The following is a 60,948-nucleotide window of genomic DNA, read 5'->3' on the forward strand; positions in this document are numbered from 1 at the left end:
AAATGGACCCATTGCTTTGGAATTCCAAGAACTTATATAAATCCCTGGCTGTACTCAAGTTTTTGTCCATCCAATTCAGGAAGTTGGTTTTCAGTGACTTGGAAGACTTTGACTAAAGTTAGCTTGTTTCCTCCTTGATATTTTGTCATGTTTGTTTTCTTTTTTAGTTTATTTTTGTTTTTCTCCTTTTATCCATTATTCTTTTCTCTTATTTTTCTTTATTCTTTTTTTTTTTTTTTTTTTTGAGACAGAGTGTCGTTTTGTTGCCCTGGCTAGAGTGAGTGCTGTGACGTCAGCCTAGCTCACAGCAACCTCAAACTCCTGGGCTCAAGCGATCCCACTGCCTCAGCCTCCCGAGTAGCTGGGACTACAGCCATGCGCCACCATGCCCGGCTAATTTTTTTTTCTATATATATTTTAGTTGGCCAGATAATTTCTATTCTTTTTAGTAGAGACGGGGTCTCGCTCTTGCTGAGGCTGGTCTCAAACTCCTGACCTCGAACAATCCACCCGCCTCGGCCTCCCAGAGTGCTAGGATTACAGGCGTGAGCCACCGCACCCGGCCTATTCTTTTTATTTCTCTCACTTTTCTTTATTTTTCTTTTTCTCAGTTTTTTCTTTTTATTGTCTTCTTTTTCTCATTTCTTCTTTGCCCTCAGGGATGCGTATGATTCTTATGATAGGCCTCTTTGCATATTCCTATATTTCTTGTAGACTTTGCTTGTTCCTCTTATTTCTCTGCTCTATCTCTTTGACTGATTTAATACAAAGGTGTTGTCTTCAAGCTCTGAGATTCTTTCTTTTGCCTGATCTAACCTATTCTTATGGCTTTCCACTATATTTTGTATTTCCTTGAATGAATTTTTCATTTCCAGAAGTTCTGCTTGATTTTTCTCTAATAATTCTACTGCTTTATTGAATTTTTCATTCATGTGGGAGCAGATGCTGAGCAGAATATCTTCTATTCCCTCCTCCATGTCCATGGAGGGTGAAAACTTGCTCAAGAGATTTCTCATTCTCAATCCCAGGGAGAGGAGTATGTTAGAGGACATTGTGAAGGATCCATGGATAGATGTGGGCATGAAGATGAGGAACTTAAGCTCCACATGGAATTATTCTCTAACTACAAGGACCTCCAGCAGACTTAATTCATGGCATCTGTGGGCCAAGCACATGTATCTGGCCCTTTAATAAATCATCAAATATTTAATGAATGTCTTCTAAGTGCCAGACACTGATCTACAGCAGTGAACAAAATAGACACAATGATGCCTGCCTTCACAGAGTTTATAGTATAATGATTTAAGAATTAGACCCTGCACAGTGATGGGAGGAGATGGGGAAGTCAAGTCCAGACTGGGGAGGGGGAGGATTAGAGGAAGGTCCCTACTCAGCCCTCCTAAAGCAGTCATGTGAGGGAAAGTCAGAACTTGCGGGAAAATCTGAGGAACCCGACACCTGCAGCTGCAAGAAAGGGACGACAACGGGAGCTGGTGAACAAGAACATGGAAGGCTGTGGCCTCTGCATGGATGCTGAGTTTGCGCTACTGTTGGTCAGCAGGGCTGGCAGAGAGGGACATGAGCTGGAGGCAAAACAGAGGTGGGGCAAGGTCAAGCCAGAGCCCACCAGCACATCCACGTGTGTCTCCCACTGCACCTAACCACAAACCACAGAGAATAACGATTGCTCTTTCGCTTCCACCTCCCAAATCTTGCACAGATATCTCTTTTGGCCAGCTCTAACATGGAGCCATAAAGGAAACGTGGCCAGTTGACCCAATACAAAACCAGCACAGTCCACCCCTTGTCAAATCGACAGTCTACTCACTTCTTTTAACCGTATTTAACTTCCAACAGAAAAATCTTGCTTTCACCTAATGAAGTGCAACTAACGCCCATACAACCAAAACACCCTAACCCTCTCCCCAGAAGAGGGTATGAATAGGTCCCTTTATCTGTCTTTGGGGTATGTGCATCCCTTTTCTAGCTGAGTCACACTCCCCTTTTAATATCCTGAGATATAAGCAGAACTACTAATAATTAGTAGAAGTGATCTATTTCATGTTTACTAGCAGGAGAAATGAAGGGGAGGAAATATAGAAAAAGATTTGGTGATAAATGTGTATATATAAATATATATATATACACACACATATATTTGATATATATATATATATATATATATCAAATCAAAGAAGAAATACCCATAACTATTACAGTCCTCATTTCTGTGATAGGGCACAAGGTTGTAGCTAGTATTTATATTATAACTTCCTTCTTCCACTACCCAGTCCATATTCTTCTATTTACCATCAGCAAACACCACTTCTCATTATGGCTCCTTATCTGGTGGGGTGACCCAGACTTTCATTCTTGAAGAGTCAATGCCATTAGCAGTCTTCTCTATATTGAATTGTTTTAGTTTTAACGTCAATTACACTGCAGCAGTTCCCCAACCTTTTTGGCACCAGGGACCTCATGGAAGACAATGTTTCCATAGGGAGGAGGCGGAGCTTATGCTGTGATGTGAGGCATGGGGAGCAGCTGTAAATACAGATGAAGCTTCATTCGTGCACCTGTATGCAGCCCTGTTCCTAACAGGCTACCAACTGGTACTGGTCCATGGCCCAGGGATTGGGGATCACAGAATTACAGGATATGAGAATTCTAAGAGGCACCCCAGCAGTCCTCCTGCCATCCATACATCCTCCTCCTTACCCCCATTGTTTGGTAGCAACCCAGTTTCCCCTTAATAGCCAGGATCAATCACCCCCACCAGTATGATAATCACCTTCTTTGCCTGTTGGTTCATTGGCATAAGGAGTTCAAGGTGGCAGTTTCAGCTTCCAGGTTAATGGAACCACAAATCAATGTAGATCCATCACTCTGGACATCTCTTCTTCCAAGAAAAATGAATATCCAGGTGAACTATTCAAAGCTCTTTCCACTGGGAGAACTTCCCACAACCACTGTCCTTCAGAATCATCCTGAAATGGGGCAGAAGTGCTGCCCTAGCTACTTTTTTTCTTTTCTTTCTTTCTTTTTTTTTTTTTTGAGACAGAATCTTGCTCTGTCACCTGGGCTAGAGTATAGTGGCATCATCATGGCTCACTGCAACCTCTAACTCCTGGACTCAAGCAATCCTCCTTCTTTACCCCTCCCGAGTAGCTGGGACTATAGGCATGTGCCACCATGCCTGGCTAAGTTTTCATTTTTTGTGTAGACGGGGTCTCACTCTTGCTCAGGCTGGTCTTGAACTGACCTCAAGCAATCCTCCTGCTTCAGCCTCCCAGAGTGCAAGGATTACAGGCATGAGCCACCACACCTGGCCAGGAAATTAATATGTTTAAAGCTACAATTGCATTGTTGTCTTGCTAAGACATCACTTTTAATTTCCCTAAAAGAGGTACCTTATAGGCTGGAGAAACTTCAGTCTCACATATCGACACTTTCATGTCACCTTGAAGGATTATATGGCTGTCTCTAGAGAAATTAATGTTTATTTTATCAAAGATTTCTTTGTGTAATATGTTTTAAAATGTTGAAATGGAAGAATAAAATATTAATTAGAGCAAAAATAGCTGAAAAAGGGGCCTACATTAGACCTAGAAGTTTTATTCCTAGGACTTTATTCTAATGAAATTACCATGGATGTAGAGTTTATATTGGTTAGAAAAATGAAAATAACCTACACATACAATAGCAAGGATATTTGTTAAGTAAATTATTGTACCTTCAAATGACAAAAATAACATACAACCAATAAAATGACATTTAAAAATGTTGAATGATATAGGTTTCCATTGTTAAATGGGAAGAACGTAGACAACTAAATGATATGTACAATATGAGACCATTTTTGTGAAATTATGTATGCAGAGGAAAGTAAGTTTGAAAGTATATACCAAAATGGTAACTATATGGAACCTATATAATAACTAAAATCTATTAATAATAAGCAAAAAAATTAGATTTATAAAGAAGTATTTACTATAAGGAAAAATGTAAAAAAAAAAAATAACAAAAACCAATCAACTAATATCTATCAGGTGCTAATATGCCTGGCACTATTCTAAGCACTTATACATACTGCCATGTCCAACTTTAAAATGACCTTAGACACTATTAATTCTATTTTACAGATGAAAAAATTGAGGCACAAAGACGTTAAATCTTGCACAATTTGGCTAGCAATTGTAGATGTTGGCTTGAACTTGGGTAGCCTGACCCCTGACTGCACTCCTAACCATAGTCCTGGACCTCCTATTTGCCTCTTCCAAAGGATGGTGTAGAAAGATCACATGAAGGATATCCTGCATTTGCCCTGTAGCTCTGCTTTCCCTTCTCCACCCTGACCTGTGAAGTGGGAGGCTTACAGCATAGACTACTCTTGCAAGTTCCAATGCCCTCGGGCTGCTGGTTAGGTTTTTGTCAATAGGGAGCACTGTAGAAGATTGAAGAGAGAGAGAAAGTGATGGCAGAGTGTTTATTTCCCTGGTTCTCTTCCTACTGGGACTGCCCCAGCAGGCTGGGTCAGCTTACTGAAGGATATAGCTCCTTTCTAGGAGGTTTCTATTATATGAGACTCTCTCCTTCTGTTTTTCAGTATCTCATCTCTTTGAGCCCAGAGGTGGGTAACAGCTGAACTACTACTGCCTGGGGTAACTGCACTATCTTGTGATCCCCACAGCCCCACAATTGTTAAATAGCCCTTTTGTATTAATAAATCAACTCTCCTGGAATCATTCCATTGTGAGTGTGCTTGTTAGCATTATGACTCGTGTAAGTTGGGATCCCTGTTTTCATAAAGCTGACATTGAGCATTTTGGGCACACACCACATGAACAGGTGGGTTGGAGATAATATAAAAACAGATAATCTGTGGGAGTAAGGTTGATGGTCACAAATGAAAGTATTTTAATCACCTACACCTGTTCCCCATTCCTTAGCACTTCTTGCCTAGACAGACTAGATAAGCTGTAGGAATGTCTGTAAAGCATGTTGCATGGTGATCTGGAGGCACTCTGTAGTTCTGCAATCTCTGGTACTACTACAGAGTAATTATGTGAAAGCAATTCTCTCTGAAGTTCTCAGAGCAATTTACAGAGTTTCTGGCCTACACAGACATTGAGTCATAGAACGTTTTATAGACCTCTCTTAATCTGGAACAGATTTATGAGGTCACTTGGTACAACCTCTTTATTTAGAAACTAGGAAATAGAAAATAGAAACTGAGACAGACATGAGTTAAAATATTTTTTACAGAGTCCTCTTATTTTCTACTTAAGATAACATAAAGTATAGGTTGAATATCCCTTACCTGAAATGCTTGGGGCTAGAAGTGCTTCAGATTTTAGAATAATATTTGTATACATAATGAGATATTTGGAACCCAAGTCTAAACATGCAATTCATTTATGCTTCATATACACCTTATACACATAGCATGAAGGTAATTCTATATAATATTTTAAATAAATTTGTGCATGAAACAAAGTTTGTGTATATTAAACCATCATCAGAAAGCAAAGGTGTCACTATCTCAGCTACCCACGTGGACAATCTGTGGCTGGCATCAGCATCATTCCTTACTGTGAATTTATATGCTTCTGATAAGCAGTCATTTTCTTATACTTTCTCACATCATTTTCATATACTTATTCAAATATAAGTACTTAGCAGTAGAAAATATGACATACCATTAATACAGTGAAAAAAAAAATAATGTGTTTAGGATAACTAAGCATCACAGCGGGGTCACCAGAATACCTGTGTCAGTTGTTAAACAACAGCAGCAAGCAATGGCAGGCTTTCAGTCTGCACCTATGATACTGTGTTTTGATTAAAAGGTTACTGTACATTGTATTTTATTTCTTAAGGTGAGAATCTGGGCATGCGTTGAAAAGCTATATTGCAGCTGAAGGGGGATGGGAGGGTCTTTTTTCCCTTAGGGTTGCTGAATAAACTGTGTGTTGTGTGCCTGTGTTTTGACTGCAACCCATCACATGAGGTCAGGTGTGGAATTTTCCACCGGTGTTGTCGTATCTCTACTCAAAGAGTTTCAGATTTTGGAATGGAGCATTTCAGATTTCAGATTTTTGAATTAGGGATGCTCAACCTGTATAAATAGTATCTTCCCTGGTTTCTCAGTCCTCTAATGCTGAGGTCTCTCTCATTAACTGGTGAGTTATTTTACAGTCTAAACAGGACAAAGATTGGATAATTTGAAATTTAGGGGAGCCAATAGAAAATGGTCGTCTATAGTCAAGTACCATGGACATGATCTGGTCACTATTCCACCCCCTTGAAGTATCTGCTTTGTTTTTCTGTACTCAATATGATTGAAGGTGATGATATATAAAAGTAATCTCTCTTTTTTTTTTATATATTTGGAACAGGGAGGGATGGCCTCCTTTCATCTCCAGCAGAAGTACTGCAAAGTAGCAAGGGTGCAAAAATTATCATGGCTTAATGCAAGACCAGAAATAATCCTTTGCTCTCTTCTATTGCCTTGTTGATATTTACTTAAATTATAGTCCACCAAAATGAATACCTTCACAGATGAAGAGAGCATTGTAACATTCTAATGGCTGAGAAAGTGCCTGATTGCCTCCTATAGGATTATCCAGGCATTCCTAACACAAAAATTCTAATAGCATCTCGTCTGGGGGCCAGGAGGAGGACGTAAGAATCCCCTGGAGTTTGTATCATGTAGAAAGTGAAGCTCCCTGACCTTACACATTCCTCACACTCGGTAAGAGCATCTTGAAGGAACAAGTTGTTCAAGTAGTTTATTCTACCTCAATCCAAGTCCCCTCTTTCCTTTATTGTGCCTCAGCAGTAAACAGTGACATGTTAGCATGCTTTAAAGTAACTCCAACAACTGCAAATGTTCTTGGGTTTGGCAGTTTATGCTGTTCCCTTCACAAAAAGTGATTGTTAATTGAGAGGGATCTTAGACAGGGCCCACTAGGGTTTCTGATGAAATGTGAGCAAAAGATTTGGAATTGTTTTAACGGAATTTACTAGAATAATATGTAAAATATGTTTACTATATAGATGCCCCTCTGAATCAGAATCCTGTAAAGAGTGCTTCTCCAACATTCCTCATGTGAGTCACCTGGGGACTTTGTTCATGTGCAGATTCTGATTCAGTAGTTCTAAGGTGAGACCTGAGTTTGGGCAATTTTTACATCCAGGTGACGTCGATGTGCTGGCTCAAAGACCACTCTTTGCGTATCAAGGTTGTTAAGATTGAAATAGTCTGATGACCTCTGCAGAATGGAGATATGAAAAAAATCAAGTTATGCTTGGCAAAGCTATGATTCAGACAGGAAAAAACATGTTAAGACCTCATGACCCTTTGTTCATCGTAGGGTCATGTAGGAGCCTTAGACCATGGGCAGATAGAGACCAGGAAAGAGAGACTCCAACAAGTGCGGAGCAGAGAACGCAGGGGCAAAGAGAACAGCTTGTGAACAGAGTCCAGGGCTGGACTGAGGCTACAGAGGAAAGGATTATCAGAGACCCAGTCTCATTTAATTAATGCCTTGCTGCCTGCTTGGTGCCTTGCAGCTGTCAGATGGTGTGTTCTGATTTTTTGTTTTGGAAAGTTCAGTCCAATTGTGTGTGCTAAATGAGAGAGCTAGCAATTATATGCTTCCCACAGAGAATATGAAGAGTATGTAAGCCCTTAGTGCCAGTCAGGTAACAACAACAATAAAAAAATCTCCTTTCCTATTATCTCATCTCTTCCTGATTACAGCTTGGAGAAGCCAGTGGCAGAGATTAGATAGGTGGGTAGGGAAAAGCTGGGAAGAGGGAAAGAACAAATCACATACCACTTCCTTCTTCCATAACTCTAAGATTTATTCTCTCTTGTAATTAAGAGCCAGCTTTGTCCCTGTTGTCTTACAAGCCTTGAAGAACCAAGAGCTCTTCTTAAGCTGACAGCTTAAGCTATGACTCACACAGGAAGGGGAAGTTGGAGGAAGGAGTGAAAGAAAAGGAGAGATTCCAGAAAGTTGCCCGTATAAATAAGGAACAAGCCTACAGATTTAAATCCAGTTGACTCTTGAACAAAGCAGGGGTTAGGGGAGCTGACCCCCTGCAGAGTTGAAAATCCAAGTGTAAGTTTTGCCTCCACAAAAACTTAAATACTAATAGCCTACTGTTAACCGGAAACTTTACTGATAACATAAATGGACTAATATCTACATGTATTTTATGAATTCATGATATACCTTTTTCTTAATTTTTTGATGTTTCCAGGCTGTGCAGTTCATCTGCAAGTTTTTCAAATTGTCACAAACATCCAAAAAAATTTGCAATATACTTATTGAGAAAAACCCACGTATAAGTGGACCTGCACAGTTTAAACCCAACAACAAACTGCTGTTGTTCAAGGGTCAACCAATGAAGGTACAAGGAATCTTTTAAAGCTAACACTGTATCTGCTAGTTCCATCTACAGTTGCTTCCTTAATGACACTCATATCTGTGCTTTCTAGAAACATGTAAATAAATTCTGCGATCCTTGGAAAGGTGGATCTTATTGAGTATAATTGTGAGACTGGCCTAAGGGTCTACAATTGGTTGGAATTTAGACTTGACTTCCATATTCCCAGGGCCCACAGTATAACGGGGGTCCCTGTGGGAGAACCCAGCTCTGCTGGCCAGGGAGCCCACCCTGGCCTTTCCCAGGCCTCGGTCAGCTCCCTTCCATGCTGTCTTGTCTCTCAAATGTCCCAGGGATTTAGTCCGGTCCTTCTGTCTGCTGGAAGCTCCCTCTTCTACAATGAAGTGAATGCAACAGACGAAAAGGGATTGCCCACTCTGTGTCTCCTTTAGTCTCTCCCCTGCATTTTGTTTATTTTGTTCTGTCTTTTTAACCACAGATCACTTTTAAATGGTAATATGCTGACAGAACACTAATAGAAATCTGTGGATTACAAGTGACAGGGGAAAATAAGGTATTGGTCGACATATTGTTTCAAACATACCCACCATTTCATTTAGTTTTAAAATGTTTAGTTTAAAATCTAAGTGTATACTACAACAACAACAAATTCCTCAGTAATAACTAATATTGAAATAAAACAACACAAACACTTTCAAATCAGTAAAAGCCCAAGTGCTCACAAGGATTCTGTAGACCATACACGATGGCACCCACCCCCACCGTGCCTCACCACGTTGGCCCGGTGGCTGTGATTCCCACACCAGAGCCTGCATCTCTGCCTGGAATGCTCCCCTGTCCCAACATCTATGGGGCCAGTAGCTTCCTCGTTGTCTTCAGGGCTTGACTCCATTGTCCCCTTCTCTATGATAAAGTAAAAAATGTCCAGCTGAGTGCTAAACTATGAGAGGGAATGGGAAACTGAAACAGAAACCACAACTTTAAAATGCACCCTAACTCATAAAATTGATAAACTGCCAGACCATATCCTGAAGTGAATCACAGCTCAAATGCTTTTAATGCCAGTTTGCTCAAACCTGTATGTCTTTTAAAACAGCTTTATGAGATACAATTCACATGCCATAAAATTCACCCTTTCCAAGTGCACAGTGCAGTGGTTTTCAGTCCATTCACAAAATGGTGTTGAACATCTAATCTATCTAATTCCATAACATTTTCATCACCCCCCAAAAGAAACCCGGTACCCATTAGCAGTCCCTCCCCATTTCTCCCTTACCCCAGTCCCTGCCAACCGTTAGTCTATTTCCGGTTTCTATGCATTTGCCTATTCTGGACGTTTCAGATAAACAGAATCACACAATGTGTGGCCATTTTTGAATAGTTTCTTTCACTTAGCATAATATTTTCAAGGTTCGTCCATGTTGTAGCACGTGCCGGTGTAGAGCAGCTTTTCGCTCCAGAGCTCGGTAGTGAAGGAATCATTATTCGAAACACCGTGTTTCGAGAGAAGGGGGAGAGATCAAAGTCCGAAGGAGAAAATGGCTTCCTCAGCTAACTTCCTCCTTATTTCCAAGGACACATACAAAAGATCAGGGCCATTTGCTAATTTTTTTAGCAACTTCCATACAGGTCAGCTGTTTTCAGCTGACCTTTGCACTCAGCAAACAAGCAGCTTCGGGCAGGCGTTTCCGTCTGACCCTTCATTTACTCTGCTCACGTTCTTTCCATCTATTCCTCCTTTCTTCTAGGCCCAGCCCCCATATGCCAGTACATCATTTCGTTTTATTGCCAAGTATCTTTTGTATGGGATATGTCACATTTTAGTTATGCATTCATTAGTTGATGGACATTTGGGTCATTTTTATTTTTTGGCTACTATGGACGATGCTACTATGAAAGTGCATGAACCAATTTTTGTAGGAACATGTCTTCATTTCTCTTGGGTGTATACCTAGGAGTGGAATTGCTAGTCATATGGTAACTAGCCTTTGGAGGAACCACTAACTGTTTTCAATACAGCATTTCTTAAAGTGAGATCATCTCATCGTAACGAGAACCAAACAATGTTAACATTGACTTAAGATGGTGCTTGCTAGGTGTCAGACACCATCTTAGCACTTTACATGGGAATCTGTCTAATCTCAATAATACTATGAAGGAGAAGTTACTAGCAATAGCCTCAATTTATAGATGGGGAAATTAAAGGACAATGATGCTACTACATGCTTTGCTTCAGGTTAGATGCTAGTCAGTGTTCCCTTGTGAACCAGGATACAAACATTGCACTCTTAACAAAACTAAATGTCTCCAAATGACAAGTGCCTGGTATCTCCCTTACATTAAGTATATATTTTAAAAATAAACCTTAACATAGAAATGTCACTAGCATCAATATATCCTGCAAAAACACTTATTAATGATTGATAGAACTCTAGTGTTTTCACAAATGCAGTTTGGGAACTATTATTTTAATACAACACCCTAAAAACTACCTTTCCAGATTTTTGGTAAATTATAAACATCAGAGTAACTTAAAAATTGACAAAGTTGCTTTAAATAAAAAGGAACAAAAGGTTAAAACTTTTTGCAAGGTGCACAGCATAAGCAATGGTTTCAAACTTTTTTTTTCAATAAATTTGTTTTTGGACAATACACTTAGACACTGACATAAATGGTTTTTAAATCCCAGAAATATTTCCAAATAATCAAACAGAATAATTAGCCAAAATAAATCAGAAATAACACAGACAACACTCTCTCTTCTCTCTCTCTCCCTCCCTCTCTCTCTTTCACACACACACACACACACACTCCTAAAAATCAGGGTACAAAACTTTATATAGAAAATGTTTTATTATTGTAAAAATTAAATAATTGTATAGGTACAGAAAATAGGTCTGAGACATATACAGCAAATGTTACCAAAGGTTTTCTCTTGCTGGTGAGACTATTGTAGATTTTTGTTTGTTTCCATTATACTCATTTTATATTTTTCTTCAATTAACTTGAACTTGGATTTTTTTTTGTGGAATGACAGGAATCCTACTTATGTAATTAAAAACAGAGATAATAATAGATAACAAATGAGTACTTAGTATTTGCCAGACATTGTTTAGACACTTCCCATATATTTTTATTTTTTAATTGAATTTAATTTTTTTTTTTCCTAGAAACAGAGTCATGCTGGGTCGCCTAGGCAGTGATGCAATCATAGCTCACTGCAGCCTTGAACTCTTGGGCTTAAGCTATCCTCCCACCTCAGCCTCCCAAGTAGCTGGGACTACAGGTATACACCACCACACTTGGCTAATTTTTTTTTTCTTTTTTGTAAAGACAGGGTCTCACTATGCTGCCCAGGCTGGTTTTGAACTCCTGGCCTCAAGGGATCCTGCTGCTTCAGCTTCCCAAAGAGCTGAAATTACAGGTGTAAGCCACTGCAACAGGCCTTCATGTATTTTTAAATATAAAACACAGGAATAAATAACCAATTTAATATTCATAAGAACCCTATTAGATGGGTACTCTTATAATCCTCATTTTACAGATTTCAGTTTTTCCAAACTGAAATAAGTAAAGCCCCTGCCCCTAAGCATCTGAAAAGTGAACAAAAATTACTAAAAGATGTATCGAACTTTCTGGAAGAAACTGCAAGGTGCCCACCAAATTACTAATGCATTAAAAAAAAAAAAAAAAAACCAGTTACTGGAAATACTGTTTTTGACTAGGGTTTTGTTTTAACAACTTGTTTTTGATCAAGTTATCTGGCATCAGTGTATCTGATGAAATAAGGAGCATGTGAAATAGAGAAGCGGGTTTCATGGAGAAGGATTTGTTTGAGCTATTAATAAATCTTAGAAGATGATGAGATGTTCATCGAGCTGGGGGCAGGGGGCATGGGATGGATAGAGGAATTCCAAGTAGAAGATCCAAGCCATAGAAGACATGATCTCTGGGGGACTGGGCATTATTAGACAGGCACTTTAGCTCCTGAGGGAATATGTGACCAGAAACGGGCCTGCAGTCGTAAGCAAGGGCAGACCGTGATGGCTGCTGCACGCCATGCTTACGTCCGGACACCACAAGACAGGCACCTGTGGAGCAAGGCCAGCGTCCCGCCAGAGTGAGCATGCTTGGTGTGGGGCACTCTGAACACATCTGCTGCTCAGCACATTGTTGTCATGAGGGGACAAGGGCCCAGCGGCCCTTTAGATTTTTCAGGAGAAGCCAGAATTGTGTATTTTTATGTGAGCTCTCCTGATTTTTAACTATTAACCATCACTTCAGATTTCTAGAGCACTTTGAGGGCCCGGCTGTGCTGGCAGGTGAAGCACACCTGAGGGCCTCTGGGTATGGCCTCTGGAGTAGGGATCACGCCCAGTTACTCGTGGGAGGGCACCGAAGGCTTGGACTTAGTCATTTCTGTGTCCTCCGCTCAGGACAAGGTCTTTAGTAGGTGTCCACAGATGTTGCTAATGGGAATCAAAGGCAATTACGTGGGGGGAATTATAGACCCTTATACAATCATTTCTAGAAACTAACTGGAAAGCCCAGAATAGGAAAAGGAGCCTTGCTCACTGTCACTGGTCAAAGTCCGGAGTGTCTTAGATGCCTGAACTCCACCGAGGCTCCCTTTGACAGCTCCTCCCTTCTCCCCCTAATCTGTTTTGCCTGGTAGTTTCAACTGCACGCCAGGAAAACTTTTTTTTTTTTTAAATCAGAGTTTTCAATGGAAATAAAACAAGACACACTTAAATTGCCTGTCTTTGGGAGGCAGGGCAGTCGCTAGCATTTGTTGAGCACATAGAGATGGAATGCCTTGAACTCTTAAGCATTGCAGTGTGTGTTTTGGGGGGGTGGGGTTGTGGGGGTTGGGAAACAGAGCCAAAGGCTTGTGAAACACGGAGGCCCTAAGTGTCAGGCTGGGCCAGGACCTCCCAGTAGAAGGCCCACATGTATGCAGGCCCAGATACAGTCTTCTTGGGAAACTTCTGCCCCCTACTGGCAATAAAGGGTGAGACAACATTCAGTTTCAATGGCGGAAGACTGGCTCAGCCTACTACTTCCACACCTAGCCAGCCTCTCACTGGCAGGCCAGGAGAGCTGGGCCTTCCTGTTTTGAGGCTCAGATTCCCCCGCTCCCTGCCTCCCGCGCTATCCTCTGAGTGCAGGAACCAGGTATGCTTATTTGGCTCTGAATCTCCAACATCCAGGAGAGTGCCTGCCACTCAAAAAGTAAGTGGTGAATGCAAATGGGTTAAATTTCTCAGGCAGTGAGTAATAGCAGGATCTCTGGCATCAGGCTACTTGAGTTTATATACTATCTTCATGGCTTGAGCCTCTGTGTCCTCATCTGCAGAAGGGGAAAACAACTCTGTTTTGGGTGGTTCATGATTCAACAAGATAACGAATGGTAATGTACTTAGTGTTATATCTGGCATGTAGTAAGGGCTCAATAAATGGTAACTATTAGTATTTTGAAAACACGCTTATTGATGTATGACTGGTGAGATTAAACCGCACATGTTTAATGTGTAATTTCGATGAGTTTTGACATATGTATTATTAATATGTATACACATGAAACCATCACAATGAAGATAATAAACATATTCATTCCTTCCACAAGTTTCCTCACGCACCTTTGCAATCCAACCTCCCTGCCTCAAAAAAAAAAAAAAAAAAAAAACTGTGTCCAGGGAACCACTAATCTTCTGTCACTGTGGGCTAATTTATAATTTTTAGATTTTTATGTAAATAAAATCATACATATACTGTTTTTTTGTCTGTATTCTTTCTCTCAGCATGATTAAGAGTCATTCATGTTGCTGTGTGCATTACCAATTCATTATTTTTTACTGCAGAATAATATTCCATGGTAGGACTATGCCACAATTTCTGTATCCATTTACCTGTTGATAGGCATTCGTGGTATTTCCAGTTTTGGGCTATTACAAATAAAGCTGCTATGATCCGCATTTGTGTATAAATATTTTCATTTCTCTCTGGTAAATACTTAAGAGTAGAATAGCTGGTCATATGGTAGATGTATTTATAACCTCTTTCCATAGTGGTTGCACCATTTTACATTTCCATCAGCAATGTGTGAGATTTCCAGCTGCTTCATATCCTCACCAACACTTTTTAATTTTAGCTTTCCTAGTGGGTGGAATAGTGGTATCTCCTGGTTTTCATTTGCATTTCCCTGATGACTAATGATGCTGAGTATCTCTTCACATGTTTATTTGTCATTTATATATCTTTGGTGAAGTTTCTGTTCAAACATTTTGCCTGTTTTTGATTGGGTTTTTAGTCTTATTATTAAATTGTAAGGAGCACATCTTATCATTTTATAAACTTTTTAAAAACAGATTATTAAGATTTAACCCACTTAAAGTGAACAATTCAATGCCATTCAGTATATAGAGTGTGCAACCACTGTCACAATTAATTTTAGAAAATTTTCTTCACCCCAGCTCCTCTCCCCACCAACCTTTTAGCCATCAACCCACTTTCTCCCTACGCCCACCACCATCACTAGACAACCACTAATCTACTTGCCTTCTCTATACATGTGCCTATTTTGGACATTTCATATAAATGGAATGGTCTTTTTTCACTTAGCATAATATTTTCAAGATTCATCCATGTTGTAGCTTAGATCAGCATTTAATGTTTAAATTATAGAATAATATTCCATTGTATGGACATATCACATTTTGTTTATCCATTCATCAGTTGATGGACATTGGGTTGTTTCCACTTTTTGGCTATTTGAGTAATGTTCCCATGAGCACTTGTGTCCAAGTTTTTATGTGGACATAAGTTATTTCTCTTGAGTATATATTTGGGGGTGTAGTTGCTGGGTCATATGACAATGCTATGTTTAGCATTTTGAGGAATTGCCACACAGTTTTCCAAAGTGACCATACCACTTTACATTCCCACCAGCAGTGTGTGGGGTTTCAAATTTCTCCACATCCTTACCAATATTTGTTACTATCTGTCTTTTTTATTATAGCCATCCCAGTGGGTATAAAGTGGTATCTCATTGTGGTTATAAAGTATCTTTTGAAGAGGAAAAGTTTTTATTCTGAAGAAGTTCAATTTGTTGATTTTTTTCTTAAGAATTTTAATTTTTAGTATTTTGTTTGTTTGTTTTAGAAACAGAATTTCACTCTTCCCCAGGCTGGCCTTCAACCCCTGGGCTCAAGGGATGCTTCCTCCTAGGCCTTCCAAGTAGCAGGGACTACAGGCGTGTGCCACCATCCTCAGCTGCTCCTTTTTCTCTTATAGGTTGTGTATTTTGTATTATATATTTTTTAAAAATCCTTGACAAAATCTAAGTTCCCTAAGGATTTCTCTCTCTCTCTTTTTTTTTTCCCAGGGAGTTCTATAGTTTCAGCTCTCAAATTTATGTGTATGTTCCATTTTGAGTTAATTTTTCCGTAAGATGTGAGGTAAGGGTCTAGGTTTACTGTTTTGCAATAGCTATCCAATTGTTCTAGCACCATATGTTAGAAAGATTATTCTTTCCGCATTGAGTTGTCGTGGCACCTTGGTGACAATTAATTGAGGGTCTATTTCAGTACTCTTAAAAACTTTAACTAAGGGCTAATTTTGCTCCAATATTGAGGCAATAGCTTTGTGAATCTTCTACCTGCTGCCTTATATATTGTAAGGTTTTCCCACTCTGGCTGTAAAGTGAACCACTCCAAGTTCTGTGTGAGCCTTAAAGATTTCACCATCTGTGGGTGGTTCTTTCCCTGGTTTAGTGCAGTTTCTTCACATGCAAACTCTGACCAATACTTAGTCAAAGACTTGAGGGGAACCCTCTGCAGCTCTCCAGATCTCTCTCTCTCTCTCTCTCTCTCTCCTGCTCTCTCTGCTCCAGTACTCTGCCTTGCAACTCCACTGCTTTAGCCTTCCTGAATTCTTACCTGTTTCCTTCGTTCAGAGAAACCACTGGAGCTAGCTTGGACTTCCCCTCCCTGAATTGCAGCCTGGAAATTCTCTCCAGGCAGTAGTTATGTGAGGCATTGCAGGGCTCATTACATTTGTTTTCCTCTTCTCAGAGATTGCTCTCTTGCATAGTCTATTGTCCAATGTCTGAAACCATTGTTTTATACTTTTTTTCCCCCTAGTTGTTTTAGGTAGGAGAGTAAATCTGGTCATTGTTACTCCATCTTGGTTGGAAGCAGAACTGCCACCAGTATTGTTTCTGTCTTCAATCCACCAGTCTGGCTTATACAGTACCCATCCCAAACACACGTGTGCATTCCCACATATGCACACACACATGCACCACTCTTACTGCTTTCTTCTGTAAAACTTTCTCTTTATAGTTGTAAAAAGTTGTCAAAATCAAAATGTAGTCACTTGTGTTAAAATCCTAACAAATGGATCCAAGGAAGGCCATGAAGGGAGGGTTCTCAAGCATATATGCCTGATTTATCACAAAGGACTGCAAAACCTACAACCTTGCACAAAGACCACTGCAACTTACACAGGAAATGCTTCGGCAAGGGCGTCTGTCCAGCAACTGCCTGTCCAACCTTGGACTGAGGCCACCTTTGTTATTAATCTTTGTAGCCAAGGATAATTGATTCAAAACAACTTATGTAATCCTCCTCGTTTTGTCTTTAAAAACTTCCTCTTGCCTCAACCTCTTTAAAATGTACATAGTGTACAATAGCATGTTTTTCCATTGCAATGCCACTTTTGAATAAATATCATTTTCTTTCAGAGAGTCTCCCTCTCTGTTTATTATTAAGTTTGACACAATAATAGCATGGGTCATTCACAAGTCATTGTGGATTGCAATGGCTCAAAGCAAGAAGAGGGGAATATTCTCCCTTATCTGGGTGAAGAAACTTGATTGTATTTATTTTCATTTATTCATTCATTCGTAGATAACCTGGATTTTGTTTGCCTGGGTTGTATTTATACTTTTGTGATTTGGGGCAATATATCCAACTTTTCTAAGCTTCACTTTCCTCACTTGTAAAATGGGGATATGAAGACAGTTTTGAGGATTGAATGAGACACCCTATGTACAGGGCTTAGCACAATGTCTGACACACAGAAGTGCCACTAAATCTAATGCTCATTTCTCAGTGCTCACCTCACTCAAGACATCATTGTCACTTGCCTGGGCTGGTCATGTCTTCTTTTTTGAAATTGTTTTCTTCACTTAGTGTCAAGTACAACATATTCATTGCTTCTCTAACCTCACTGTCTTCTCAGCTTTTATATCTTCTGAATCTTTATGTATGTTCTTTGCTATTTATGCTCACTTTCAAGGAAATCTCATCCAGTCTCATGGCTTTAAATACTGTCTCTAATCTGATTAGTCCCAAATCACATGTCTAGCCTGGAACTTGACTTTGAATATGAGACCTATATATCCTAGTGTCTACTCAACATCTCCATCTGGATGATTTGCTGATCTTTGCCTTTTTTTCTCCAGATCCATTCCCTGTCCTCCCCTGCTCTGCTCTGTACTGTGGAGGGAGGGGAGCGTCTGACCCCTGCAAGCTGCCTTTCTTAGGCTCCTGTGTCAGCCAGCTTTAGGCTGCATTGAACCCACAGAAGGGACTTGGGGAAGATCAGAGGGAAGAAGGAAAGGCAAGCCCAGATATTTCTAGCTCCTCTCTTTTGGTTTTAGGTAATGTCTCTGGCAGAGACTGCTGCCCAATCTCTGGTCCCTAGTGATACTTCCTTCTCCCAATAATGCCCCAGCTCTTCCCACGGTTGCTCATAATCTCTGTGGTGACTGTTCAAATCCTGTTTGGCTTCCCAGCGATGCCAGTACCTGTGTAACCATTTTCACTGTTTGGAACGGCTAGAGAGGTTTCTGTTTCCTGAAATGGCCTGAGCTGATAGAGTTCTCTAATAGGCACCTCAAAATTAACATGTCTAGAACAAACTCTTGATTTCCCTCTCAAGCTGCTCTTCGTAGTACTTTCTCCATTTCAATTCATGGCAATTCCATTTTACTAAACCCATTAGTGCCACCCTTGACACTGCTTTCCCTGTCATCACTGTACCCAATCCACCAGAAAAGCCTGTTGGCTTCATATTATGAACATATCTAGAGTTGATTATTTTTTTCCACCTCCACTGCTATCACCATCCTGGTCCAAGCCATGACAAGTGGCCCCCAAGGCACCCAACTTCTTCTAGGACTTCATGTCCCATTACTTTCCATCATGTATACTCTGTTTCAGCCACAAAGACCTCACTGCTCTGGCTAGACTCACCAGGAATATTACTGCCCCAGGGCCTTTGCACTTGTAATTTTAACCCCACAATGCTCTTTCTCCGGTATCCACATGGCTCACCTCCTTCCTGTCTGTGCTCAGATGTCACTTCATCAGAGAGTCCTTTCCTGATTACCATATACATAACATAGCATCCTCCATTATCCCTTTCTCTGGTGTTGTTGTTGTTGCTGTTCACAGCACTTATCACCACTTCACGTGTTACATAGTTTTTCATGGTGTGTCTCTTCCCATTAGAATGTAAACAGGTGAACAGGGACCTTGTTTGGTTGGTTTCTATATCCCCACTGTCTTACTAATGCCTGGCATTTAGTAGGTGCTCCAAAAAAATTTTGTTGAATTAAATGATTAATAAATAATATGTGCATACTGAATATTGTTAGGTTTCTTACCCTTTCCACAGATCTTTAACAATAAAAAAATAAAATGTACAAAAGATTGCTTCGCGTCAGGCACAATGCTAAGCGTTTTATATGGGGCATGTGATTTATTTTTATTTCTAGAGCCCACATGCGCTATGCCAGGTGCCGAGAGCGCCAGCCCTGCAGGAGCTCCCGAGGCCCAGCAGGAGGCGGCGGCTACGAGACCCAGCGCGGGCTGCTAGAGGGTAGAGCTCGGCCCACTTCTCGTAGGCCCGTCCACGGCGCATGCTCCGCGGGGGCCCCTGGCGCCCTGGAAGCCGCGGCGCCGGGCGGGGGCGGAGCCTGGGCGGTGCATCCCGGCGGCCCGCGGCTCTGGTTGGCTGTGAGCGTAGCCTGAGCAGGGGAGCAGGCACCGCCCTCCCGCTAGGCCTCCCGGGTCCTCTGCCGGCTTCCTACCTGATCTCCGGCCCCTGCGAGCCGGCACTGCTACTCTGGACAGCGGCCCGGGAGAACGGCTCTCCAGGTGAGTGCCGGCCCCCGCTGCGCCGCCAGGTGAGGGTGCGGCGTGGGAGCTGGTGCCCGGCCTGCCCACCCCGGGCGCCAAGGGGAGGGCTGCCCCCCGTGTCTCTGCAGGCCTGCAGGACCCTCAGCACTTGGACCCGGGGGGATCTCGCCTGGGGTACCTGTAGATGCCTTTTCAGAGGGCAGTGGCCCAAGGCATCTCCCAGGCACCCAGGAGTCGGGGGCTCGCCCAACTTGCCCATCTTGCCCTGGGCGCACTCCGCTTCCCTGGACAGGCGCTGTGGCTGGTCAGGGAAGCTACCCAGAGCTCCCTGACTGTGGGGACAGCCTGATTCCTAGCTTTTTTCCTCTTCCCCTCCTCGGGTTGGCTCCTCCGGGTAGCCTGCCGTACTTCTCTTGTTAGCCAGCGGCGTGGTAGAGAGCAGACTTGGGCATTGGTCCTAGTTAAAATCCCAGCGCTACTGCTATTTCACCGGCTGACCCTTGGCTTCCAGTACTTAACCTGGATGAACCTCAGTTTCCTGAAAAATGAATTTCACGGTACTGCCATAGAGTTGGCGGAGTAATTGACAGGTTCGAAAGCACCGCCTACGGTGTCTGGCGCAACTCTCCAGCTTAATTTATTGTTACTAGAAAGCCAAATAAATGACAAGCCACGTTGGGCCTTCTTTTCTTTTGCCACTGAACTGTTGGACCGACCCTATCCCATTTTTCAAAACCTGTATTGTCCATCTAATATGTGCGTGGCACTTTGCTACGTCCTGAGGGTACAAAGTTGAATCAGACTCAGAGTCTGCCCTGTGGGCTGGCTTGAAATGAAGGCGGATACGTACGTAATTGGATTGTTACAAAGTCTAAAGAACTGAAATAAAGGTGATAGGAGAGCCCAGCAAAGCATACTGAATCCAGCCTGGAGATTTGTGTTTGTTTGTTTGTTTTCTCCTTTAAACTTCTCACTTGATCGCTACCTTTGTGAGAATCTTGACTTCTATGTTGAGAAACTAACTTAGTGTTGTGTTGCAAGGAACACTTAACCCAGTGACATTTTCAGTTGAGTAGCATCAGCTGTTACCCTCATGGAGATTTCCCTGAACAGCTGGTCCAGGGTCTGTAGGAAAAGCTCTGAATGGAAAGCAGCTACCACCAGATGTTTCATGATTTTTGATTGTGGCTATACCTTTACTTTTTTTCTTTTCAGTCTACTCCTTATTCTCTAGTACCAATGGACTTTTGGGAGGTTGTATTTATGATAACAAGCAGCCCAGGTCTGTACAGCCCTTTCCAGCTATCACAAAGAAATACACACCTGTAAGTAAAAGCAGTGGCCTTGCATTGCCAGTGCATATCCAAGGTAACATTTGCTCCTATCTAGAGTTTCGGGGTTCACTACTGCTTGGAAAAATAATTCCAGGAGAAATTGAATTAACAGAAAGGAGTCAATTCACTTTTGCAATCTCCTGAGAACCCGTTTTTAAGACTTGTGAAATACTTGGTTTAAGCATAGTACTATTAAGAAAAAACCCGAAAGCCAGCAGTATCAAGGTATTATTGACAGACAATAGCAGGGCATATGTCAATTGTACAATTTTGTAAGTTTTCACATATGTATACACCTGTGAAACCATCAGTGTACTCAGTATTTTGAATCTGTACGTCACCCTCAAAATATTCCTTGTGCATACCCCTTTGTAATCCTTTCTTCCTACCCCTTCTCTCCCCAGGGAACCATTTATCTGTTTTCTGTCAATATAGATTAAGTTGCATTTTCTAGAGTTTTATATAAATGGGATCAGACAGCATTCATTAATTTATTTATTTTGATCTGGCTTCTTAGCATAATTGAGATTCATCTATGTTGTGTTCATTCCTTTTTATTGCTGGGTAGTATGCATATACTGTACTTTGTTTATCCATTCACCCATTTGGAGCATTTGAGTTTTTCTAATTTTTGGTTATTACACACTGTCATTATACATTATTAAAGCTGCTATAAACATTTATGTACAAGTCTTTGTATGGACATACATGCATGCTTCTTTTTAAGTGATTATATTTATTTAAAAAAAAAAGAGAGAATAGGAGGCCTGGGCCTTAATTCTAGCTTTACCCATCTGGGTGTTCTTAGGAGAGTCACTGCACTTCACCTTTAATAGCCTCAAGATCTTAGCTGTGATTTTGAGCCCTCACTGCCAGAAATTAGGATGGTCTTTGTTGGTGGCTGGAGTGTTTCTAGAGAGAAAGGTCAAATTCTTCCTCCCTATTTCTCTTGCAGGCTCTCTTTTCTTTCATTTCACTTTTTTTCCCTTGAGTGACACATTTGAATGCTGACATATAATTTTGGGCAAAAACAGAAGTGGGTAGATAAGTGGGAGAAAGAGCTAATATTGGCCAAACTTAAAAATGTTTAAATCACAAGTGGAGGGGAAGAGGTAGGAAATATGCTCTGGAATTTTGTGGCACTTCCTTTTTTTCAACCTGTCCTCTTTTAAGTGTTGCTTTCTGTTATTTCTCCAGGAAAAATTTCTTAGCCTTTTGGTGAGTAGGTGGGTGGGTGTGCTGGGACCCAAACATCACGTAAACTGAGGTTGGGGAAGTTTCTTAGTAAAAAAGAATTTCTCATTTTCTCCCTTCTAGTTATGGCTGGAGCCATTTTTTTCATTTTTATCCTTCACTTAACTTTTACTTGCCCTAAACCTGATTCATATGTTTTATGGGAGCATTAATCTGCCAACGTATTTTTGTGTAGCAAAATTTGGGCAAATAACAGTAGACCATTTTATACAGAATGAAAATGCAGCTGTTGGTGTTGGTCTGTTTGGTCCTTGGGACGCTGCATTCCGAGGGGTCTGCAGGGAAATGGGCAGCTGTGAATCCTGAGGCAAACATGAATGTGGTAAGTTTCTCAAAGTCACGTGCTTTTCAAATGAGCCTGTGACAAATGTTATTTTCTTAAATCCAGTTATATGGGCTACATGAAGCCACAACTCTGATCTCTTTATAGCTTCTATGTTTTTCACTTTCTCTGAATCTTAGATCCAGTTTGCTAGACTTTTCTCACCAGGTAATGTATATTTAGCAAACCTCATTTTACCGTTATATATACTTCTTAATGAGATAAATGATAATTTTTATTAATTCATTTTAATTTTTAAGTCTCACTGAATTTGTTTAAAGAATAATAAAAAATTATCCAAGCTTTGCAAGAACGTTACTATTACTGAATGCTGGTTTTAGAATAAAGTGAACAAAGATTGTGATTAAGAATGTCCAGGGAACATATTCAATGTGAAAGTCAAAGTATCTGGGGAAAAAAAAATTTTTAGAATAAATAAGTAGAAGTGACCACTTGATTATTATTTTAATAATTATTATTTCAAAGTTATCAATTGTGAGTAAATAATAAAATCTGGAAATACCTCATTAAGGCACAAAATATTGGGAAAATACAGATTATGAAAGAAAACAGCAGCTTTAAAATAGATGATGTAGTCACCCAACTAAGGTCAGGCAACTTTAGGATGCTGAGAGAAATTCATAGTGAACCCAGTGACCTGATAACAGGATCTTTGGGTTAGGTTTCATTTCTTGTCCCAAATCTCTTCTTTTATGTCCCCTTCTTTTAAAAAATTCTTTCCTATGAGAACAATAAAATTAAATCCTTTCAATCCTAGAATGATGAAACCAACATTTAACCACATACCTGTGGGTAGAACACGTGGGTGAAACAAGTAGAGGATTTACTCTTTGATGGAATGTTGGCTAGTAGATTGAGCAGACTAAAATTTCAGTAACAATTGATTTCTTAAATAATTAAGAATGGAGAATGTAATTGACATTTTACCTTCTCCTTTCTTTGCCTGCTAATGTGGGAGATGACGTCAGATTCTGTCCACAGAATTTCCATTGCCTTTTTCTCTGCAGAGTGAAATTATCTCTTACTGGGGATTCCCTAGTGAGGAACACCTAGTTGAGACAGAAGATGGATATATCCTGTGCCTTCACCGAATCCCTCATGGGAGGAAGAACCATTTTGACAAAGGTATGGGTGTTTTCTGTGGTAAGATAGGAAAGCTCTTAAAAGTAACTACATTGCTAGAATTTGATCAGTTTTTATATCAGTAACCAAGTTCAGATTTATCGTGAAAACATTTGAAATGGGATTATTTTTAGAACAAAGTACTAAATGTGTCACATTTCTGCAAGGCATAGGAAAACACTTTCTTTTAAAGAAGTAAGGACAAGAGTCATCTAATTTCATATTTTTCTTAAAGGTTCAGAGATCAGATTCATTTGAGGATATGCTAAAATCTCTATTTTCTTTTGTAAGGAAGCATCTTATTTAATGAAATGTTTTGAATGTTAAGTAGATAGCTTTTGCTATTTGAAAATTATTTAGTTTTTTGAATAGGTAATGTAGTTATGTAGTCCAAAAATCAAAGAGAATGAAGAAATACACAGTGAAATATCTCCCTCCTATCTCATTCCCCACTTCCAATTTTTTATGTATCTTTCTAAAATCTCTTGATTTTTCATCTTTTTATCTCCAAAAATCTCATTAGAAACAAATAAAAACATAGATTTTTATTTTTCCCTTGCCTCCCTTTTAATACAAAAAGAGTGTCTTGTTTTTTGAATTTTCTACATATATATATATATCTTAGCGATCTTTTCATGCAATTCATAGCGTACTTATTCTTCAGATACATAGTATTCTGCTATATAGCTGTATCATGATTTATTTAACAAGTGTCCTATTAATAAGCATTTGTGCTATTTCCAGTCTTCTGCTAACAAATATTGCTGCTGTATATAACCTTTTATGTGTGCAAATTAATTATAAGATGCATTTCCAGAAATGAAATTTTTGGGTCAGAGGATGCATTTGATAGATATTGTTAAATTGTTTCTATGTGCACTTATAATTACTCTCATTAGATTATATTAAAGTTCTTGTAGCTTTGGCTTAAAAAGCATATATGTAAATATATACATATTTGTATATACATTTTTTCCTTTATTTTATAACTCAGGCAAAACTGAGGTTTCCAGTGCAGATTAAGGAATTTCTAGACAGACTACTTGAAACTGTTAAACAGATTTCAGAATAAGGATGAGAGAATTCATGCTGAGAGAATTCACCCCCTCTCCTCTTTCTATATCTACCTCCAGGCTTCTCTCTCCATGTAGCTATTAAAGCACATAGGACCACATGCCCTACCTGTGTGTACCACACCATTGCAAGTGACAGTGCAGTGCCCTGGAGTATGAGGAAGGTGGGCATGAGTCCTGATATGCTCCCAGGTGGTAGGAAGACCAGTCAGGGAACCTTGGTGCTAGAGCTGGCTCTGCCCTGATTAATTGTGTGCTTTTGCCTTTGTGAGTCTTACATCCTTCATCTGCAAAAGCAGTCAATTGACTGGGATGATCTCAAAGTTCCTGTATAGTTCTTATGAATCTCAGATTCTGTAGGTTATATTCTTTATTTTACTTTTTTGGGGGGGGAAGGGGCAAGGTTGTTGAGGGGGTAGGGAAAAAACTCTTGGTCTTCAGAATGGGAAACACAGACTGAAAGTACTCTAAGCTAAATCTGGTCATAGCATTAGGTCCCCATGTTCTTCCTCTGTTCTGAGGAAGCCACCCTTAGGGGATAAATGATGTGTATAATGCCTGTCATGAGCTAACCTCAGAGGGGAGTTCTCAAGGAAATCTGTGATGGTGATGAATGACTTAGTTCTCTAAAGCTGCGGTCTCTAAAGCTGCAGCCCCTGGGCTGCAGAATGGTACCGGTACCTAACCGGCCACACAGCAGGAGGTGAGTGGCAGGCGAGTGATCAGTGGCAGCATTAGATTCTCACAGGAGTGCGAACCCTACTGTAAACTGCACATGTGAGGGATCTAGGTTGCTCGCTCCTTATGAGAATCTAATTCCTGATGATCTGAGGTGGAGCGGAGACGGTAAAGCTAGTGCTGGGGAGCAGCTGCAAAGTCATCCTGAAACTATCCCCCTTTCCGTACCCCCCATCTGTGGAAAAATTGTCTTCCATGAAACTGGTCCCTGGTGCCAAAAAGATTGGGGACTGCTGCTCTAAAGGAATTGTGATTTTCCTAACAACTGCATAGGTGCTTTTCTGATGGTTTACATTCCCATGGTCCAAGGCAAAGCGTGGGACAGAGGCTCTTTATTGTCCTTTACTCCTGTTCAAGAGTGATGTTGTTGTCAAAAAGAATAGAGGAGGTGTTTCACATTCCAAATAGAACTCATCTTCTCAGGCATGCCACTTCCTCTTCTGATTGCCTCCTCTGTTAATAGCACCATTCTTCTAATGACCTTGGCTGGAAACTGCAGAATCATTCTTGACTCGCATCTTCAAGTAGCTGTCAGGTCTTCTTTAGGCTACCCATATTAAATTGCTTCGGTTCATCTTTTTCTTTGCTTTTCCTGACCACCACCCCCTTAGGCTCTTGTTATCATTTAACTGGGCACCTGAAATAAAGTCAGAAGCTGCGAGAGTCTTGAGCCACTTCCATTCTCAAGGCTCTCTGTATATTAAAAAAAGAAAAAAATTTAAAACAGGAATATGGATATTCAGTCTGCTTATAATTCAAGAAATTAATGCTTTTAATACACACAAAATGATGCCAAAATCTGTACTAATTGCAATGAAAAAATTGAAAAAATTATTGAAAAATCTATATTCAATATAAAAAATTATTGGAAAATCTATTTTCATCTATCTATGAAAAAATTATTTACTTACTGCTATCCCATTGTTTGCAGAGCCTGAATTTACAGCTGAACGGTGAGTCTCTCTCAGTCCTGTGGCAGTGGCCTCTCAACTGTACCCGTAGTCTTACTTGGAGATCACTGGAGGTCTTTTTTATGAACACAGGATTGGGCCACATGGCTCGTCTGCCTGTGTTCGCTCGTAGGATTTACCAGCTGCTCTCCTGTCTGCCAGCCTCCCTGTTCTCATCCTTCCTATGTGGTTTTGCAGAATTAAGCTCCTTAAAGCCCAGCCATAATTATGTGATTTTGTCATTCAATAATCTTTGGGGGTTTAATGAATAAAGATGCACACCTTTCTGTCTTAGCTGTTTTCCATGCCTTTCACCCTCATTTTATACAGTAGTAGCCCTTGGCCAGCCATGGAGTAAATGTGTGCTGTTTCCCACTGCTAAGTGACCTTATCAAGTGACCTTGCCTCTTGCTAACTCCTTAAGGGAATTGAAATTCAGAAATTAATCATTTTTAGGGAAGTGGTTCTATTTTTGTCTGCTCAGCCTTATTTCAGAGAGTCATGGGGTGTTAGCGCTAGAAGGATCTGATTCTGCGTGGGCCAGGGATTTGGAGAGCTTGTATTTTTAACACACTCCGCTGGTGGATTCCAAGGAAAAATTCTTGGGTTTGGCAACCTGTGTTCTAGACCAACACCCTCATTTTACTGGGTAAGAGAGCCAGGCTCAAAGAGGGAAGGGGATTTGCCTCTGGTAGAAGGATCATGGCCCAACAACTGAGACTACAGACTCAGTGTTCTTTGACCTAGAGAATGTGGTCTTATTTAATAAGTATTGACCAAATTGATCCCATGATAGTCAGAATATATATTTTTTCTGGCTAAAACAAGGAAATACATGCTGTTCTTGCATAAAATACATAAAAGAGCAACAACAACAAAGCATGTTTACTCTTCACCTAACTAGGAAATTGGCCAATTGTCAAAGCACCAAGAGTGGAACATTTGTATGTGAAAAGTTATGAATCTGCTGGCCCAATGGGGGAAGTGGCATTCTGGACTGTGAAGGCCTGGAGCAACTGCCTTCAGCCTGCAGAAACAGGCCTTAGCAAAGACTCCCCCAGTGTTGCTTATTAGCTTTTTGAGTCATAATTGAATATTCAGTGTGGCTTATGACCATTGGTCTGTATTTTGCTTTGTTTGTTTGTTTTAGGTTTATGACTGATTTCTGGATTCTTCTTATTTTTCTTCCCTTACAGAAACGCTTCATTCCTTTTTAAAAAAATTTTTTTTAAGACAGGGCCTTGCTCTGTCACCGGCGGCTAGAATGCAATGGCATCATCGTAGCTCACTGCACCCTCAAACTCCTGGGCTCAAGCAATCCTCTTGCCTCAGCCTCCTGAGTATCTGGGCCTATAGGCAAGTGCCACAACACCCAGCTAATTTTTTCAATTTGTTGTAGAGATAGGGTCTCCCTATGTTGCTCAGGCTGGTCTCGAATTCTTGGTCTTAAGCAATCCCCCTCCCTTGGCCTCCCAGAGTGCTAGGATTATATGCATTAGCTTTGATAATCTGGGATGTAATTTTTTGCCCCTGGTGGCACTGAACAGATGTGAGTTCATTAGTCACCACCTGAGCTTGGTGCCTCGGGCTGAGGTCCAGGCTTGCTTGGTGCTCTGATGGCACTTTGGTTAGGGGCTAGTGTCCAGACCCTTTGCCTAGCCGAGCAGCATACATCAGTGTCAACTGCAATTTGTCTCATATACCCAGGGGAAGGCTGGAGCAAAGAGCTGAGTGGAAAGGGAGAGAGTGCTCTGCCCTGCCCCCTTTCCTCCACCTTCTCTTCCTCTTGGTTAACCACTCTGACCTGCCCTCTGTCCTCAACCTAAATGTCACTTCTTCAGGGAGGATTTCTCCAGCTGCTCGCACTAGGTCAGGCCCCTGGCTACGTGTCCTCAGAACTCTCCGTGTTTTTCTTCTATAGCAGTGAAGACAATAAGCATTAACTTATGTAGGCAATGATGTGTGTGACCTCTGCCTCCCCCACCAGAGCGTGAGCTCTGTGGGGACCGAAGCCTTCTCGGACTCCGTTTACCTGATAATCCCTCCAGCCCAAGGCTGCAGTCTACCCAAGCAAGCTCCTGCAGCCTTGCTGGGACTAGAGTGAGCACAGCGTTGAAACTTTATGGTGTTCTTTGTGCAAGGCCACACCGCAGTAAGGATTCCCTACTTCTGGGATCAGAGGCACCCATCAACATAACTGGGGGGCTTCCTTTGGTTGGTAAGACTTGAAGCTGTATTGCCTAGTGGTTAAGGCGAGGATGCGAACAGCTGCCAGCCTTGGCCTTAGGTTCCGGCTCTACTACTTTAACTGGCTGTATGACCTTGGAAATTTTCTTCACCTCTATGAGTTTTAATTTCTTCATCATTAGACGGGAAGGATAATACTTGTCACTTCATAGGTTGTTATAAAAATTACATGAAATAAGGCCTCTGAAGCATTTTATGCAGTATAAATGCAAACTGTGGTTTCTGTTTTTAATGTTTGGATATCATCGTGGATTTGATGGTAAGCTCGGATATCTGCTTCCTTGGGACCCAGTCCTCCCTGACAGGGATTGTATTCTAAGCTATGAGGAAAGCAGGAAAATTCTTATGTCAAGATTTGTTTACTATGGGCAGAGGTTGCTGAAGTGAGAAATGCACGAGATAGAACTGTGTCTGGGGGTCAGGTGACCAATGCCGTCACCTCTGGCCAGGTGTCCCCTGCGGGTGTTTCCCTCCCTGGACCAGAGCTGCATTATTTCCCACCACTCAGCCAACAGCGAAGCTCTGTGAACTCAAGTTGCTGTAACACGAAGCTGTCTGAGGACTGGCTGTGGTGGCAGAGAGGGCCGGGGGAGGTAGAAAGGCAGTTTGGCATGGACATGACAGGCACTTTGCTGTCACATGACATGGGTTTGGTTCCCAGCTCCACCATATACTAATTGTGTGTCCTGGGGAAAATTATTTATTCTCTCCAGGCCTCCGAGTCCCCAAAGTAGGAAGAATGATGTAAATGGCCCGGCATCCTCCTGGGTACATGGGAAACTCTAATTAAAACAATGCCCCGGAAAGGGTATATGGTCTATGTTGTGTGTGTGGAGAGAATATGCGATTTTTCCCCTTCATTTATTCCTTCATTATTTCATTTATTTAACAAATTTTTATCACATGTACCATGTGCCGGATTCAGCACTAGGTGCTGTGGGTGCTGCGGTGACCAAGACAGAGCAGGTCGCTGCCTTCATGTTGCTTAACGATCAGAGTGACTCTGTCACTGGTGGCGGGGGGAACAGCACTGTGAGGGATGGGACGGTTTTCTTCCCTGCTGTGTGATGTGGGGTGCTCTTGTGTTCACTCCCGTAGGTCACCTCCTTTCCGGCAGAGCAACTGTGCAATGTGAGTGCAGTGGTCTGGACTGTGGCAAAGGCCACATCTCTTTCTGAACATGTCCTGTGGACAGGCCAGGTGCTGTGCCCTGTGGCCTGTGTGAATCACCAGGTGGATTCTCACACAGTTCTAGGACGTAAGAACTCTCGTTGCCCCCTACTTTACAGATGAGGAAATCGCGGTTTGTAGGGGTTCATTAACTTGCCCAAGATAAAGCAGCTGGTTGGTGGTGAAGACAGGAGTCACCGCCTGTGACGGAGCCCTTGCCCACTCTGTGTTCTCCTCAGGCCCCGGGTACCGCTGCAGTGTCCCTGATAAAGTCACACTGTGGAAAGTGTGTGATTTAGATCACCTGCACATCAGCTTCTATTGCTCAAGTTCCTGGGATAAATGCGCAGGAGAGGAGCCTGTCCTTACGCACTCCAGTAGATACCAGGTGGGTGGCTGCGGCTTCCTACCAAAGTTATTTATTGACAATGTTTTGGGCTGTTTTTTGAGGCCAACTTTTCAAAGTAGAATTAGACTATAAAACTTCACCAGTATCTCTGCTTTGGATAAACGAAGGTCTACTCTTAATAATTCTTGACAGGGAGGCCCCAGAACTATCTTCAGGGCAATGTTAGATGCTGGCCAGTGTCTGGCTGGCCCCTCCCTGGGCACTGCAGGTGGCGTGGTCTTCTCAGGGCCAGCTCAGGGGAGCAGGGCCTGGCCATGTTCCTTTGTAGCTGAATCCCAGCTTGAACACAGCTATAGATGGGCTGAATCAGAATAGCCAGGGAAGCTTATCAAAAACAAATATTTCCAGGCTCTGTCCTTGGAGTTCCTGATTCTCTGAATCAGGGTCAGGACCAGGAATATGTCTGTTTCATAAGTTCCCTGGTGATTTCGATATAGAGCCAGTTTTAAGAAATGCTGTGTGCCTTGCTATGAAATGGCTGGATACAAACTGAATACTTATGTGCACACCCTCTCTCCTCTGCCATTTTATTTTTATATGATTTTTTTCTTCAGAATATTGATTAAAAGCAAGGACTTTGGAATGAAGCAGGCTTGGGTTTCAATTCCGGCACATTGCCAGCCGACTGTTAGCGGGTAGGTTGGTTAACTTCTCTTTCCAGACGTAGGTTATTTCATCTTTCAAATGGGGGTATATCTTAATATCTCTTATAACAAAGCACAATGCCTAACACATGTTTGGTAGCTGTTGTGACTAATACTGATAATAGCGACAAAGCATCCAGATGTCAGAATGCTTGCTAGGGTTCTTGTTCAGTGGATGGAGCAGACTCAGGAAAGCCCTAGACCCTTTAGCTTTTGGTGATTTAGAGTCTGCCTTCGGATGGTTGCACCAGCCGTTGGACTTTGGGTTTGTCTAGCGCTAAGGACTTAACTTTTTTGGGTATTGAGCTTCCTTGGATTGTCTGGTGCCATGCACCATTCAGGACGGTATAAAGTGCAGGGCTCTCGTGACTTTGCATTACTCAGTGTGAGTTAGTAGGAATGTGTGTGCATCATATGCAGAGTCCTCAGTGCCATTTTGTCTAGAACCTGCCATCGCAGAGAAAGGGCTACCTTATGTCCTTGTGATTACATTGGGCCCACCTGGAAATCCAGGTTGCTCTCCCCATCTCAAGATCCTAAATCGCAGCTGCAAAATTACTTTTGCCATGGAAGGTAACATAATCACAGGTTCTGGGAATTAGGATGTGGATATCTTTACGGGGCATGATTCCACCTACCACAGCAACTCAGAGAGCTGTTAGGGGACTTATCTGAGATGATGCATGTCAGGTGCTTAAAGTAGTACATAACACATATTTAACACTTAATATACTCTTACTGAAACTATGATTATATTACTAGGCTAAAGAATGCCACTTCATTTTTCTTCATAATGCTTACATTCTAATAGTATTTTATTACATTTACAGTTGACTCTTGAACAATGTGGGAGGTAAGGGTGCTGGCCCCCGAGCAGTTGAAAATCTGCATATAACTTTTGAGTCCCCAAAAACTTAACTATTGATAGCCTACTGTTGACTGGAAGCCTTACTGATAACATAAGTAGTAGATTAGCACACATTTTGTATATTTTATATATTATGTACTATATTCTTTTTGAAAATTTTTTAATTTTTTTTATTTATTTTTTTTGAGACAGAGTCTCACTCTGTTGCCCGGGCTAGAGTGCTGTGCCATCAGCCTAGCTCATAGCAACCTCAAACTCCTGGGCTCAAGCGATCCTTCTGCCCCAGCCTCCCGGGTAGCTAGGACTACAGGCATGTGCCACCATGCCCGGCTAATTTTTTTTTCTATATATTTTTAGTTGTCCAGCTAATTTCTTTCTATTTTTTAGTAGAGATGGGGTCTCGCTCTTGCTCAGGCTGGTGTCGAACTCCTGAGCTCAAACAATCCACTCGCCTCGGCCTCCCAGAGTGCTAGGATTACAGGCGTGAGCCACCGCACCCGGCCTATGTACTATATTCTTAAAGCTAGAGAAAAGAAAATGTTATTAAGGAAATCATGAGGAAAAGAAGATATATTTACTATTCATTAAGTGGAAGTGGATCATCATAAAGGTCTTCGTCCTTTTCTACATGTTGCATAGGCTGAGGAAGAGGAGGAAGTGGAGAGGTTTGTCTTGCTGTTTCAGGGGTGGCCGAGGTAGAGGAGGGAGGGGGAGGCAGGCAAACTAGGTGTAACTTTATGAAAATACATTGTAAGTTCTGTCTTTTTTGCTTGTCTATTTCTCTAAACATGTTTCTATAGAGTACCAGTTCTTCTTCCACCATTTGCTTTAGCTTTAGTGCTTGTGTCATAGAAGCATCCATGTTGCAAAAGAAATCAAAAGCAGTCTTGAGTAATCAGAATCCTTCTGCCAGATTGTGTGATGTCAATTCGTTTTCTGACACTGCTTCCTCTACGTCTTCTTCCTCATATCTAGCACTGGTTTGGTAGCGGGCATCTCCACCACTCATCTTCTGTTGATTCCTCTGGTGGTGTCTATGAGTTTTGAAGTTTTCCCAGATTCATATCTTGAAACCCTTGACCCCCCCCCTCTTTTGCCATATCTATAGTTTCTTTCATGATTTCCTTGACTGGCTCTGTCATAAATCCTGTGAAGTCATGTGCCATATCTGGGCATAGTTTCCTCCAGCAGGAATTTATTGTTTTGGGATTGAGGGCTTTCATGGCTTTTTCCATAATAATGATGGCATCTTCAATGGTGTAATCCTTCCAGACTTTCATGGTGTTCTCTTTATCGGGGTTCTCTTCCATAGCCTTGACAATCCTTTCCATAGAGTACCGTGTGTAATGAGCCTTATGACTCCTTGATCTGGAGGCTGAATTAGAGTCATTGTGTTTGGGGAAAAGTCGACCAGTTTGACACCTTCAGGGTTCTGGGTGGCCAGGGGCATTGTCCAATATAAAAAAAAAAAAAACAACTTTAAAAGGCAGTCCCTTCCTGGCAAGGTACTTCTTGACTTCAGAGATAAAGCATTGATGGAACTCATGCAGAAAAAGTGTGCTTGTTGTCCAGGCCTTCTTGTTGTATGACCAAAAGACTGGCAGCTGGTGTTTAACTTTTCCCTTCAAGGCTCAGAGTTAGCAGCTTTATGGAGAAGGGCTGTCCTGATCATAGACCTAACTGCATTTATTAATATATAAAATAATAGTGTTAGCCTGCCCACTCCTGCCTTAAATCCTGGCACTTGGTCCTCTTCCTTACTAATAAATGTCCTTTGTGGCATTTCTTTTCTAGAATAGGGCACTTTCATCTGCATTAAAAATCTGTCCAGGCAGATATTGGTTCTCCTCAGTGATTTTCTTAATGGCATCCACTGCCTCTTGGTCAGCAGAAACTGCTTCTCTTGTTATGTTTTCTTTCTTTTTTTTTTTTTAGCCAAACCACTTTCTAAAATTATCAAACTATCCTTTTCAGACATTAAATTCTCCAGCTTTTGATCCTTCACCTTCCTTTTGTTTTTTGTCATATAATGACTTCACTTTTTCTCAAATCATATTAGAATCTATAGGCATGTCTTATAGCAATCCCACACCCACATAAAAGCTTTTTGCAAAAAATTAGAAGGTTTTTGCATTGGTTGTATAACTTCAGTGACAGGTTCATGAATTTCTTTCTTTTTCTTTTTCTTTTTTTTTTCTTTACAATGGTTTTTAGGCTGGATTCATTTATCTTGAAATGGTGGGCAATCACAGCTGCAGACCCCAATCTACAGTACATACCAAGCAATTCAACTTTTTCTTGTAATGTCATGACTTTTCTCTGCTTCTTGGAAGTGCTTCCAGCATCACTAGTGGTACTTCATATAGGTCCCATGGTGTTATTCCAGGTTTATGGTATTACGCTAAACACGATGAAAAATATACAAGAACCAGGAGAGATTGCTTTCTACTGAGATATGCAATTTGCTGGAGAGATGAACTGCTCACACAGGGATGATTAGCATCACACTGTGTTTTAAACAGCTACTTGAAACATTTGAGCTCACAGCAATAGCAACATTATTACAGCAGTTCAGTATGTACTGCAGTTAATTTTAAGCAGTTATGATTTAATACCACATCTTTTTACATTTGTTCACATTTCTCTGAACTGAAAATGGTGCCATGTATGGTCTGTGTATGCATGAGTTTTGATAAACTTTAATTTTTATAACATATTTATTTTATGGTAGTAAATGAAATAGGCTAGTATCTACATATATTCTATGCATTCATGGCATACCTAACTTTTTCTTAATTTTTTGATATTTTTAGGCTACATAGTTCATCTATGAGTTTTTTCAAATTGTTGCAAATCTCCAAAAAATTTTCCGACTTATTTATTGAAAAACCATATTTGAGTGGACCCATGCAGTTCAAACCCATGTTGTTCAAAGGTCAACTTTGTATTTTTATTGTTGTTATGCTCAGGGACTATTATTTATTGAGCTTTGCTATATAGCAGCAGCTTCATCGTCCCCACTGTGGAACAGGATGCCTATATTTTAGAGAGCTTGTGTACATCCTACAAGGTTTCATAGCTAGTAAGAGCTGAGGTCTCTTTCTTGCTAACACCCTGGCGTTTGAAGTCCTCCTTGTTCTTCATTTTGGTTCTGCCCTGGACCTCAGCTGGTTTCTCGGAACTGTTTCAGAGTGTGGTGAAATCCATCTGGACTCAGTGTGCGGGCAGAGAAGGCCAGGCGGAACTTCCCCACCTACCCAGCCATCTTCCTCCTGCGGGACCGTGGGCGCAGCACATTCTGTGTCAGAGCCTGCCTAATCAATCCCCTCCTGGCATCCATCCACGTTGGGGCCTGATCAGGCAGGTGGCATTGTGGTGGACCGTCACTGGCTGCTTCTTTTTGTCAGCTCTGCACTATTTAGGACCATGGTGAAGTTACTTGCCCTCTCAGGGCCAAGAAATGGTCCTTTTAGCCTTTCCCCTTGACCCTCAGCCCTCCTCCAGCCAACTGTAGGGCATGGCTGGGGAAGGCAGCCCCTGGCCTGTCCTGCTGGTTTGCTGCTCAGACCAGGCCTCAGGCTGCCTGAGTGCCTTGAGCGGGCTGGTCCTTGATAGAGTGTGGTGTCCCTCCTCCGGTTCCCTATCCCTTCCATCTACTAGAGATTACTTTCTTCAAGCATTTGGTTCTCATCCCCCCAAAATAGCTTCCTGCCTCCAGCCTGTCATTCTCATAAGGCTTTCTGTGTGTTCTAGAATGACTTCCCTCTTATTAACCTTTCCCATAGCAAAGCAGTTAAGAGTCTGGCCCGTGGTATCTGACACACTTGGGTTCAGATCCAACTCCCCCACTTTCTAGCTCTTGTTCAGCAAGAGCAAGTTACTTGACTTCTCTTTGCCACAATTCCCAGTTCTGTTAAATGGGAGAAGTACCAACTTACTAGGATTTTCCGTATAGTACCTAGCGCATGTAAGCATGCAATATGATACTATAGCTAGCCATTATTTTAATCAACTGTTCTGAGCAAGGTGACAAGAAATCTGACTGAAAAAATAGATGTGAGTAGCAGTAGGTTCCTAGAGAGAAACATCTCTGGCTAGCAAATCCTTAAATCCTCGATTGGTGGTAAGGTGGGAAAGAATGACAAGAATGGCATGATACCTTCCTTTCTTCCCCCTGGTGGGGGCAGGTGAGAGAAGCTGGCAGACACTTGGTGGGGGGACACTGCTTCCAGTGCCCTGTCTATTCCAGCACCCTTTTGTATTCACCCAATGCCAGAGGGAAGGGGCAAGCAGTTTAGCACCCACCTTTTAGAGTAATGCTAACACCCCAGGATTTGTTGCCGTTTTCTCTCTGTTGGTGATCCGTCATGCCTGATGGAATTGTTAGCACTGGAAGCTCAGTGGGTTATACCCCTGTGTCTCCCTGAGAGGAGCCCTTTTGTTTTGGAATGAAAGGGAACTGGCCCAGCCTGGAAAGATGTGCACTCCATGAAGTCCTTTATACCCGCTCTGAGCCCAGGTCAGATAAGGCACTGAATGTTCCCAGAGGTCCCCCGACATAGGACATAGCCGTGCATCAGATTCTGGCAGGGAGCCTTTCATGTGTGCTCAGGGCCCATTGGCAGAGGCCCAGGTACAGTATCAGTTCTCTGCTCACCCTTTGTGGGGAAATCTGTCTCTCACTTAACATCCAGCCCAAATGTTTCTTTCTCTGGCTGAGTCATTTTCTCTTTCTTCTGGGCTTTCCTGGGTTGTGTTCCAGCCTTTTTGAGACTGGGCTAGAAAAGGATTGCACGTCTGTCTCCTCTGCTAGGATGGAGCTCCCTGGGGGAGGGAGTGTGGGTTACCCATCTTTGTGTCCCCAACATCTAGCACGGTAGCTAATACTCAGTAGGCATCACCAAAGGTTTACATAAGACGTGACATGTGTTTTTGAATCATTTCTTGATATTTTAACTTCTAGCTTACTGCTTAGCATAGAGCAGGTTCTCAGAAAAAATTCTTCAACTGAATGAATAGGACACAGCTGAGCGGCCTCGGGTTGCTTTAAGGCCGTGCAACTTGTCAGACATTTACCTTTCTTTGTCGTCCCCTTTCCTCATCTGCTGGTATTTCCCACTAGAAAACAATGTTTTCTGCAACTCTTTGCAGTGCTCCGCCCAGATCCTCCAGATTTGAAAACATCTGGCTTTGAAAGAATAGATTCATTGTTTCCTTCCCATCTGGAGCCATTTTTTTTGTATCTGTTGTTCATTGAGCTTTTGTAGTCTGCTTAGAGTGAGGAATGGGAGAAACTAAACAAACAAAAAGGAGAAATTTTTAGAAAGTGGCTTTGATTTGTCCTTTCCCTATTACAGATATCTTAACAAATCACTGAGATTTGTCTATAGCCTTCCCCTCTTCCCTCCACCATGGACAGCTTTGCTGCCCCTCTGGGTCTACACAGGGAGGTCTGTGTGTGTGCGTGTGTGTGTGTATGTGTGTGTAGGTGTAGGTGCACACACATGTGTGCAGCTATGGTCTCTTTCTCCCTGAGAGGTCACTTCCATTTTGTGTCCAGTTTGTGGCGTAGAGTTAGAGATAATGAATAGCCACAGATAACCTCTTAATGTAAATAAATAGTTTATCTCAATGTAACTAAACTGTTATTTTCTTTGTTTCTTTTTCTGTTAAACATGGACTCTTTATAACCTAGATTGCAGTAGTGGTTGTTTCTGGCAAAGCCAGATCCACAGAAATGTAACTATGGGGCCACTGCAGGAGCTTTGGGAGTGCAGAGTGAGGGGTCTGGGAATTTTTAAGATGCCCCATTCAAAGGATAAAGTAACTCCTTCAGAGAAGCTTTCTGCAGGAGTGAATGGTAGGTGTGGATGGAAATAGGGTATTTACAGCTGCCTTAGGCATTGTCTCCTGGGTAGCACATGCCCGACTGAGTTGGCCACTTACAGTTCCTCAGCTTCCCCTGGCCGGCAGGAAACATGGCAGCGGCTCCTCGTTGCTCCTGGGAATCCAGGAGTTATTTATTGGTGGTGTTTAAAGACTTTCCTAGTATATCTTCAACTTGTCGACTCCCACATTTCTCCTTTGAAGCTCCTGAGGGGTTGGAGAGGGAAGTACAGGGAGACTTCAGGGAAATTTTAAACACTTCCCATCAGAAATAGGTAGGGGGCTGAAGCCTGGGCCGTGGGGGCTGGCCTGGTCCTCCTCTGCAGCCTCAGCCCTGCCTGGCTGCCCACACATTATCCGCTTCCTCCTGTCTCAGTTATCCCTCCCCCAGGGCCCTCCCCAGCTTCAAACCATTCCTGCCTTTCTCCCAGGACTCTTCCTGAGAAGCTGACTAAGCAGCCCAAGGGTTTCCAGTAAGAGTTAACTACAGAGGCACAGGTGGGAACAAGTGCCAAGAAATCTGGCCACCTGCGGGGCTTTCCTCCTGCCTCACTGTAACTCTCCGTCCAGAGGGAAGATTATTGCAGTGGTTTATGTTACAGATGACCTGACCAACAGGAGCCTTTGAAGGTCAAGTCACCTTCCTCAGCGCTCAGCCCCAAAGCACCTTTGATGGGTGAAAAGGGTCTTTACATGCCAAAGGAACCGTAGTGTGAGCAGGAAATCCTCTCTTTTTGGAAAATATCATGCACCATCAGTGGGCAGAGCTGCCACGTTATATGATTCCCGGGCACCATTCACATTGCACGGTCACCACTGGACAATGATGCCTCCTGTAGTTGTCCAGCCAGGCAGCCCTGCTTTGGAGGTACTATTAATCAAAACACATTTTCCCAACTATAATTTAATGATGAATTAATTTTGGTAGTTATTGTCACTTACACTGAAGTTCATAATTTTGAACATTTATGATTATTTTTCTTCTTTTCCCAGCTTGATAATGATCATCTTCACTGAAGGCAGGAAGCCTGTGCGTATAAGATGCTGTAGATACCACGGTGCCGTGTACATGGAACTTCCGTAGTAAATTTAGTCTTGTTAATATCACATTAAAATGAACATTTGAAGGCAGAAATGAGCACATAAAGCAGCCCTGAGCATGTCCAATGTGCTTTCTAGTCTCTAGAAAGCAATGCCTACATGGCCCTGGCATTGTGGAGCGCTGCCGTTTTGTGATTGGAAAATCACAGGAGTCATTTTGGACTCTTGGCCTGGGGTCCCACTATTTTACAACAGGAGGGGACAGCATCCCCCCATTGTACAACTCCAGTGGGCACCATTAGCACTGTCATGCATATGAGCAGTGCCTCCTGGAGTGTCTACAGAGGCCGCCTTGCATCAGAGGAATTGTCATTTACGAACAATTCATTGGTTACTTAACCTATATTAGGACATTAGCAGAAATAAAAATTTGTCAATTCACTTCCAGTCTTATCATCCCAACAAATAATTTTTCCTATTTTTCCTTAAAATTTTACATTTCTTCTCCTTGGCATATATTATTTTTGCATACCTATAGTCCAGAGTAGTCTATAATTTTGTATTCAGCTTTTTTTTTTCCTTTGCAAGCTATGTTATAAGCTTTGCTGTGCTATCACAGTCCTTATCATGGTTGATGGCTTTAATTGTACCAAGTGGATTACAATTAATTATTTAGCCACTTGACAATTGGCTCATTTCCAGTGTTTCACTATTATAAAGAATGGGTAGAAGGCAAAGGGAGCTCTTATTTGTTTCCTTTGACTTATGTGTCAGTCACTATGCTAGACACTTACTTATCTCTTTTATTCCTCTAACAGTTATTTCTAGAACCAAGACTCAGACTGGCTAAGCAGCGTAGTAACATGAGCTAATAAACATTGAACTCTTACTGTGTGTCGTACTCTTTGCTAAGAACTTTTCATGTAATATCTTATATCTCACTACTCCCTAGGAAGTACACATTTCCACTCTTTCGGGAATGATATTAATTTCAGGAGATGTTTAAATGCCTTATCCAAGGTGTCATGTCAGAACTGGGAGAGGATAGAGTTGAACCCAGGTCTTTCCAAACTGTCTAAAACTCATGACCAGTATAATGTCAGCTTCATGAGGGAGTTTTCTTTTTTCCCCTCCTCTTTTTGTTCTCTGCTGTGTTCCCAGTGCTAGGAAGAATATCTGGCGCATAAATGGTGCTCAATAAAGGCTTGTTTAACAAACAATGGAATGGTCTCAGCATTATATAAGCAGCTTGAGGTCAGGTTTCTTTGACTCACAAATATTTGCTTTTCTGCTATATCTCAGGTACAGGTGAGTAGGAAATAAAATTTACACACACAGACAGAAGACACACATATTTAGGAGTTTGCATGTGCGTGTAATCCTTTTTATTCTATTTCACTTTCTTATTCAGCTTAAAAGTTGTTTTTTTTTTTAAAATAAGGCTTTATTTTTTTAGAGCACTTTTAGATTCACAGCAAAATTGAACATGAGGCACTGAGATTTCCCATGTACCCTTGTCCCCCCTCACAAGCATAGCCTCCCCCATTATGAACATCTCCCACAGGGTGGTACTACATTCACCACACTTCATGAACCTACTTTGACACATCATTATCACCCAAAGTCCAGAGTTTACACTAGGGTTCACTCTTGGTGTTGTACATTCTATGGGTTTGGACAAACGTATAATGACATGTATCTAACACTATAGTATCATACAGAGCAGGTTCACTGCCCTAAAAACCCTCTGTGCTCTGCCTGTTCATCCCTCCCTCCCCCCAATCCCATGATATTTCTATTATCTCTATAGTTTTGCCTTTTCCAGAAGGTCATATAGATGCATCCTTGCCCGATTGGCTTTTTCACTTAGTAACATGCATTTAAGCTTCCTTCATGTCTTTGTGGCTTGCTAGCTCATTTCGTTTTAGGGTTGAACAATACTTCATTGTCTGAATGTGCAACATTTTATTTCTCCGTTAACTTGCTGAAAGACATTCTGATTGCTTCAAAATTTTATCAATTATGAATACAGCTGCTATAAACATCCGTGTGCAGGCTTTTGTGTGGATATATGTTTTTAACTCTTGGATAAGACACCAAGGGGCACGATTGCTGGATTATATGGTAAGAGTATATTTAGTTTTGCAAGAAACTGCCAAACTGTTTTCAAAGGTGGTGCTATTTAACACCATTTTGCATTTCCACCAGCAGTGAGTGAGAATTCCTGTTATGCCACATCCTTGCCAGCACTTGGCATTGCTGGTGTTTTGGATTTTGGCCTTTCTATAGGTGTATAGTGTTATCTTGGTGTGTGTGATATATTTTTTTTTGGTTCATTTTTTTAGGAATCATTGTGAGAAATGCAATTACTACAGCAAACTGTAGAAACATTTTGTAAGTTCTCAGAAATGTATTCATATTTTCCGTTTGCTGGTTAAGTTAGTGTGTCTTGTTACTAGACATGCAAAAACAGTCCAGTTTTGCTGCTACCTTGCCAGAACTGTTTTAAAGAAAAATCCTTTACTTATGTTATATAGCAATACATTCTTACCTCAATTTTATAATTTGTTTCGATTTCATTATTTGCTTTGGGAGCTTTTAAGGATGATTTGTTTAACAAGATACTGTGTTTGTTTTGAAGCTTGGTGCTACTATTTCCTAAACATGAATGTTTTTCAGGTCCCAAACCAGCTGTCTACCTGCAGCATGGCTTCCTGGCAGATTCCAGTAACTGGGTCACAAACCTTGCCAACAGCAGCCTGGGCTTCATTCTTGCTGATGCTGGTTTTGATGTGTGGATGGGAAATAGCAGGGGAAACACCTGGTCTCAAAAACACAAGACACTTTCAGTTTCTCAGGATGAATTCTGGGCTTTCAGGTATATTTGAATTGATTATGACATCGGTGTATTTCCTTATACCCAGTACCCTTAACGCAGACACATGGGGATTTTAGCAGAAGAGGCAGATTGGGGGTTACTCTGAAATTGTATGAGAGGGAAAACTGATGTCTCTTGAAAGGTCTTAAACCTTGCTAGGAATTTAAAACTAGCATCAAGGTAAATTATAAGTAAATTATTACATTAATAATTAGATTTAGTTAGGGATTCTTAAGTTATTTTGGCATTCCTAGTGGTGTGGGGGCTCCTAGGTAAATGTCCCACAACCTTCCTCCTTCCTCTATAAACATGTACTCCAAATGTTCACTTGTCTTCTTTATACAAATTCTCTTCTCTCTCTTACTTCTGGCTGTACCAATTAGTTGCTGTATGACATTGGACACGTTGCATACGCCCTCTTGTCTTGATTTCTTTATTTGTAAAATGAGGGATAATAAACACCTGATAAGGTCATTGGGGGCTTAAAGGAGAGGCTACAGGGAAAGAGCCTCCATGGAGCCTGGCACATTGTATGTGTTGGTGGCCTCTCTACCTCCTGATGACAGGCACACACACCTGGGTTCAAGACTATGTCTTGCTCCCAGGTATTAGAAAAGGTCAGCAGAGTGGAGGCCTCCAGGCTGGCTTCTCTTTTGTAAGACCAGAGCCTCCTTAAGGATGAAACACAAGAATGAGAGCTTTTGCCAAAAGGCATATACAAGAATATGGTTTTTGTCACACCATTTGAAATAGCAGAAAACTAGAAACTACCCAAATGCATGTCAACAGTGAGTGGACAAATAAAATGTGATATATTTACATTATAAAATGAGAATGAGCAACCTACAACTATATGTAACAACAGGGATGAAGCCAGGTACAGAAAAATGCATACTGCATAATCCCACCTATAGAAAAATTAAAAAACAGGTGAAACTAATTTAGGCATGAAAAATTAAAATACAAGTTATCTTTGGGAGGCACAGCTGCAAGGGAGCCCAAGAGGGCTTCTGCGGTCCTGGTAATGTTCAGTTTCCTGAACTCATTGCCCGTTTGCCTATCTGTGTTCAGTTTGTGATAACTCATCAAATTGTATGCTTGGTATTTGTGTGCTATTCTATTTTATGTACTATTTCAATGGTGGAATTCCTTTCTTGGATTACAGTTATGATGAAATGGCAAAATATGACCTACCAGCTTCAATTAACTTCATTCTGAATAAAACTGGCCAAGAGCAAGTGTATTATGTGGGTCATTCTCAAGGCACCACAATAGGTATGTATGTAATTAAGATTGAAGTCGACATAATGTCTTTATTACAGAGATTGTACTTGTTCTTAAAAGTGGTACATTAAAAAAAGTTCAAATGCATTTATTTTTAAATGCCAAACAGAAATAATGAACAGGGCAAAGAATTTGGTAATATTTAGTGTTCTTTGGAAATTCATGGTATAAGGTCTCTTCAAATTGAAGGAATTAATATAAGCCATGTTGTATTAGTTATTTTGGTAGATAAGCAAGGTAGGGATGTGAGAGGGTAGAAAATAAATTTTCTAAGTTCAGAGACAGGTGGGGTACGGTGACTGATGCCTGTATTCCCAGCACTTTGGGAGGCCAAGGTGGGAGGATCGCTTGAGGTCAGGGTTCAAGACCACCCTTGGAGCAACATAGCAAGACCCCTTCTCTACATAAAATAAAAATATTAGCTAGGCATGGTGGTGTATGGCTGCATTCCTAGCTACTTGGGATGCTAAGGCAGGAGGATTGGTTGAGTCCAGGAGTTCGAGGTTACAGTGAGCTATGATAGAGCCACTGCACTCCAGCCTGGACAACAGAGTGAGACCCTATCTCAAAAAAAAAAAAAAGAAAGAAAAAGAAAATAAGAAAATGTATTGACTTTGAAAGTTAAGTGGAATATAGCTAACTACAGATACAAGGATAACAAGTTATACTTTATTTACAAATAGTTTTAAAAGCTATGTGCATTCTTAATTTATGTTGATTATAAAAGTATGTTCATTGTAAAGAAAAATATAAAATTTAGCAAAGGTTAAAGAAAGTAAAATCTGCCCATAATTCTAGTGAGCAAGAGTTTTCTCTGCCTAGAGGGTAGGGACCCATCTTATAATTTATTTAATTCTCCGTTTTAGTGTTTGCTGTGACTAACTACCACCTATGTCACATGATCTCCTTAGAACACGTTCCTAGAAGGAGACCATATGAGAGGTCTGAATGATTTTAAGGGTCACAATATATATGGTTAACCTGTCTCACCCTCAGAAAAATGGAGTGAGTCATTTTTCTGCATTCATATTCCTTCTCTCATGCTTGTCTACTTGCATCCTTTGCTCTACTACTCTCCAAAGTGACATTCTGGGGCCAAGGGGCAAGAAGTGACCTCAGACAGGGTAAAAAGATATTTAAAGCTAGGAGATTCTAAATGCAGGAGCTCCTCTGTAGTCTTTGGTGGTTTGGATGTGTCTGTGAATTGTTCTTGGAGGGGCTTTGGGGGATGAAGGGGTGGGGAGCTCTTAGAAATACGGTCTTTGGTTCACATTGTTAAAGGAACGGGGAAGACTTTCTGGTTCTCCACACCTGGATTTCTTCCAGTGTGTATCTAGGTTGAGATTTGCAACAAGCACTTAAGAAATACTTGATTTACTAGTAATCAAGTTCAGTGCTGGCGCACACGGTTCAGGGGGCCCCGTGTCAAACGCGTGGCTCCCCGAGGGCAGCGCTGCCTGCCCGGTTCTCAGGCCGCCGCCCGCGGGGGTCACGATCGCCCGGCCTTGCCTTTTTTGAGCCGGAAGTCCCAGAAGATGAATTCCTGCCTTCCTTTTGTTCCCACAGGTTTCATAGCATTTTCACAGATGCCCGAGCTGGCCAAAAGGATCAAAATGTTTTTTGCCCTGGCTCCTGTGGTTTCAGTGGCGTTCTCCACTAGCCCGCTAGTCAAACTAGCACGAATTCCAGATCTTCTTTTTAAGGTATTGGGATCCTGCATCCCTCTCCCCTCCCCACAGTGTCCTCCTCAGATCTGAAGAACTGGCCACAGGCGGGAGAAGCCGTGCGGGCCCTCTCTGCACTTTGCGATCAGTGGAGCAGTGGGTGCTTGGTCCCCCTCCACCCCCACTTCCAGACCCAGGGGAGTCACCGGCGCGCTGGAGCCGCGTGTGCGCGTGGTTCGCAGGTCGCGCAGCTCTGCCTGCCACGCGAGGAGAGCGCAGGGAGGCCTGTGAGAAAGTAGTTCAGACGTTCATGGAGTTGCCCTTTATTTCGTAAGGGGAGCCCGTGCCCAGCAGCGGGCAGGATGTGGGACACAGGAAACATGCTGTTCCCATGTGCCGGTCCCCAGCCACACTGAGGGCCACCCAGAGACACCGTTATTGTTATATTTTGTAATATGGCACCTAAATCACAAGCCAGTAACCTCATCAGGGCTTAGCTCTAAAGCTATGTGACCCTAAGCTTTTGTTAAGGAGGAAACAGCTTTCGTGAGAAGGAGTTTTAAGACAACTAAGGCTAGATGATCTGTTCATGCATTACATATGCTTTATGTATTACACATTTACACACACATGAAATTCTGTACAGAATTATATACTTGCAATCAAGTTATAACATATCTCATAGGCCACTTAAAAGACTAACAGGAAATATGGACTATACTCTGATCTCAGAGCCTGACTCTCACATAATATGGGATTTACTGTTTCAGTGACCAGAACATGCAGATAAGATATAGCCACCCCTGACCAAATTTGTTTTTAAAGCCTTGGGTGACAGAAGCATGGATTTTTATTATAAACAGTACAGAGATTGTAAATAAAGTACCCCTCAACTACCAAGCCTTCTCCTAGTGCCTTTCTCAGAATTAAACACAGTGCTCAGTTTGAGGTCTTTTTCTAAAGACTTTGTATGTGAATTTATATACATATAGATGTACCAAGGGAAATATATTGTTTTGTTTTAATGTAGATGGTATCCAATTATATATATTGATTTGCAGATTGCATTTTTCACTCTTGGAGAGCTATCATGTTAATACATAAAACTCTACCACATTCTTTTTAACTGCTGCACAGTAAGTTTTTGATTATAAGGAACTACTATTTATATAGCCAGACTCCTATGGTAGACATTTAGGTGGTTGCTAATTTGCTGTTGCTGCATCTTTTTGCCTTTTTAGGGGTATATTCACAGAGTGGATATGGAGAAGTGAAATTGCTGTGTCATAGGAATGTGTGTATTACCCACTTTGGAGATAGTGTTTTGTAAAATCTACAGTGGGGCTCAGGGATCTGTGTTTTTATAAAACACCCTATGTGAGTTCTCATGTAGGCTAAACAGTTGGGTATTTGGGAACCACTGTTTCGTACAATGGTGCTTTTATAGTATACTAGGAGAGTAAAAACAGGAATGAATGAATGTTCGTAAAACCTTTGAAGCTACTCTGAAAAATATGTTGCTTCTGTGAAAGTAGAGTATCCCCTCCAATCCTTCCTCAAAATGCAAAAGTATAAGTTATAAATATATCAAAGTTGTATGAGGAGGCCTGTAGATGTATAAGGCAAATTTTTCTCTATATGTACTGTCCTACATTGACATAATTTTCAGCAGAGTTTGCCATAGGAGTGTTTGGGTAGTAGTTTTGAAATACAAGGTCAACTTCACATCCTTTGTCAATCAAAAGGAAAGCGTGGTTTATTGCGATTTAGGTCAATGATGCATCATCCTATTAACATTTTTAGTAGAGAAATTCAAGAATATTCACACTTGTCATGTGAGACCATTATGTAGACTCACAGCCAGAAGTTTTCCAAGTGGGTGCCTTTTCATGTCTCATGGCCTTCTCTACGTGTGGTATTTACTAACTGGTTTTCCCCAGCTAGTATGCTTCGTCTAGAGAGGAGGAACATTCGAGGAGACCTGGTATCTGTCTTTAGATATTCATGAGTTGTCTTGTAGAATACCGATTTGACAGAGACCCCAGCTGTCCATGTGTGGGCCAAATTTGCTGGAAGAAGTATTGAATGTGGCCCAGACAATGTTATACATTTAAATTAGTTGCATCTTTTAAAATGTGGGATATTTAACATTGCAATCTTGATAACTGATTGGTTTTTTTTTGGCGGGGAAGGGAAGCTGTGCTCCACAAGCCTATGGATTAGTGGTGGTTGCAAGTAGCAGTTAGGCTGAGCATGAGCTTGTGAGTTCATCATGGTTCTCAGCACTCCCTAATCATCATCACATTCTTCCATTTCCAGTTTTTCCATTTATATTTACATACCTGCCTGTATTAGTTTGCTAGGTCTGAGAGGAAGAATCTGTTCTGTGCCCTCCCCGTAGTGTCTAGTGGTTTGCTGGAGATGTTTGGCATTTCTTGGCTTATAGAAGCATTACCTGGATTTCTGCCTTCATTTTTGCATGGTATTTTTCCTGCATGCATGCCTGTCTCTGTGTTCAGATTTCTCCTTCCTGTAGGGACACCAGCAATATTGCATAAGGGCCCACCTCTAATAACCTCTTTTTACTTTGATTCCTCTAAAAGACCCTATCTCCAAGTGAGGTCATTCTGAGATACTGGGGGTTAGGGCTTCAATGTATCTTTTTTAGGGAAGACAATTCAACCCATAAAACTGCCTTTGTGGGGATTTGAGTTTTTTTTATTTCTACTTTTCCCTCCAGAGGGTAGAAATGAACAACATTATAAAGGTTCAGTGTAAGTGAGATCTTTTTCCTGTTTCCTATTGCACAAGTTTGTGAAGATCTGCCTTGAGAATGTAGTGGTTGCCCTGGAAGTACTTGTGCACAGGTTCAGTGGCCATTCGTTAGGAGCAATGTAGGCTAGGGGTTGGCAAAGTTTTTCTGTAAAGGGCCTGTTTGGAAAAATTCAAACCATGTTTCCCTCTGTTCTCACACCACACACTGACAATCAACACAAACAGAAGAGTTCTGTGACCAAATATGGAGGCTTTGTCCACACCAACAAACATTGAGTTCTGCAGTGACACCATCTCAGTATCCTCTTATTTAATTAAGACACTATCTACCTGGAGATAGTGTCAGATCCCGCAGTTTGAGGGCTCGATGCCCCCCCTACTTCAGAAACCCGTTGCAAGTCTGGGCCTCTGGAACGTTTGACTGACTAGCTTCAAGTTGGAGTTCCCATGATCCCCTCTTTAGGTTTGATTAGTTTCCTGGAGTGGCTCATAGAACTCAGAGAAACACATGTACTGGTTTATTTTAAAGGGTCTTACAAAGGATACAGATGAAGAGCTACATAAGGTGAGGTATGGGGAAAGGGTTTGGAGCTTCCATGCTCTTCTGGGCATGCCACCCTCCAGGAACCTGCACATATTCAGCCATCTAGAAGCTCTCTCCACCCAGTCCTTTTGGGTTTTTATGGTGGCTTTGTTACATAGGCATGATTGATTAAACTATTGGCCATGAACTTAACCTTCAGCCCACCTCTCCCTTCCTCGGAAGTCAGGGTGTGGGGCTGAAAGTCCTAACCCTGTAATGGCACCTTGGATCCCATCCTGAAGCTACCTAAGGGCTGCTAGCCATGAGCTGATTATTACTGTACAAAAAGACATCTCTTTGGAGATTCTAAAGATTTTAGGAGCTGTATGCCAGGAAACAGAATCAAAGACCAAATATATATTTTATGATATCATAGGACCAGATAGTAAATATATTCGGCTTTGTGGGCCATTTGGTCCCTTTTGTGACTACACCACTCTGCCATTACAGCATGAAAGCAATCAGAGACAGTATGTAGAGAGATGAGTGTGGCTGTGTTCTAATAATACTTTATTTCTTTATTTATAAAAACATTCAGTGCTGGGGAGAGGAGAATGGGGAATTAGTGTTTAGTGGGTATGGAGTTTCAGTTTAAGAAGATGAAAAAGTTCTAGAGATAAATAGTGGTGATAGTTGCACAACAATGTGAGTGTACTTAATGCCATTGAACCGAACACTTAAAAATGGTTAAAATGGTAAATTTCATGTTATGGATCTTCTCCCACAATAAAATGTTTTAAGAAAAAACCAACAACAGGTAGTGGACTGGATTTGGGCCACTGGCCAGTAGAATCGAGTTAGATGCCTACACACCCGGCAGGCATTGCCGGTCAGTCACCCCTCAGCTGTTCCCAGAGTGAGATGAAAACTGTTTGGGGCTGGCCCTGGGATGAGGGGTCATTAAGCTCTTTCCCACTGTAGAAGTCCACTGTAAGTTTATTTGGTTTTCTGCCTTCTTCTTTTAATTTTGAGAATTTAAATCCACATCTGTAATGTGTGGTTTTTGCCTTAATAAGCTTATTTCATAAGTATCCAGTTTGAATGTCCACTGGTTGCCTTTGCTCCTGAGGCCGTGTGTGGAGACACTTGGCACGTGTCTCTGCTTCTGAGGTGGGTCACGGAGGCCCTGCACCAAAAGGAAGTACTGAAATATTCTTGCGTTTCTTTTTATTTTGCAGGACTTATTTGGGGACAAGGAATTTTTTACACAGAGTGCGGTGTTGAAGTGGCTGGCTACCCACGTTTGCACTCGTGTCATTCTGAAGGAGCTTTGTGGAAATCTGTTTTTTGTTATATGTGGATTTAATGAGAGAAATTTAAATATGGTATGTATGTTTATGATAAGGCTTGATTTAAAATTCCAGTGATTTTTATTTTATTTGTGAATGTGTGGTTATTTGTGTTGGATGATGTGGGAGAGGCCAGACGACCTCATCAGAGCTCTGGAGGATCTTTCATTTAAAAGGCACAAGAATCAACTCTGGTAGGTGCCTAGAATTCTGCACCATCTGCTGCTGCCCTCAAGCTAGTTGCTGCCAACTTCCGACGTCGTACCTGTATGGAGACTGTTGAATGAGGAGATCTGTCACAGTTTGATATAATATTTATATTTATTCTAGTGATTTGCTTCTTTTAAAAAATTACTGGATGTGTGTTTAAATTTGGAATGGCCATTTACACACATACATATCTATAGATACACATGCACACATCCACGTGCTTGTTTATTTATTTAATAAAATGTAAAACCTCAGCTGGCAATATGCTTGTGTTTCTAAATATATTTGTAGTTTGTAGTGTTGCATTTTGAAAACAGGTTTTACAATTCTGGAATGAAGGCTCTGGAAAAAAAATTTTAAATGATATACATATTTTTTCTGATAATGAAAGCAAGGTGTGATTGTTATATATATAACATTTTGGAAGTTCAGGAAAGCATGAAGAAGAAAATAAAAATGACATGTAAGCTCAACGCATATGGCCTTATGCTTACCATACTGTTGCATTTCTTTCATATGTACTCTATGTGTATGGTGGTATGTGTTTTTATAGGATGTATTTATAGTCAAAGAATTTCTTCTACTCCAGATCTTATATATTTGAGGTTATGGCTCTGTAGTTTTAATGCTTTGAAGGAAAAACTATAATGTTTATTATCACTGTCACCTTAATTCTACTTTCATTCTTTATTTCAACGTATTTATTTTGCAGTCGAGAATAGATGTGTATACAACACATGCTCCTGCCGGGACTTCTGTGCAGAACGCTTTACACTGGAGCCAGGTAGGTGTTCTAGGAGTGCAGTTGTGGTTCATGTAAAATGCACATTAGAAAGGTCTGTGGGTTCCGTGAAGCACCCCTCTGCCAACCCTTCCCAAATAGAAAGACAATCTGCTTACAGATATGATCTGGTTTTCTTCCCCAGAGTCCTGAGTTCTTGTCGTTGTGTTTGTGTTTGTGTTGCTTTTGTTATCCTTGGTGGGGCACACCAAAGACAGGCTCACCCGACAGCTGTCAGGGTTGACTTTTTCCCCCTTCCCTCCTCCCTCCTTCAGTTTTAGATTTATACTCTATATCCCTCCCTTCCTTCCTTTCCATTTTCCCCCTTCCTCTCCTCTTCATCTGTCTTTCACTGAATCCTAGATTTATTTTATTTCTGTGTTGCTTCATAAAGCATGACTTTAGAGCAGCTTTGGAGGTAGGAACTGCTGTTTCAGCATTAACTCCCGAGCACAATATGCTTGGCACATCAGTGGATTAACTAGAGCTAAGCCGATCACGGACATAAATGGGAGCCACTAACTTTTAAAATATAGTTTTGATGATTTTATCACATAAATAATGCATGTTCATTCTAGAAAATTTAGAAATTACATCTAGGCAAAAAAAAATTATCTTAAAATGAGCATAAAATCATTCTCCAGCCCTACACAGAGATAAGAAATGCGGATCCAGAGATAGTAAGTGTCTCTCCATTCTGCTGTACCCCTCTTGCTGTATATCGTTCCATGCATTTCAAAAAAAAGCAGTTTAAGATATAGATAGACATAGTAGATGTAGAAATGGACTAATTAATTTTCTCCTTACTATTTTACAACTTGCTTTTCTTTTTCCATCTTACAATATGTCCGTGACTTATGTCTGCCTCAGGACATATTTTAGTACATTTTTTCCCCAGCTAACTTCATTTTAAATTTGAAATAACTCAGTGTTTAAACTCTAAACCAAGATGTTATAGGTGTCTTAGATAGTAATTTCCAAACACCCAACAGTCACTGCTTGCATCAGAATCATTGAATTGCTTTTAAAAGTATACTTTTTGATAAAATATTGCTTTAAAAAAGTAATGGGAGCTGGGTTTGTTGCAGAACTGTTGGGTTGGCTACCATCTAGGCTTATAAAAACAAAGACTTCTGTATCCCAATCATTTGAATGGGAGAAACTATACTTTTATATTTTTTAACAACTTTATTGAAGCATACGTGGCATATAATACTTACAGTGTGCAAGTTGATGTATTTGGACACTCATGTCCACTTGTGAGCCCATTGTCACAATCAAGGTAGTGAATGTGTCCATTTCCCCCAGAAGTTCCCTCCTGTCCCTTTGTAACACCTCCCTCCTGGCCTCTCCCCTCCCTCCCTGAGCAACAACTGATCTGCCCTCTGTCACTGTAGGTTAACTTGCATTTTCTAGAATTTGTGTAAGTTCAGTCATACAGTATATACTCGTTTTTGTCTGGCTTCTTCTACTCAGCATAGTTATTTTGAGATTCATACATGTTGTATATATCAGTAGTCGATTTCTTTTTATTCCTGAGAATCTGTATTTTTTAAAAAATCTGCCTGGTAGATTCTTTGCCTGACCAGGTTTGGGAGTCACTGATCTGGAACATTCTGATGCTTTAGTGTCCTTCCTCAGTTGCCCCAGGAACTTTGTCTGGGGAGTGGATAGTTCACCTCTCCCCGGGGCTCATCTCTAAGGAACTAGGAAGAGCCTGGCCTGAGGCTCACTGTAGTGACCAGAAGGCTGAATGTTTAATGCTAATCCCTCAGGGACAGACTTTGCTGCGCCTTAGAAGAGGGGCATCTGGAAGGCATGTAGTCCATGGTGTGCTGGACAGCCCACCCTCACCACTTAAGGGGTGCCCCGAAACCTTCAGAAATCTTCACATTCATTCAGGTCTCTGCTTTCTCCTCAGTCACATTTCTGTTTAGAGTCACTTGGTATATATATCTGGTATATATATCTGGTATATCACCAGAATTCCCCTACATTTTGAGTATACCTGCAACCTCTTACCTAATGGACATTTTCCAAAAAGGCTCAATTTCTGTCTCCTGAGGAGTTAGTGCACTCCCAGAGATGCATGCAGGGCGACCAAGCCAGGCTGGAGGCAGATGCTGAGCTTGGTGACCCCCAGCAGCCGCGTGTGGTACACTGCACGCCTGAGCCAAGTGCAAATGACCACCAGACCCAGGCTTTCCGGGGCCCTTGGCAATGTCGAGACCAAGGCTGTCCTGAGACTGTCATATTACACACTGCTGTGACTTCACCCTCCCTGTCCCAGGCCCCCCCAGGGCATGGGGTGTGCGGTCGAGCCATGGGATCAGCTACAGTCCAGGCTTCTGCTCTTGTTCCAGCCTCTTTTTTGGAGCAGCTGGCCAGGGTCAAAGGCTGCAGGCTGAGGTCCAGAGCTCTGCTTTCTGGCCCAGTTGTGACCTTGTGGCTTTAGGTCACATGCCCTGGAACATGCCTCATGAATGTCTGCAAAGCACAGATTCACTGCAGAAAGAAGCCTGGCCCTCTGCCCTTTTGCTCACTGTGACACTCCTTTGTCCATAAAATGGTTGCTTTGTGCAGCTGTTTTACAGGGTCTTCCCCTGGGCTCTCCCTCCTGTGGGCTGTAGGCAAGGGGCTTCCACTCCAGTACCGGCTGCGTGTGGCTCCGAGAGGCAGCCCTAGTGCCTGTGGGAGAAGTTTCTGTTAGGTATGGCGTGTGAAGGCTTCCATGGTATGAGTTTTGGGGGTGCCCTTATGGGCCATTTTATTCACAGTACATTTACAAATTTACTTTTTGCTTAAATAGTTAGCATTTGTTTGTTAACAATTCCAAAACCTAGTTCTTTACTGGGCTTTCAAACTTATTTTGCTAATCTTCCTATTCTCTTTATAATCCTGATGAGGTTCAGAGTTCCCGAGAGCCAAGACTCTTGTTATCGCTCACCCTCTGGCTAGCCCCGCCCAGAGCCCAGGCACTCACTCCTGTTTGAAGAAGGCTGGTCCCAACCTATTGTTACAGTGTTGCTCCGAACTACGTAATGTGCTGTTGAAAATACAGATTCTTGGGCCTCTCCAAGACCTGTTGAAAATCTGAATTCCTGGGGTGTGTCCCTGGCATCTGCATTTTAATAAGTACCTTAGCAGATTATGATGTCCTCTATTGTTTGAAACCTCTTGCTTAAAAATACCCAAAAATGTAAATTTTGTAGGCTTTTTAAAACCCAGTAAAAAGGACAGTCTAATTTTTATTATACCTGTAATATGTTTTATGAAATTGTAGAACATATGTGAGTGAAAGAAAAATCACTTGGATGTCTAAAACCCAGCAATAAGCACTATTAATATTTTGGTATAATCTTATAAGTTTTTGTTATAATCATTTCTGTTACAAAAGTAGGATCATACTGCATGGACTTTTTAATAAATTTTCATTGAATGAAACAGCATTGTGTTTGTTAGATACAGGCTAAACTGCTATAACAGAGACTCCAAAATACAGCTGCTCAATAACTAGTTTCTTTCTTTCTCATAATACAGTCCAGAGAGCAGTGGCCCGGGCTGGTGGTCGAGGATAGTGGTGTGGCTGTGCCCCATGGGGTCATGCAGGGACCCCGTTCCCTCCACACTGTAGCTCTGCCATCCTTGGGGTGCTGTCCTTTTTTGTCTGGTGGAAGCTAGGTCACCTTCATGCCTCTTCCAGCCTACGGGCAGGAGGGAGAGAGGAAGCCCAGGGCAAGTGGCTTTGCATGAAGGAGATTACGCAAAAACGAGCAGTATGGCCACAGCCTAGCTGCTCACAGGAGGATGAGGAGGTGGTTTCTATGCTGCAGCCATGGGCTTAGCAGAAGCTTTAGGGATTCTATTAAAGGAAGGAAGAAAGCAAGAATGGGCACTGGGGCACAGACTCTGCCATAATAAAGAACGCCTCTCTAGGTCAGTTACTAAATTTTTAGATTATTAATATTTATAATAAAGGACAGTTTTCTGTTGTTTGAATTTTATTTTTTGTATGTGTATATATATATTGCAATGATACTTTTTCTGCAATCGCAAACCATCCTGGAATAAACACTCATATATTATAGATATGTCCTTATACATTAGGCAGATTTTCTTAGGATGATACATTCATAGGAATAGACTTAGTGGGAAGAGGGTAGGCATATCTTTTAAGACTTTTGATACATATTGTATTTTAGAAAAGCTGAACCTATTTACATTTTAATTACCATTCAAGACCTAAAAATAGTTTTTGAAATATCACCATAAAACTGTCTATACCCTAATACTATAAGCTTTTCCTCCTGATCTTTATCTACATATGATTATTATAGAAATATAATTTTAGTGCATATTCAATTTCATTTTTGGACTTTTCCACTTAGTATTATTTATAAAAATCATTTGTAAACAGTTTTCTGTTTTTATTTTATTTATACTTATGACAGTGGCATACTGTGTATATTGATGTGTAATATGTTCTATTTACCCAAATATCTATTATTGGACTTTAGCTTATTTCCAGGCTTTTGTTTTTGTTACTATAAATAATGTTCTTCACACTTCCCTTTTTTTGAAATGCCTTTTCAAATGGGTAGCTTGAAGTCCTAAGTGACTCTGAGCACAAAAGTTAAGTTTAGAAGTTCATTTTGAGCTATAGGCAAGTTTTTCATTTTTATTCTACACTCAGTCCTGGTGCTTTATGTGAATGCTGAAAGACATATGACAAAGTGAGGAACTGATGTCTGTGTGCAGTGGCAGAATAGTTTGCACTGACATATTTTCACTGACAATTAGAGATGAGGAACAGATGTGCCAACAGGTGCTGAAAATCCATATTTTGTTCTCTGGTAAATATGCCACATGTATTTAGTATCTGTCATTTGAAATGGCAAAAGCAGATGCTAAACATTTATCATGTAGCAATCCCCAGTAGTATGTAATGCCACACTTTTATTATATCAAACAGTAGAATTTTATGCAATGGATAAGTATAATTTAAAGCATATCTTATATCAGGGTAGTAGCTACCTTCCAATCATACAATGAGAAATTGAGTCATTTAGTAAAGAAGAACAAAACAATGGCATTTTATTTTAAATAATGGTTTGGAAATGAAGAGTAAATCTGGATATTAGTATAAAATTGATTTCTGAGGATATGGCTAGCTCCAACAACCGATGATATTATCGTAAACTTCTGTGTCAAATAACTTTTTTTTCCCAATTATTTGTAGAACATTAGATACCAAAAGTTTCAAGCCTTTGACTGGGGAAGCAGTGCCAAGAATTACTTTCATTACAACCAGGTAAAATGTTCAGTCTTTTAATTAAAGGGGGCCCCAAAAACTCATCAACGAAGCCGGCCTACCAGGATTCTGGTCGAGCTCAGGTGCTGTGGGAAGTGTTTGGGAGAGTTGACTAGATAGTCTTTTCTTCCCCTCAGTCCATCCCAAAATAACCCAAGCTTTGCGGTTGCTGTTGTGGACTAGGCCCCCTCTCTTCTTTCCCCAGCTCTAAGTAAAAACCGTCACTGTCATGTGTCATTCAGGTGATAGTGAACACAGACTTCAGATTCAGACAGTACTAGGTCTGTTACCCGGTAGCTGTGGAGTCTTGGCTAAATTACGTTGCTTAAGCCTCTTTTTCCCTGTACAAACAAAATTATCATTTTTTGAGTGTTAAATGCACTAAGTGTTGAGATACTCTGCCCATGTTTTTTTTTTTTTTCCTCAGAATGTCCCTGTGACATAGATATGATTATCTCTGACTTAAAGATGAGGAAACTGAGGCTTGTAGAATTTCTGTGGCTTGTCTTAGCACCCAAAGGGAGAAGGTAGGAGGGTATGACTCCAAAGCCCCTTCCAACCACTTGGTTCGACTGCTTTGCATCTACCAGCCAGGGAGAACTACACCTTCCTCACTGGGGAGTAAGCACTTGTTGTGCCCAGCGTACAGTAGCAGCTCCAGAGCTAGGGTGTTCTCTTAGTATTCTTTCATTTGGGGTTAGATTTCTTTTTTGTTCTGGTGATGATAACTCAAAACGTATGCTGATAAGGATTTTCAAAATTTAGTCTCGTATCCGTAGATTAAACTTACTAGACAATGTTTAGCAGAGATTGTGCTTAATGTGACGTGGCTCCTTTTTATTGTAGAGTTACCCTCCCGTGTACAATGTGAAAGACATGCTTGTGCCGACTGCTGTCTGGAGTGGCAGTCACGACTCGCTCGCGGACGTCGGTGACATCAGTATCTTGCTGACCGAGATTACCAACTTGGTGTACCACAAACGCATTCCTGACTGGGAGCATCTCGACTTTATCTGGGGCTTGGATGCCCCTTGGCGGCTGTATAATGAAATTATTAATCTAATGAGGAAATATCCGTGAAAGCCAATTGGGAAATATACCAACGAGTCAGTGATTCAGTCATGCGAAAATGTGTTTGTTTCATTTCTGTAAAATGCTTGTTTTCCTTTCCCAAGTCTTTTATATTTTCATAGCCAAGAAAATTATGATGTTGAAGATACCCTGTTCCCTCTAGTTAGAATTAGAAACACCCTAGCTATTTTTTGTTTAATTATGGCTGAATATGGAAATAATGTCTCAGCCGTAGTGTTGTCTCTTTAAGTTTTTTAAAAATATCACAGATACGTGAAAAGGTCATTATAACCATTCTGTTTATGCTGAAAATATCCTATATTGACTTTTTACCCACACACAGGACAAATTAACACATGAGCTCAGTTCATCTCTTTGCCTTAAAGGGCTCTCCAGTCTAATGGTCTTGTATCTAGGGATCTGAATGACTTTTTTTTTTCATGTTTTCATGCAGTAGGTGCATTGTCAAATCCAGTGATAGCCGTGCAAGTAATAAAAGATTCCATAATGAATTTTGTCAAACCTAACTGTGACAGCTGCTATTTAGCACATGTTTAAATTGCTCAGGCCAAGCCAAATAATTTGCTGGAATTTTCAAAAACAAATTGCACTGATTTAAAAAAAAGAAACTGTGTTTTAAATTGCTTGAAGACTGATACACTCAGCCATCTGTGTTCATGAACTCTAAATTTTATGGCAGACCATAATTCCACTTGTCTGAGAAGAAAAGTCCTGTGGGGAGACTATACCATTACTTTTCCTGAGGTTAATGTACTCCTTAAACCAGCTGCTATAGCTCAGTGGTGACATCTGTGTGAAGCCAAAGCCCTGTGGTTGCCCATGAGAAGTGTCCTAGGTCATTTTCACTCAAATGAAATGTGAACATGATTGTTTTCAGATGAAACCTCAGCTCAGGGATTCATTTTGTTTTTTAGTTTTACATGTGTCCATATTTTTCATACATTTGCTTTGCACCCCCATGGTGGGAAGCCTATACTCATTTGCTTCTCCTGCAGCATTGTTTCTTTACAAAACTGTCTGATGGACAAAATGACAATTGATATGTTTTCTTGTTATAGTTACTTTAGTTGCAATAACAATACTTGATATTGGCTAACATGTAGAGGCAGAATAATTCTTTGTAACATTTAAAGAGTCTTACTTAAACTTTTCAATAAAACCCAGTGAGCTTCATAGGCTTGAAGGATTTTGTGTGTGAGTTTTGTCCTTTATTTAATAGCCATTCTATTCTTCTCTTCCTCCTTTCCTCTCTTGGCAGGACTTATGCTTTCCTGTCTCATCTCCCCTTCCTCTGTCCTCCTTGTAAACCTCACTGATACTGCTCATGAATGTCTGTTCCTCTTCCATGGGGAGGAGAGAATGGCATGGTTTGCAAACGCTGGCTTTGAACGTTATCTGTGAACGTGGTCCACGTTCGTGAGGCTGTGAGTGGAGACTAGGCAGTGATTACCCACATCTGCGTGGAGTGGCTGGCTGCAGGCAGGCCCATGGATTCAAGGACTGTCCATCCAACTCCCCCCTTGAACAAATGAGGCAACCAAAGCCAGCAGAGACAGATTACACCAAAGACAGATTACACCAAAACATAGATAGGAGGCCCGATATGATCTCTCCCGCTACTCTGTGAGCTTGAGGGCACAGGCTATGTCTTACTCATCTCTTATACCCAGAATATAACACAGCCTGGAATATGGTGAGTCAATAAATATATGTGGATGGACAAAATGTGTGAAAAATGATGGACTTCTTTATTTAGTTAAATGAAGTAAATGTACAAGTAACATCTGGGAGAGTCTAAGGACTGATGCTGGAATCAGATTTTTCATGGCACCTGTAAAAAGAGTAAAGTTGTCCTGGATGCAAAAGGTGCACATCCTTAGGGAGAATTCCACCCTCCTTGTTGGACATAGGTCCCCCCCAAAGCCCTTATTTCACCTTTGACCAAGGCAATCTGGCCAACCAGATGTAGATACTCTACTTGGGTAGGGATAAAAAGGGACAGTGAGTGGGTGATTTTGTTTTTTTCTAGCAGTAGAGGGAGAGAGCTTGCTGGAGAATGGCTTTGGTGCCATAGGTGACTTGGCTTCTCTAGCTTTGGCTGTTGCCATGGGAGGCCCTCAGAGATGCCCTTGCAAGCTCATGGTCAGCCAGGCTCCCACACACCAGACATTAGACTGAGGAGCGAACAAGGGATGCATGCCAGAGTCCAGCTGGCTTGCAAAGTTCTCTACCTTTCATAGAGGAAGGCTCTTTGTAAAAAGAAAAGTGGTAGGGAACGTGGGAAGATTTTTGCCAGCAAGGCCAAGAGTGCCCTCTTGTGGCAAATTAAAAAATGATTTTTCTTCATTCTTAATTGTGACTTCATTTGGTAGCCCTTCATCTTTCTGTGTAAACACACATCAGGGAAGAGTTCCAAGTTGGCAGATTATTAGCAAGTCTTCTTGCCCTACAAGACTGTAGAGATATTTGTGTTCTGCTCAAAATAAGCCACGTCAAAGCCAGTTGGAAAAGAACAGAGCCAAAATGTTACAGGATTTCTTGCAGCAAAAAGCTCCAATGATGAAACAAAACTATGTGAATGCAGCCAGGATTATGAGGCTACAAAAGATTTCTGCAGCTCTGTCCAGAGCAAGAGGCAAGTAATCAGTGTAATCCAACTGTAGCATGAACAGCTGTGTAACATCTGCACCTTTAGTGGAGTCTCCAGAGAAAAGTTCAGAAAGAAGACAAAGTAAAAACCAGGCAAGTGAGATTACACACAAAAATGAAGGGCTACCAAATGAAGTCACAACTGAGAATGGAGAAAAAGCATTTTTTCTAATTTGCCACAAGAGGGCACTCTTGGCTTTGTTGGCAAATCTTCCCTAGTTCCCTACTGCTTACCTTTTTACAAGGAAGCGTTCTCTAGTGCCCTCCTCTACAAAAGACAGAGAACTTGGTTGCTTTATAAGCTAGTTGGCAATTTGATGAAGGGTAAAGCCAACCATAGCTGTGGTTATTTCTATCCAGGATTATGATAATTCTTGCCTAATGGATAACATCTGAAAAGTGTTCAAGAAATAGCAGTTCTCCAAATATGACAGGAAAATAAAAATTTTCCTAATAGGTGAATGAGTGATCAGAACCTGGGATGTGGATGAGGGCTGGGTGGTGGGTGGAGGTTTTAACCCAGGCCTCATGCTTATTAAGAGCTGAAATTTAGACTAGTGAGATTATCTCCCAGTAATGATTATTCTGTGTGTGTGTATCTTAAAAGTGTTAATGTTAAAAATGTAAACATTTAAAATATACTGTAATTTGATCTCTTGTCATTTATGTTTTAACATATGGAGACGTTTTGAAAATAGAAACCACTCTGCTCTATTGTGATGCCTGAAAGGCAACATTGGGTATTAATTATTCTGATTTTTTTAAAAAAGTCATTCAAGAGTATTTTATTGTGTTGTGCTAGGTACGGATTTCAAGTTAATTGCCAGAGTGAGAAAGTAAAACTCTTTCTCTGCCCAATTGTGTTAGTGTTACTAAAAATAATACTTTGCCTTTTACATTGTGTTTCTGGGGTTTTAAGACCTTCTGATAAAGCTTTGATCTTTGCAACAACCCCTATGATAGGCAAGGCAAGTACTGTTTTCTCTGCTTTATAGGCAATGGTATGCCTTTTAGTAGGGATGATTTTATATGCTTTAAATGTTTTAGAGACGTTAATGAGAGTTCCAGCAATATCAGAAGTGTCCACTTATATGTGACGTGGATGGATCAAAAATATAAAGTGTTTAAAACCAAATATGCATCAGTGTCTGGGTTAATAAGCACATCAAGGGTGTGTCTTGGGGAGCTAACTTCCCCACATTCTTCATGGGCATCTCCTACTGTTTTGGGTATGGTTGACTAATGTTTTCTGAGTCTTTTGTAAAATGCCACATAAATGCAGCTTCAATAACCCCTGCCAACATCAACTCCTCCTGTGGAGATACGTACCTTGCAACTTACACTAACCCATGTCTGCTCTCAGTCTGGCTGTAATTTGCTATTTAATTCTAGATAGTCTTGATTTTTCTGAGATTGAGTGTTTAATCTTAAATCCTTAAAATAAGGGATTACGTTTTTATCATTGAGATCACTCCATTTCTATTTGTCTTATGTTTACACAACACTACATACCTCTGGTACCCAGAAATAGTTATTTCAACTAGATAGATGTCAAAACAGTCTCACCTAATTTTGGAAAAAGAAATCATAAAGGTCATCAAAAAAGATACTGTGTAATTGGTGACAGGCTTTAATTTATTTGGGAGGAGGACAGTATCCAAAGTCTTTGATGAGTTGGTATCAACTAACTTTGAGATAGTATTAAATATGCACAGGTTTGATTGTTGTACTTTCAGAAAAGTGATTTGACCCCTAGTAATAACTAGAAAAGAAATGATTCCAACCATG

At 41.1% G+C, this 60,948-nt stretch overlaps 1 protein-coding gene across 3 annotated transcripts; it reads left to right on the forward strand.

Annotated features, from left to right (window-relative positions):
* The first annotated feature begins 19,465 nt into the window (after positions 1-19,465).
* LIPA (lipase A, lysosomal acid type) lies at positions 19,466-56,828 on the forward strand. Of its 3 annotated transcripts, XM_045567888.1 has the most exons (11): positions 19,478-19,583; positions 20,781-20,890; positions 22,367-22,475; positions 23,504-23,621; positions 41,324-41,522; positions 42,688-42,797; positions 44,373-44,509; positions 49,007-49,153; positions 50,040-50,111; positions 55,348-55,419; positions 56,266-56,828. In XM_045567888.1, the coding sequence occupies exons 2-11, from the start codon at positions 20,805-20,807 to the stop codon at positions 56,497-56,499; spliced, it is 1,284 nt and encodes a 427-aa protein (XP_045423844.1). In that variant the 5' UTR covers positions 19,478-19,583; positions 20,781-20,804; the 3' UTR covers positions 56,500-56,828. The 3 variants fall into 3 exon arrangements, with proteins under 3 accessions (XP_045423846.1, XP_045423844.1, XP_045423845.1); XM_045567890.1 differs by lacking the exon at positions 20,781-20,890 and having other exon boundaries at positions 19,466-19,583; XM_045567889.1 differs by lacking the exon at positions 20,781-20,890 and having other exon boundaries at positions 19,478-19,612.
* The last annotated feature ends 4,120 nt before the right edge of the window (positions 56,829-60,948 follow it).

This window comes from Lemur catta, chromosome 14 (assembly GCF_020740605.2).
Source record: "Lemur catta isolate mLemCat1 chromosome 14, mLemCat1.pri, whole genome shotgun sequence".
NCBI lineage: Eukaryota > Metazoa > Chordata > Mammalia > Primates > Lemuridae > Lemur > Lemur catta.

Excerpts from the sequence above, each read along its gene's own strand:
- LIPA (XM_045567888.1), top strand. The coding sequence starts at position 20,805 with ATGGACTTTTGGGAGGTTGTATTTATGATAACAAGCAGCCCAGGTCTG. Across the intron at positions 22,476-23,503 it reads CTGAGGCAAACATGAATGTG|AGTGAAATTATCTCTTACTG; the intron begins GTAAGTTTCTCA and ends TTTTCTCTGCAG. Across the intron at positions 42,798-44,372 it reads TTCTCAAGGCACCACAATAG|GTTTCATAGCATTTTCACAG; the intron begins GTATGTATGTAA and ends TTGTTCCCACAG.